Source organism: Armigeres subalbatus, chromosome 2 (assembly GCF_024139115.2).
Source record: "Armigeres subalbatus isolate Guangzhou_Male chromosome 2, GZ_Asu_2, whole genome shotgun sequence".
Classification (NCBI taxonomy): Eukaryota; Metazoa; Arthropoda; class Insecta; order Diptera; family Culicidae; genus Armigeres; species Armigeres subalbatus.
The window spans coordinates 251,586,552-251,658,640 of NC_085140.1; the positions used below are offsets into that span (position 1 = coordinate 251,586,552).

Below are 72,089 nucleotides of genomic sequence, written 5' to 3' on the forward strand. Positions count from 1 at the left end.
CCTAAACATTCTTTGCATATCAAAGAATATTGTGGCCAAATTTCATAAAACTCGGTCGACAAAATCCCCCCTGCCAATAATAGAACAAAACCTGCAAAAGCCGTTTGTTCCCCTACTTATTCAAAAGAACGTATGTGATTTTATAAACAAAGATTCGAACGTCGTTCTGTCCAATCTGATAGTACTCCCACGAAAACCATCGCCACAGACAGGTTTGGGAAGGCTTTGGCTATCTGTTGGTGCTATTGGTTTGCATGGGAGTGTCACCAATATGGACAAATCGACGTTTGAATCACATACGTCCTTATGAATAAGTACCCGAGAATGAAAGAATCGACTGTATAATTTTATTTCGATTTTAAAATGGGCTACGCGGTCTTGACACAGGAATGGTATCTGATGGAGATATCACTCATATGTCGAAATTTCGGATAAATATACCGTCATTTTGATTCATATATGTGAATCCTCAACCAAACACACCAAATTGGTACTACTCAAGGTCAAGTTGATGCAAACAAACATAAGCCCCCAATCCAGACTGATGAATTGTAAACGCCTCCAAAACGGCTCAGTGCACCCATTCAGCACCGAAGCTCAACTGGTCAGTCGCTCTGAAAGCAATTTTATTATGGTTATTAAACTTTAACACCGAAGCTAATTACGATACTCGAAGCAGTGAACGATAATGCGGTGCTCAGTGGTTCGCTCCGCTATTGATGCTACTTTCCGTTCGGGGTACCCCCAACCAGTGCCGGTGGCGAACGCACTCACCGTTTCGAGGATTTGGGTGGAGATCGATTTGGTTCGAGAGTGCGGATGGCAGCCGATAACATCAGATGGGGGGTTGGCTTAAGTAATTTGCAGATTGTAAGCACATTTTGGCCTATCATCCGTTCTATTATTATCCTAAAACCTACAAAAAAAGCAAATTTACTACAACGAAATCTTGATCAACAAAAGCAAGTTTAATACAGTGTGATTGTAACGTTGCTCACTTTCTTTCACGTAAGTATTGTGTGATCTTCAAGAATTTAGTTGTATTCAGTAGTCGTTTTTCATTGAATGGACATTTCTAAAGGTTCTAACTAAGATTTTGTTAACAATGGACTGACATTCGCCAATGGACTGTTGGTTACGACTCCATGTTTTTGTATTTTGAATTTCATACCACTGTATTGCTTGGAAGAATAAAAAATCTTTTTATAATAAATTAATTTATCTTCTTCCAGATTAACTAAATGGATGGGAATCACATACTGGTCACTAGAGTATGTATGCAAATTATACAAAACTAGTCGACCCAGCAGACGTTGTCCTGCATAGTAGGCAAAAATACCCATGCGAAATTTCCATACGATTCTGAATTTTAGTGTTTCACGATTTACTCAACTTTATTCGTGATTTTCGCATAAGGAAATACCATATAAACCCGTCGGAAATGATAATGAACGTATTTGCTGAAGGAATGAAGAAAATCCATCCAGCCGTTTTCGAGCTATGCGGATACGAACACAGACCATTTCATTTTTATTATATAGAAGAAGATAATAGTTTTTTGCCTTTCTCGTATACTAAGTATAGAAGGCTCGAAGTCCCATACTGTTATATACCAATCGACTCAGCTCGACGAATTAAGTTGATGTTTGTATATGGAAAATTGGCTCGAAAAAAAAACTACAAGGAAGTACAGTTCAATCTGATATACAGGGGATGGACAAAATAATTAGGATAGGCAAATTTTGGGTAAAATTAGATGTGTTGTAACTACCTTAGTTATCATCCGATTTTGACAATTCAGGCATGCCTGAACTAGAAAATAAATGCAGTTTGACGGTATGTCCATGGAACCGACTATGGCCACCGGATTCCGAAGATATTCCGGGTTTTCCGAAGGTAGATTCAAAACTGTAAATTTGAGGTGGATATTAGGAGAAGTTGTGGTTAAAAATTGAATAATATTAGTAACCGCAAATGAAGTTGGAACCATATATTGAGATTTGGAATCGGACCAGAATCAAGTGAGACATGGCCATTTCTTTAAAATCGGTTCCGATCGATTTTTATCAAAGGGGTCAGGCAACAACTTCATTTGAATCTCGCTTTTTGATAGATCGGCCACTATGATTTTATTCTAGGAGGGCTCTAATGTGTCCAGAATAAGAAACCAATTGAATAAACGGATCCTGGAGTCGCTGGGATGTCCCCGGGGAACCTGTGAATGGGGACATTTAAGTTTTAACACCAAAATCAGTCATTCGACGGCTCTTTTTTCATGGTTTTCGATCAGGAAGCGAAGTATGAATATAAAATGGTCCATTGTCAGCTCTGACCGCTTTCAGGATCTACGGATTGGCCCCGGGGAACCTGTGAAAGGGGACATTTTAGTTTTACCACCAAAACCGGTCGTTCGACGGCTCTTTTTTCATGGTTTTCGATCAGGAAGCGAAGTATGAATATAAAATGGTCCATTGACGGCTAAAACTGAGGGCAGCAGGGACTATGTCCAAGGGCTTGACGATCCCTCCCCAGGCCATCTGCGAGTTGTGGGGCTTGCCTAGGATGTGGTGGGGTTTGACAGTGGGCCCTGTTAAACCTCTATAAAAAGCTGCATGTATCCGCAAGTAGGCTCCACCAAAGCGACCGTGTGCCGCTCAAAGCGCACAAGCCCAAGTCCTGGTGTTAGGTGGGACGGCCCTCCGACGAGACAGGAGGTTTGCGCAGGCCCAATAAGCCGCCTAGAAAACCAATCATTACGAACAATATAAGAGATAATGCGACTCGATATAATCGGCAAAGACCTAGGCGACGAATACAGGATCACGATTGGAAGCTTGGAACATGGAATTGCAAGTCGCTAGGTTTCGCAGGTTGCGACAGGATGATCTACGATGAATTACATCCCCGCAACTTCGACGTCGTGGCGCTGCAGGAGATTTGCTGGACAGGACAGAAAGTGTGGAAAAGCGGGCATCGAGCGGCTACCTTCTACCAAAGCTGTGGCACCACCAACGAGCTGGGAACCGGCTTCATAGTGCTGGGTAAGATGCGCCAACGCGTGATTGGGTGGCAGCCAATCAACGCAAGGATGTGCAAGCTGAGGATTAAAGGCCGTTTCTTCAACTATAGCATCATCAACGTGCACTGCCCACACGAAGGGAGACCCGACGACGAGAAAGAAGCGTTCTACGCACAGCTGGAGCAGACATACGATGGATGCCCACTGCGGGACGTTAAAATCGTCATCGGTGACATGAACGCACAGGTAGGAAGGGAGGAAATGTATAAACCGGTCATCGGACCGGATAGTCTGCACCAGGCTTGTAAAATGTCATCTGCATGTCATTTGACTAATTTGTTCATAATTTTCTTCGGAAGCCAAATTTACTTCAAAATTTTAGATGCACGCATAACGCTTGAGTAGTGCTATATTTTTGTCCAAAGGTACATTACTCTAAATATAACATCTGAGGCTAGATAGTGAAATCTCTCCAAAATGTCACGTGTCATTTGACATAATGTCATTTAAATGACATTTTGCCTCCCACGCCCCAGATTACATATTTTCAGCAATGTCTTGTTAGACAAAGTTGTAGCCACATTTGAGCGCTATAAGTCTGCCATACTTGATAGTTGATAGCTTACTACTGAAAAAAGTTCTGGGAAAATTATGAAAAATAATGCAAATGACATTTTACAACACTGGTCTGCACACCGTATCGAATGACAACGGCCAACGATGCATAAACTTCGCAGCCTCCCGCGGAATGGTAGTCCGAAGCACCTTCTTTCCCCGCAAAAATATCCACAAGGCCACATGGAGATCACCTAACCAAGAAACGGAAAACCAAATCGACCACGTTCTAATCGACGGTAAATTCTTCTCCGACATCACGAACGTCCGCACTTACCGCAGTGCGAATATTGAATCCGACCACTACCTCGTTGCAGTATGCCTGCGCTCAAAACTCTCGACGGTGTACAACACGCGTCGAAGTCGGACGCCGCGGCTTAACATTGGGCGGCTACAAGACGGTAGACTAGCCCAAGAATACGCGCAGCAGCTGGAAGTGGCACTTCCAACGGAAGAGCAGCTAGGCGCAGCGTCTCTTGAAGATGGCTGGAGAGATATTCGATCCGCCATTGGTAGCACCGCAACCGCTGCACTTGGCACGGTGCCCCCGGATCAGAGAAACGACTGGTATGACGGCGAATGTGAGCAGTTAGTGGAAGAGAAGAATGCAGCATGGGCGAGATTGCTGCAACACCGCACGAGGGCGAACGAGGCACGATATAAACAGGCGCGGAACAGACAAAACTCGATTTTCCGGAGGAAAAATCGCCAGCAGGAAGATCGAGACCGTGAAGAAACGGAGCAACTGTACCGCGCTAATAACACACGAAAGTTCTATGAGAAGTTAAACCGTTCACGTAAGGGCCACAGCCCGATATGTGTAAGGACATAAACGGGAACCTTCTTACGAACGAGCGTGAGGTGATCCAAAGGTGGCGGCAGCACTACGAAGAACACCTGAATGGCGATGTGGCAGACGAAGATGGCGGTATGGTGATGGACCTAGGAGAACGCGCGCAGGACATAATTCTACCGGCTCCGGATCTCCAGGAAATCCAGGAGGAGATTGGCCGGCTCAAGAACAACAAAGCCCCTGGGGTTGACCAACTACCAGGAGAGCTATTTAAACACGGTGGTGAGGCACTGGCTAGAGCACTGCACTGGGTCATTACCAAGATTTGGGAGGAGGAAGTTTTGCCGCAGGAGTGGATGGAAGGTGTCGTGTGTCCCATCTACAAAAAGGGCGATAAGCTGGATTGTAGCAACTACCGCGCAATCACATTGCTGAACGCCGCCTACAAGGTACTATCCCAAATTCTATGCCGTCGACTAGCACCAACTGCAAGGGAGTTCGTGGGGCAGTACCAGGCGAGTTTTATGGGCGAACGCTCCACCACGGACCAGGTGTTTGCCATTCGCCAAGTACTGCAGAAATGCCGCGAATACAACGTGCCCACACATCATCTATTCATCGACTTCAAAGCCGCATATGATACAATCGATCGGGACCAGCTATGGCAGCTAATGCACGAACACGGTTTTCCGGATAAACTGACACGGTTGATCAAAGCGACGATGTATCGGGTGATGTGCGTAGTTCGACTTTCAGGGGCATTCTCGAGTCCCTTCGAAACCCGCAGAGGGTTACGGCAAGGTGATGGTCTTTCGTGTATGCTATTCAACATCGCTTTGGAAGGTGTAATACGAAGAGCAGGGATTAACACGAGTGGTACAATTTTCAATAAGTCCGTCCAGCTATTTGGTTTCGCCGACGACATAGATATTATGGCACGTAACTTTGAGAAGATGGAGGAAGCCTACATCAGACTGAAGAGGGAAGCTAAGCGGATCGGACTAGTCATCAACACGTCGAAGACGAAGTACATGATAGGAAGAGGTTCAAGAGAAGACAATGTGAGCCACCCACCGCGAGTTTGCATCGGTGGTGACGAAATCGAGGTGGTAGAAGAATTTGTGTACTTGGGCTCACTGGTGACTGCCGAAAATGACACCAGCAGAGAAATTCGGAGACGCATAGTGGCTGGAAATCGTACGTACTTTGGACTCCGCAAGACGCTCCGATCGAATAGAGTTCGCCGCCGTACCAAACTGACAATCTACAAAACGCTAATTAGACCGGTAGTTCTCTACGGACACGAGACCTGGACGATGCTCGTGGAGGACCAACGCGCACTTGGAGTTTTCGAAAGGAAAGTGCTGCGTACCATCTATGGTGGGGTGCAGATGGCGGACGGTACGTGGAGGAGGCGAATGAACCACGAATTGCATCAGCTGTTGGGAGAACCATCCATCGTTCACACCGCGAAAATCGGACGACTGCGATGGGCCGGGCACGTAGCCAGAATGTCGGACAGTAACTCGGTTGAAATGGTTCTTGACAACGATCCGACGGGCACAAAAAGGCGAGGTGCGCAGCGGGCAAGGTGAATCGATCAGGTGGAAGATGACTTGCGGACCCTCCGTAGACTGCGTGGTTGGCGACGTGTAGCCATGGACCGAGCTGAATGGAGAAGACTCTTATATACCGCACAGGCCACTTCGGCCTTAGTCTGAATAAATAAATAATAATATTTATTAAAATAATTTTATTAAAACTAAAATGTCCCCTTCCACAGGTTCCCTGGGGCCAATCCGTAGGTCTTGAAAGCGGTCAGGACCGTCAATGGACCATTTTATATTCATACTTTGCTTCCTGATCGAAAACCATGAAAAAAACCTTTGAATGACTGGTTTTGGTGCCAAAACTAAAATGTCCCCTTCCACAAGTTCCCCGGGGCCAATCCTGGAAGCGGTCAGAGCCATCAATGGACCATTTTATATTCATACTTCGCTTCCTGATCGAAAACCATGAAAAAAGAGCCGTCGAATGACTGGTTTTGGTGCTAAAACTAAAATGTCCCCTTCCACAGGTTCCCCGGGGCCAATCCGTAGGTCCTGGAAGCGGTCAGAACCGTAAATTGACCATTTTATATTCATACTTCGCTTCCTGATCGAAAACCATGAAAAAAGAGCCGTCGAATGACTGATTTTGGTGCTAAAACTTAAATGTCCCCATTCACAGGTTCCCCGGGGACATCCCAGCGACTCCAGGATTCGTTTATTCAATTGGTTTTTCATTCTGGACACATTAGAGGCCTTCTAGAATAAAATCATAGTGGACGATCTATCAAAAAGCGAGATTCAAATGAAGTTGTGACCTGACCCCTTTGATAAGTATCGATCGGAACCGATTTCAAAGAAATGGCCATATCTCACTTGATTCTGGTCCGATTCCAAATCTCAATATATGGTTCCAATCAGCAAGACCCCTACTTCATTTGTGGTTACTAATATTATTCAATTTTTAATTACAACTTCTCCTAATATCTACCTCAAATTTACGGTTTCGAACCTACCTCCGAAAAACCCGGAATATCTCCAGAATTCGGTGGCCATAGTCGGTTCCATGGACATACCGTCAAACTGCATCAATTTTCTAGTTCAGGCATGCCTAAATTGTCAAAATCGGATGATAACTAAGGTAGTTACAACACATCTAATTTTACCTAAAATTTGCCTATCCTAATTATTTTGTCCATCCCCTGTACGTTACATAAAGAGTTGACCTTAGTCTTTAAACCTAGGTTAATGAATTTTAGCATATGGTCCGTGGTCCGCCGTGTAGCGTAGTTTAATCTTGCAGGAGTCCTATTGATGAGTTGCTTCGTGTCTTTGGCGACGGCAGCAGGGACTATGTCCAAGGGCTTGACGATCCCTCCCCAGGCCATCTGCGAGTTGTGGGGCTTGCCTAGGATGTGGTGCAAGTAGGCATGTATCCGCAAGTAGGCCCCACCAAAGCGATCGTGTGCCGCTCAAAGCGCACAAGCCCAAGTCTTGGTGTTAGGTGGGACGCTAAACAGCCCTGACACGACAGCCCTCCGACGAGACAGGAGGTTTGCGTAGGCCCAATAAGCCGCCTGGAAAACCAATCATTACGAACAATATAAGAGATAATGCGACTCGATATAATCGGCAAAGACCTAGGCGACGAATACAGGATCACGATTGGAAGCTTGGAACATGGAATTGCAAGTCGCTAGGTTTCGCAGGTTGCGACAGGATGATCTACGATGAATTACATCCCCGCAACTTCGATGTCGTGGCGCTGCAGGAGATTTGCTGGACAGGACAGAAAGTGTGGAAAAGCGGGCATCGAGCGGCTACCTTCTACCACAGCTGTGGCACCACCAACTAGCTGGGAACCGGCTTCATAGTGCTGGGTAAGATGCGCCAACGCGTGATTGGGTGGCAGCCAAGTGGCAACCAAGTGGTGGCAACCAAGTGGAAAAGCGGGCATCGAGCGGCTACCTTCTACCACAGCTGTGGCACCACCAACTAGCTGGGAACCGGCTTCATAGTGCTGGGTAAGATGCGCCAACGCGTGATTGGGTGGCAGCCAATCAACGCAAGGATGTGCAAGCTGAGGATTAAAGGCCGTTTCTTCAACTGTAGCATCATCTAAGTGCACTGCCCACACGAAGGGAGACCCAACGACGAGAAAGAAGCGTTCCACGCACAGCTGGAGCAGACATACGATGTATGCCCACTGCGGGACGTTAAAATCGTCATCGGTGACATGAACGCACAGGTACGAAGGGAGGAAATGTATAGACCGGTCATCGGACCGGATAGTCTGCACACCGTATCGAATGATAACGGCCAACGATGCATAAACTTCGCAGCCTCCCGTGGAATGGTAGTCCGAAGCACCTTCTTTCCCCGCAAAAATATCCACAAGGCCACATGGAGATTACCTAACCAAGAAACGAAAAACCAAATCGACCACGTACTAATCGATGGTAAATTCTTCTCTGACATCACGAACGTCCGCACTTACCGCAGTGCGAATATTGAATCCGACCACTACCTCGTTGCAGTATGCCTGCGCTCAAAACTCTCGACGGTGTACAACACTCGTCAAAGTCGGACGCCGCTGCTTAATATTGGACGGCTACAATACGGTGGACTAGCCCAAGAATACGCGCAGCAGCTGGAAGTGGCACTTCCAACGAAAAAGCAGCTAGGCGCAGCGTCTCTTGAAGATGGGTGGAGATATTCGATCCGCTATTGGTAGCACCGCAACCGCTGCACTTGGCACGGTGTCCCCGGATCAGAGAAACGACTGGTATGACGGCGAATGTGAACAGTTAGTGAAAGAGAAGAATGCAGCATGGGCGAGATTGCTGCAACACCGCACGAGTGCGAACGAGGCACGATATAAACAGGCGTGGAACAGACTAAACTCGATTTTCCGGAGGAAAAAGCGCCAGCAGGAAGATCGAGACCGTGAAGAGACGGAGCAACTATACCGCGCTAATAACACACGGAAGTTCTATGAGAAGTTAAACCGTTCACGTAAGGGCCACGTGCCACAGCCTGATATGTAGAAGGACATAAACGGGAACCTTCTTACGAACAAGCGTGAGGTGATCCAAAGGTTTCGGCAGCACTACGAAGAACACCTGAATGGCGATGCGGCAGACGAAGATGGCGGTATGGTGATGGACCTGAGAGAACGCGCGCAGGACATAATTTTACCGACTCGGGATCTCCAGGAAATCCGGGATGAGATTGGCCGGCTGAAGAACAACAAAGCCCTTGGGGTTGATCAACTACCAGGAGAGCTATTTAAACACGGTGATGAGGCACTGGCTAGAGCGCTGCACTGGGTCATTACCAAGATTTGGGAGGAGGAAGTTTTGCCGCAGGAGTGGATGGAAGGTGTCGTGTACAAAAGAGCGATAAGCTGGATTGTAGCAACTACCGCGCAATCACATTGCTGAACGCCGCCTACAAGGTACTCTCCCAAATTTTATGCCGTCGACTAGCACCAACTGCAAGGGAGTTCGTGGGGCAGTACCAGGCGGGTTTTATGGGCGAACGCTCCACCACGAACCAGATGTTCGCCATTCGTCAAGTACTGCAGAAATGCCGCGAATACAACATCTATTCATCGACTTCAAAGCCGCATATGATACAATCGATCGGGACCAGCTATGGCAGCTAATGCACGAACACGGATTTCCGGATAAACTGACACGGTTGATCAAAGCGACGATGAATCGGATGATGTGCGTAGTTCGAGTTTCAGGGGCATTTTCGAGTCCTTTCGAAACCCGCAGAGGGGTACGGCAAGGTGATGGTCTTTCGTGTCTGCTATTCAACATCGCTTTGGAAAGGGTAATACGAAGAGCAGGGATTAACACGAGCACTGGCGGAGACAGAGGTGGGGCACAACTCGATGCAATCACACCATTGTTCTCGAAGGCTATTGTTCTTGCGCTTAGTTTTGCCCCATCAAAAAACAATAGCTGGCTCCGCCAGGGAACACGAATGGTACAATTTTCAATAAGTCCGTCCAGCTATTTGGCTTCGCCGACGACATAGATATTATGGCACGTTACTTTGAGAAGATGGATGAAGCCTACATCAGACTGAAGATGGAAGCTAAGCGGATCGGACTAGTCATCAACACGTCGAAGACGAAGTACATGATAGGAAGAGGTTCAAGAGAAGACAATGTGAGCCACTCACCGCGAGTTTGCATCGGTGGTGACGAAATCGAGGTGGTAGAAGAATTTGTGTACTTGAGCTCACTGGTGACTGCCGAAAATGATACCAGCAGAGAAATTTGGAGACGCATAGTGGCTGGAAATCGTACGTACTTTGGACTCCGCAAGACGCTCCGATGGAATAGAGTTCGCCGCCGTACCAAACTGACAATCTACAAAACGCTCATTAGACCGGTAGTCCTCTACGGACACGAGACCTGGACGATGCTCGTGGAGGACCAACGCGCACTTGGAGTTTTCGAAAGGAAAGTGCTGCGTACCATCTATGGTGGGGTGCAGATGGCGGACGGTACGTGGAGGAGGCGAATGAACCACGAGTTGCATGAGCTGCTGGGAGAACCATCCATCGTTCACACTGCAAAAATTGGACGACTGCGGTGGGCCGGGCACATAGCCAGAATGTCGGACAGTAACCCGGTGAAATTGGTTCTCGACAACGATCCGACGGGCACAAGAAGGCGAGGTGCGCAGCGGGCAAGGTGAATCGATCAGGTGGAAGATGACTTGCGGACCCTCCGTAGACTGCGTGGTTGGCGACGTGTAGCCATGGACCGAGCCGAATGGAGAAGACTCTTATATGTATACCGTACAGGCCACTTCGGCCTTAGTCTGAATAAATAATAAATAATAATAATTCTTTAAATTCTCGCCGAATCCAGCTTAGGATTCTAACCGAATCTGCCCATGGATTCTTACCGGATTCTTGCCGAACCCTGTTTAGGATACTCGCTGAATCTTGCTTAGGATACAAGTCGATGCTTGAGATTTTTGACGAGCATTCTCTCAGTATTCCTGCTCAAAATTATCGCCGAATCACATTCAGGATTTGCGCCCAATCCTCCTTATTGCTGCCCAGAATTCTCGCCACATACTGCTGAACATGCATGCCTGATCCAGCTTAAGATTTAGCCTGAATCCTGCCCAAGACTCTCGCTGGATCTAACTCAGGATTCTAAATGAAAATTCTCGCCTGATCTTGCTTAACATTCTCGCCTAACCCTGCTTATGAGTCCAGCCTACCTAATTAACATTTTTGCCAAATTCAACTTGGGATTCGTGCCGAACTGTGCTAAAAAATATGACCAAATCACACTCAGAATTCACTCCAAGTCCCGCTGAAGATTTTCGCCAAATATTATTCAGAATTCTTAGCGTAGCCTCTCTGAATCCTGCTCAAGATTTTTTTCGAATCCTGTCTAGGACTCTCGTCAAATCGGACTTAGAACTCTTGCCGTATCCTGCTTCTACTCAGGATGCTGGATCCTACTCAGGAATCACTCCGAATATTTCCCATGATTCTGGTCGAATCCTGGTCTTCATCATTCGCACCTGATTTAACTCCAGACTCAGACTCCTACTCATGACCCTTACCGCATTCTGCTCAGGATTCTCACATTATTCTGATCCTGTTTAAGATTCCGCTAATAATTGTCAATTCCTGCTAAGAATTCTCGTCGAATCCTGCTCTGGATTTTCATTGCATTGTGCTCAAGATTTTTGCCGAAGCTTATCCAGTATTCTCACTGAATCCTGCACATAATTCTCAAAGAGACCTGTTTAGAATTTTCACAGAATCTTGCTCAGGTTTCTCGCAGAATTGTACTCAGTGTTCTCGTTGGCTTCTGCCCAGAGTGTAAAATAATAAAAAAAAATGGTGAAGTCCACCTTTCTTCACTTGTCAGCTCACTTCCGAACACATTCATAGTCGGCTCTGGACTGTAAATATTCGCTTGAATATTGGTGATTGAATATTTATGCACATTTTATAAAATTAATAAATTATCTGAAATCTGAACACATTTTAAATGAGTAACGTAAATTATCACAAAGAACTGAATCCGATTTTCATCCTTGAGGCACTTTCGGTAAACATCAATATAAACAGTGCTAATTATGTTTGTTCTGCACATAGTAAGCACACTCAGTGACAGTCGAATGAATAAGTTGGTGGAGTAGTCGTCTGACTATGTCATTCTATGTTTTGAATAAGCATGCGTTGTTTGTCAAACTTCGGACCGAAGTTGCTTCATGAAGATGAATATTTTAAGCTTTGCTCCTGTCAAAGATTCTTGAAGAATTCTACCCAGGTTTTAAGCAAAAACATGCTCAGGTAGTAAAATTGACAGAGATTTCAATCTGTTCAAATGTTTGAAACTCACAACAATTGGCGCTACTTACAAGATAATATTTATCCCAAGCCATTACTATCTCTATCTGCCTGGACCACTAAGAGAAGATCCATTAATTACGTTACACAAAAACTAGCTATTTTCAACATGGATTTCGCCTCACTCAGATGTCTGTTTGCAAATATTCAAAACAATCCAAAAAGATGAACCAAACCATATTCAGTAGTAAACTGTTCATCGAGCTCTTCCTTGTTTTGTGTGTTATATGAAATAAAAATATTGTTCAACTTGCCGAGAATCAGCAAAACTGATTGATAGATTTTATTGCCAGCTGTGTTAAGGAAATATAGTTTGTACCCAAGCAGCACAACCGAAGCGAATTTGGTTGTTGCGACTGGATTGTGACTGAATCTGGTAACATATAAGTTGCAGCAATATATTTAGAACATGTGTGTTACTCAAGTATTTGAACTTGAACCACATACAGTTGAATCTCCTGTTGAATATAATTCGTATCAATTTGAATATCTCTTGAATATAATTATTGTGGAGCATACCTCAACAGCTGTTAAGCTCAAGCTTTCTCCAAAGGTCAAGCTTGAAATTCATCTGTGCACGTCATCGTTAATTCACTTGTCTTCATTGCCTAAAGTCAGTAAAACATAATTACATATTGCTTCTAAGGTATCAATTACACAATAATTACCAACCCCGTTCAAGAGTATTGTGTTGCATATTTGAAAAGCTGCAGCGAAGCTCTGAAGGTGAGGCAAATCGATGGACGTGCACTCTACAAGCTAGATTAGAATCTGCAGTTGCAGGTGCTTTGCGAACGGAGCAACATTGGGCCGGAACGGCAGCGCAGTGATTTACCCGACTTGACTAGGCCATAACATAACGGAAGTGCATGTTATTCGAACCCGACGGCGACGGACGCAATTGCTTATGGATCGTGTGGAAAGCTCTCCCCGGTTCAATGGGCAAGAATTAATAATAGTCATTTGCACTTCATGAGACCCATTTTCCTGTCGGCTGATCGATACGTCGGTAGTTTAGAAGCCTCTTCATTGTTTAATTAATTTATAAAATCAAGGATCTGGGAAGATGTAATCAAATCTTTCCCAAGAACAGCTGATTGCTATAATTAATGAAGCGTTTGCGCATGAAATGACCCTTCTAGAATATTGTAATGTTCTTCTCGATAATCTAAAATATTTGTTTCCTTCACAATTACCGAACTTTGACTTTGTTTCTAACCTCCAAAACTCAGTTTAAGTCATAGTAACATTATAGTGCTGAAAATAAAACTACTGGACTTAGCTTCAGCTCTACTGTTAAGGTCAAAATATGTATTTGCAAAATTACAAGCAAACAATAATGTAAGTATTTCTTCGACAGCCGAATCCATTGTTGTGGTACTTCGCCTTCTTTATGCATCGTTGATTTGCCTTTTAATTTATCTTTCCGTTTATTCAAAATTATGAAATTGAAATATTACCAGAGTACTTTGAACTTCTACTTTCTTAATCTGCTACTCCCCTAGACCAAAATAGAATTGGTTCCGGAGATGAAACCCGCAGAAAAAATATGTTCACTCGGCTTAGAAGCCAAACATGAACCCTTCGCTATCGCATTTGTTTATCCCTCTGTTCTGCACAACACTGTCGCTCCAATTCCCGAGATCATCCTGCTGAGCAAATAAAATAAATTAAAAAGAAAAATTGCAATTAAATCAAACGAGCGCGCGGGGTGAAAACGACGCCACCGATTTGAACGCACGCTCGGGGTTAGGAAAAAGCAAATAAATATCCAAACGAGACAAGTGAGGTTTCGGATATGGGAAACGAAAGCCAGAACCCCGTAAATGACAATGGGCAGCAAAAGTGAAATTGATCAACCCCTATTTAATCATAAATCCCATGAAAGGAGAATAGAAAAAAGTGGTGAAGTGAGCAGATCCGGCGCGAAAGTGCACCCCTTCTTTAGCGCATGGTGCACTGTCTGCTCTTCGCATTCTGTCAAGCGGAATGGTATTTCATTATGACATCATCATCGGCGGATCAACTGTTTGGATAGAGCACACTCTTCACTCCCCCAGGAAAAGAATCCAACTGTTTCGGTACGGTAGGAACTCTGCTGGAGGTGGTCTTACCGCTGCCAGCAATGGATTACTTCGGTCTACGAAGCGTAACGCAAGTGAGTAGTGTATCAAAATAGAAAAACGGGCGTAATTATTTTAACGACATTTGGCTGGACCATAATTTTGTTTTATTTTAGAATATGCACACATGAGATTGAACAAAACAAGTACAGAAATATTTCAACGGAATAATTGTTAAATTTGAATGTTTATTTCGAGAATATTTAAACCTTTTTTCGTCGCTCGTATGGAAGTAGTGAAAAGACAAGCTCGGTGGTATTCACTAGTTCCATTTCTGTTCCATTTAGGTCGTGGGTTCAATCTCAGGCTCATCCTTACTAAAAACGAGCAATGGGTAATGTTTTAAACATAACCGTGAGTATACGTAGGACTTATATAAATGTAACGTATTTATATTCAACTTTTGAATTTATTCAAAATTTTATCAATCGCAACGCAACCAACACCACTGCATCCGACCATCATCAAGCATAGAATGAAAATGCGTTCTCTTCTTTCATGAATATTATCCTGCTGGTGACTGCATGCTGTGTTCGTAAACATAGCAAACGAACGAGAAAAAAAAACTGCGCGACGTCAGTACGCGCTGCTATCACAAACTGGAACGACTCACACACAGCAGGAAGAGCTTCTTTTATACACACAGAAGATGCGGTGGACCCGAAGGCCCGTGGCATACTGCATTCTGATGTCCGTGTTAGAAATGCACGGGATTGGTTATATATGAAATTTTTATTGGCTTTGACAATAATTGAAAATTTTAATAGCTTATCGTTAATAATCTTAAGTTTCAATGAAATTGACAAATTGCTGGAGAGTGTCTGAGTCGATTGATATATAAATCTTCAAAATCTATCGGAAGATAAAGGCGCTAGTAAAGTTCGAAATCTTCCCTTTCAACGCAACGCTCTCGATTCCCAAAAATCTAAATGACACCCAGTAAAGTAAAGAAAGACGTAAGTCCTACGTCAAAATGGCACCCTCTAGTAGCAACAATTACTACATACTAATATTATCTTGCTCTTCCAACTGATTGTAAGGACTTTACCGGCGCCGTTGTTGCTCTACATTTGAGTGCTTCTGAAACGTGTACTCCAGAAATAGGAGGTAAATCGCAACCTCGAACTCACTTGGATCGTAGTGCAATTTACAAAGTAGCAACCATTGACGTAGTTCAGCGGTTCTCAACCTGGGGTACATGTACCCCTGGGGGTACCTTCGCTGGCCCTAGGGGGTACCTCGGACAAAAATGCGTAATGGCGGACATATTAAAATTTCAATCAAAATTCATTGATAAAGTTTTGATAATTGTGTATTTTCTATTTCAAAAATTTATTTTGTACATAATATGTAATGCGATCAATAAATCCCAATTGACACAACCAGCACAATGTATGAAGGGCTGCGGAACAAAACATCAAACGAACAAAACGTCGAATAAAAAAAAAAAGATTTTTTTTTCACTAAAATTTGGTTACTTCGTTGCAAGAGGATTAGAAGCATCCTTTTACGCCTCTCGGAAGCTTTTTTCCAAGCAGCTCGAAGGCTTCCTTTCAAGAAGCTCGGATGCCTCCTTCCAAGTGGTTAGGCTACCTTTTTTCAAGAGGCTCGGAAGCCTCCTTCCAAGAGGTTCGGAAGCCTCCTCTCAAGAGGCTCGGAAGCCTCCTCTCAAGAGGCTCGGAAGCCTCCTCTCAAGAGGCTCGGAAGCCTCCTCTCAAGAGGCTCAAGCCTCCTCTCCAAGAGGCTCGAAGCCTCCTCTCAAGAGACTCGGAAGCCTCCTCTCAAGAGGCCTGGAAACCTCCTCTCAAGAGGCTCAGAAACCTCCTCTCAAGAGGCCTGGAAGCCTCCTCTCAAGAGGCTCGAAGCCTCCTCTCAAGAGGCCTGGAAGCCTCCTCTCAAGAGGCCTGGAAGCCTCCTCTCAAGAGGCTCGAGCCTCCTCTCAAGAGGCCTGGAAGCCTCCTCTCAAGAGGCTCGAAGCCTCCTCTCAAGAGGCTCGGAAGCCTCCTCTCAAGAGGCTTGGAAGCCTCCTCTCAAGAGGCTCGGAAGCCTCCTCTCAAGAGGCTCGGAAGCCTCCTCTCAAGAGGCTCGGAAGCCTCCTATCAAGAGGCTCGGAAGCCTCCTCTCAAGAGGCTCGGAAGCATCCTCCCAAGGGGCTCGGAAGCCTCCTTTCAAGGGCCTTTCTAGAGACTCGAAAGCAGAATTCTTCTTTCAATAGGTTTAGAAGCATACTATCAAGTGGCTTAAAAGCGTTCTTTCAAGATGCAAAGGAAGCTTCCTTTTAAGTGGCTCGAAAACCGCCTTCAAGAGGCTCGGAAGCCTCTAATAAAGAGGCGAGGAAGCCTACTCTATAGGGACTCAAAAGCTCAAAGGAGCTTCCCTTCAAAAGGGCTCGGAATTATGTTTTCAAGAGGATTGGAAGCCTACTTTCGAGAGGGGGTACCTCAAATCATGCAAAAGTTCGAAGGGGTACCTCTTAAGAAAAAGGTTGAGAACCGCTGACGTAGTTGGTCTAAGCAAAACTTCTACGTAAGTCGTAGAAAGAATATGACGTAAAATAATACTTTGCTCAAATATCGGCGCATTCCGCGTTAAATCGTATTCGGAGCTGGCAGTATCTTTTCGAGTTTCAATCAAACTTTCTGGACATGTAGAATTCGTCACAAAAAGACAAAATTTATTTACAAAGAGGAAAAGTAGATGACTTTATATTTCTTTTTCTATTTGGAGTATGTGTTTACCCGAGATTTCTTATTCATGTGATTAAATCAACAGGCTAATTTATCTCCAAGGATTTACAAAATATTTTTAAACATGTATTCTCAGTATACATTCAAACCATTGAAACAATCTAAGCAAATGCTAAACAACTAAACAACGAAAAACAGCCAAAGCGTTCTTTTACATGGCTCCCAGTCACACTAGTCCACAGTGTTAGGGGCCGTTCAAAAATTACGTCCAAGGTTTGAGGGGGGAGGGGGTCCGAGTATTGTGACAGTTTGTTACAGGGGGAGAGAGAGGGTTCGTCGTATGTGTCCATTCACAAGAAAAAATCCTGAAAGCATTTTAAGAACAATTTGCATTTTAAAAACATATTCAAACTGTTAGTAAGGGACATAACTTACTATGTTATTGTAAAAATAGTGTACGAAAAAGAAAAACCAAAATAATCGCTCAAATAAAAATTACACATGAACGTACAGGGGGGGGGGTCGATGATTTGTGACAGTTTGTGACATGAGGGGGGGAGGGGGTTGAAATTGCTAAAAAACGATGGACGTAATTTTTGAACGATCCCTTACACTCCCTTCAACCATTTTCAGCGTAAGATTCATCTTTGCTGAATTCAGTAATGTTGTTAGGTTTTGAAATAGTCATCAATTGAATTCAATTATCTGATCCTAAGCCAACCACTTCCAAATGACACGAACCCCAAGCGTTTCAGCAATAGAGAGTAAGAGAGTACCTATCTCGCATACACGATAGCCGATGGTCAACCATCAGCTGGCTGAGAAGAAGGAACAGCAAATCTGTAAATATTGTACATAAACCAGTAGCAAATAATACGTTGAAGAACAAACAACTACGGTCGGTCGTTTCTTTGGTCCCTAGATGACACAAAATTATTCGAAGTGTTGAGCAAAGCTGCCAACTTTATTTTTGCGTGCTCGAGTGATACGGTGCAGTGGTAAAAAACGTCAAAGTCCCTGACGAGACTTAGTGCATTTGGTGGAGTGCTTTGATTCGCGGTTCACTTTTCGGGTGATCATTTGGTCCTTTGAGCCGGATCGAAGGCATTTCATACCGGAAAGTAATTCCCGCGGCCAAAAATTCCCGTCTGCCAAAAATCGACCTACCGAAGTTCAATGGGGACTTTTCACGTTGGATTTCATTCCGGGACACGTTTACTTCGATGATCCACGTAAACGGCGATATTCCCACAGTCGCCAAGCTCCAATACCTTCTCCAATGTCTCGAGGGTAGCGCCAAGAAACCCTTCGAATCGGTCGATATCGCCGCCGATAGCTACGCTACAACTTGGGACGCTCTTCTGAAGAGGTACGACAACCGGAAATACCTCAAGAAGCAACTCTTCAAGGCGCTGTACGAGTTGCCCGCAGTGAAGCAGGAGTGTGCAACACGCATCCACGGTTTGGTCGACGATTATCAACGTCATGTTCGCGCCCTAGCCAAACTGGGCGAACCGGTGGAATATTGGGACTTGCCACTCATCTACCTGCTCTCGTACAAGCTGGATCACGCCACACTACGCGCCTGGGAGGAGAAGACTAGCCACAAGGACGATGTGAAGTATGATGAACTGGTCGATTTTCTCTACCAGCGAGTGCGGATACTCAATTCCGTCGGGCCAGACAGTTATCAATCAGCCTCGTCGAAGGTGGCCGGGTTCCAGCAGAAAAGCTTCAAGCAGAAAGTGTCGGTCAATGCATCAGCCTCATCCACTCCCAGCTACTCCTGTCCGCTTTCCTGTTCGGACAGCCATTCCATCCGAATATGTCCGGTGTTTCTCGGAAAGAACGTCAGTCAACGCTGAGAGTTGGCTTCCCAAAAGCGCCTGTGTTGGAACTGCCTCAGCGTTGGTCATCAATCCAAGAAATGTAATTCCAAATACAACTGCCGTACATGTCATGAGAAGCACCATTCGCTTCTGCATGATTTCACTCCAGCGAAGGTATCAGCTACGCCAGCAATGCAAGTAAGTACAACAGCACCAGCCGTGTCGTCGAAGCCCGCTGTTTCTACAGCTTCCTCCGTTCAGCAACCGCTTCCATCCACGACCCGCCAAGTTAGCATGGCAGTCCAAAGTGCATGCACCATGACGCTGCTTGAAACGGTTGTCCTCAATATCGTTGACGACCACGGCATCTCGCACAAGGCTCGTGCTCTCCTCGATTCGGCTTCGATGTCGAATTTCATTTCGAAACCGTTGGCGAAGATCCTCTTCAGCCGCCGGTCTACAGTGGACGTATCCGTCGCAGGCATCGGATCCTCCACACAGAAGATTGGTAGTGCCATTACTTATTTATTTATTTATTTCGTCAAGCATTGTAGACTACAAACACATTGTTTCACTTAAACACTATCTGTTTTAATCACTAGACAACTATTATGCTATACTATTCATTGATATATCGATGACCTCACAATATTTATTATATATGTTCATCATAGAGTTGAGCGGTCCATTTTTAGCATAGGATGTGCGTTGCAGATTTAGTTGAAATAAGTCACGATTTCTCAAGGTACGCGTAGGTGCATAAAAGTTCAAGCCTGACAGAAGGCTTTCTGCTTTTATCTGATGTGAGATTAAACCATTAACGAATGTTACACAACCAACTTCTCTTCTTTTCTTAAGTGTTTCGATATTAATTAGTAGGCACCGAGATTCATATGACGGAAGCGGTAGGGTTGACCAACCTAACTTTCTAAGAGCAAAAAGCAAAAACTGTTTTTGTACTGATTCGATTCGATTTGAGTGGACTTCTTGATAGGGTGACCAGACAATGCTACAGTATTCTAATATTGATCTGACGTAGGACACATAGAGTGTTTTTGCCTTTCTCGTATACTAAGTATTATCGTGTAAGGGTCATTGAAATGATAACTGAAACGTTTAATGAATCCAAGCATGTTATGTGCTTTATGAATAATGACGTTATAATGTTCTACAAAGGTCAACTTGGAGTCTAATAATAACCCTAAGTCTCTCACTTTTGTGCATCGTATAATTCGTTCCTGGCCTAGCTTACAGGTAATGTTTTGTAATATCTGCTTTCTAGTAAATGAAATTATGCTACATTTTTTCACGTTTATATCGAGAAGGTTTTTTGAGCACCAGTTATAAAAATCGTCAATTTCTTGTTGAAATACGGCTAAGTCAGCATCATCACAAATTTCCATGTACAATTTCATGTCATCGGCATAAATAAGGAACTTAAGGCGTTTTAATATGAGTGTTATATCATTAACAAAAAGAATGAACAATAATGGACCTAAGTGTGATCCTTGTGGTACACCAGAAGTAACTTTAATTGGCGAAGACAATTTATTATGGAAGCGCACTAACTGTGTTCTATCTCTAAGATATGATTCAATCCATCTAACCAAATATTCCGAAAACCTAATCGCTGAAGCTTAAAGAGTAATAAAGAGATGTCAACTCTATCGAAAGCCTTACTGAAATCCGTGTACAAAGTTTCAACAGAGTTACCTCTATCCATTGCAGCAAGTGAAAATGTCACGAAGTCTAAGAGATTAGTGGCAGTGGATCTGCCTTTAAAGAAACCATGTTGGCGATTTGTGATCAAGTGCTTAACCTGTTCAAAGAGTTTCATGTTCACAATAGATTCACACAATTTCGGTATACATGATATAATTGCAATGCCCCGATAATTTTGTACGTCTGAGCGTTTGCCTGATTTGAAAATTGGAAGAAGATTAGATTTTTTCCATAAATGTGGGAATACTCCATGAGCTAATGATTTATTAAAAAGCCAAAATAATGGTTTTACAAATGAAGTAGCTAATTGTTTTAGTAATAAAGGGGGAATTCCATCGGGTCCAGGACCCTTGGACGCATCTAATGCTTCTAATGCTGTGACAATTTCATGTACAGTAATACCGGATATTGAAATATCATTTGTTTGATCAGGTAAATAATGAAAATAATCACGATCATAAACAGCACCAAGAGGTTTGTAAGTGCTTTGGAAAAAAATCGCGAAATAATTGCAAATTTCCTGGCCTTCATGACTAACCAATTCTTTAAATTTCATGCATGATGGAAAAGTATCCGATTTCTTTTTCTCTTTGACAAAGTTAAAGAAGGTTTTAGGATCCTTTTTTATATTATTTTCTAAAATCCTATTATAATTTTCGTATGCTTCTGATATTTGATCGTCAAGCTCCCTGCATATTTCAATATATTGTTTCAGATTATCAGAAGTTCGATTTTTCCTATATGTTTTATGCATTTTTTGTTTACGATTTCCTAGATTTCTTATCTCACGAGTGAACCAGACCGGATTCTTAGAATTGTTGAAAACTTTTTTGCGTTTCTTAGGTACTAGCTCATCTACTAACGCAAACAGTGTTTGATTAAAAAAATGTAGACTGCTGTTTATATCTAAGTTACTATTGAGTATTGTTTGCCACTCAACTGCGTCAAGTTCATTTCTCATTTTATCAAAGTCACAATTGTTGAAGTCATTCACCATTTCAAATGCACATTTATTCGGGCGAGTGCTGGCAGAATTTATTATCAATGAGTATTCAATTGCTGTGTGGTATTGTTCGTTTTTCCACAAAAGATGCTGGGCCTTATCATCATTGAAATCTTCCGTACAGTTAGTGAAGAGAAGATCTAAATGGACATTACGGTCGTTACTGACATGATTCACTTGATTTGATCCCAACTGACTAGATTTATCAAAAAGTGACTGTAAAGTTTCATTTTCACCAATGATAGGAAGTAGCAAAGACATATTATCTTCATCTGCAATAAATTCAATTGAGTTTTGATTAAAGTCACCGTATATGTGAATTCTATTTTCTGAATCCATGTCACTCATAACTCATAACATAACTCATAACTCATTACAGCAACCATTTAGTCGGGAGATCGAACGATCTCGATGAAATTGCAGTTTTTGGTACTGAAGCAGCCATCGTCGGAGCTATCAACTACGCCGATCGATATTTCAGCGTGGAAAATTCCAAGCGTCGAGCTAGCAGATCCACATTTCAATGTTCCCAGAAACGTAGGCCTCGTCATCGGTAGCGACACGTACTGGGAACTCCACACGGGACGGAAAATTTATCTGGGTGAAGGTATTCCGTGGGTATTCGAAACTCTCTTTGGTTGGGCGGTCACTGGTTCCGCATCGCGCTCGGCTACCTGCATTCCACGGTTCTGCTACCTCTCCACTGCTGACGATCGACTGGAAGCCGCTCTACGCAAGTTCTGGGACATGGAAACAATTCCATCGACTCCAGTTCGATCTACCGAAGAAAGCATATGCGAAGAACACTATGCTGCTACTACGATGCGCAATTCCGCAGGGCGGTACATTGTACGTCTTCCGAGAACTGAAGATTCCGAAAAGGTTCTCGGAGAATCAAGGTCGATTGCCGATCGTCGCTTCTTGGGCTTGGAACGGCGATTAGATAGAAATCCTGCTACCAAGGAATCATACCATCGATTCATGGAGGAGTATCTACAGCTTGGTCACATGCAGGAAGTACCAGAGTCTGTAGATGATCGAATTGAACACTCCTACATCCCCCACCACGTCGTCTTCAATGAATCCAGCACTACCACGAAGGTCAGGGTAGTTTTCGACGCGTCATGCAAGACCTCGTCCGGTTATTCTTTGAACGACACGCTCCTTGTTGGACCAGTCGTCCAGCAAGACCTCTACTCCATCTATACGAGATTCCGGACAAAACGCATTGCCATAGTAGCAGACGTCGAGAAGATGTACAGGCAGGTATTGCATCATCCCGACGATCGCCGTCTCCTTCGTATCCGCTATCGCAGATGTCCATCCGATCCGATCGTTACGTTCGAACTACAGACCGTGACATACGGTACGGCTAGCGCACCGTACCTTGCAACGAAGACACTCCAGCAGATTGCCATCAACCAGGCGGAGTTCTATCCTGCTGCTGTCGACCCAGTGCACAATGGTCCCAGAGTCGAATCTAGCAAGACAAAAATGTTTGCGCCAAAACTATTTGTTTTAGATATATAGTGTCTTTGGGGAAAAAATTTCATTTTTTTTTTCCATGTAGTGAAATTAGGGTGGTACCTATATTTCAGAAGTTCATGATATCAACTTTTTAATTTTTCGATAAAGACTTGTGCAATGTTCCACAAAGTTGTAGAGCAATTAATTTTGAGCAACTTTGCCGAAGAAACCATTTTTCTATCACTTATGGTTCACAAGTTATGAGCTTTTTAATAAATGCGTTAGGGCGGTCCCTTAAAATCGGTATTTTTCACATAACTTTTTATACATTCATTTCTCGCATTAACTTTGTTCCGAGCACTTTTAGGACTTTTGAAGACGCACATTTTTGTTAAAAAACCATGGATCTATCTCTTATAGCAAAAAAGTTAGTCAAGTTTTTGTATGAAAAACATGTTTTTTTCATATGCGTATATTTCAGAATGGAGCAAACCGATTTTCAATCTATTGGTTCTATTCGAAAGCTCGCATTTTTCTGTGTTTATGGTGGAAAAACTGAGAGAGCGTTTTCTGTTTAAAGCGTTTTATTCCATTTTGAAAAAAAAAATATTTTTATACGAAAAACGGCTCTAACTTGATAAATAAACGAGATAGGTCCATGGGTCTTCAACAAAAAGATGTGCCTTTAGAAGTTCTAAATGTGGTCCATACAAAGTACCCATCAAAAATCAATACATAAAAATATATTTAAAAAACGGTTTTCGCAATGAAATGAACGTTAATTAGATCAATGTAGGCTGGTCGACAGAACGTATGATTTTGTTTTTACGTTATTGTGCCTTGCAACAAAAATTACAACTTTCGTGATAATTTTCCAATGCTCTCATAGATGTGAAAAATTTCTCCGCAGTACAAATAGTACATGCTATCCAAGCATTCACCGCTAGGATGCACCACGTGGCGGCCAACTGTGAAGATTTTATTTTAACGTAATAGTAATAAAAACATTTCAGTAGCTAACCACTGGTCATCTTCGCTTTCTCCCACTGGCGATACCGAAAAAAAATCTAATCAAAACAAGATAGGCTTGTAAAAAAGGCTATACTTCAAAACTGACGTACTTTTAACGCTACATATCCAACAGAAAACCAAGCTACTACCATTAATATGCAAAGTAGCCTGATTTTCTGTTTGATCTTTAGCACGGCACACAAAAGACATGGCAGTCTCAACGCGTATGTAAACATTCAGTATGAATGAACCGGTGAACCGAGAAAATGCGCTCTCTAGTTTAGCCTACTATGATCGATCTAACGTTTATTTACTTACGAAAACCGTTTTTTTAAATATATTTTTATGTATTGATTTTTGAGGGATACTTTGTATGGACCATATTTAGAACTTCTAAAGACACATCTTTTTGTTGAAGACACATGGACCTACCTCGTTTATTTATCAAGTTATAGTCGTTTTTCGATTAAAAACATATCTTTTTCAAAATGGAATAAAACGCTTTAAACAAAAAACGCTCTCTCAGTTTTTCCACCATAAACGCAGAAAAATGCGAGCTTTCGAATAGAACCAATAGATTGAAAATCGGTTTGCTCCATTTTGCAATATACGCATATGAAAAAAACATGTTTTTCATACAAAACTCGAATAACTTTTTGTTATAAGAGATGGATCCATAGATCTTTAACAAAAATGTGCGTCTTCAAAAGTCCTAAAAGTGCTCGGAACAAAGTTTATGCGAGAAATGAATGTATAAAAAGTTATGTGATAAATACCGATTTTTAGGGACCGCCCTAACGTATTTATTAAAAAGCTCATAACTTGTGAACCATAAGTGATAGAAAAATGGTTTCTTCGGCAAAGTTGCTCAAAATTAATTAATCTACAACTTTGTGGGACATTACACAAGTCTTTATCGAAAAATTAAAAAGTTTATATTATGAACTTTTGAAATATAGGTACCACCCTAATTTCACTACATGGAAAAAAATCGTCAAAAAATATGAAATTTTTTTCCCAAAGACACTATATATCTAAAACTAATAGTTTTGGCGCAAACATTTTTGTCTTGCTAGATTCGGCTCTGGGACCATTGTGCAGTGGTGGAAGATTTCTACGTCGATGATCTGTTGTCCGGCGCATCAGACGTGGAATCCGCCAAAGCCTCCTAGACCGGACCGGGAATCGAACTTAGCCACCTTCAGCATGGTCTTGCTTTGTAGCCGTGCATCTTCCCGCATGACTAAGGAAGGCCCCGTGGTCTATCGTCTTGTAGCCGCCCAATGTTTAGCTGCGGCGAACGACTTCGATGCGTGTTTTACACTGTCGAGAGTTTTGAGCGCAGGCATACTGCAACGAGGTAGTGGTCGGATTCAAAATTCGCACTGCGGTACGTGTGGACTGGACGTTCGTGATGCAGGAGAAAAATTAACCGTCGATTTGACTTACTTACCTACTTACTCCGATGACCGGTCTATACATTTCCTCCCTTCGTACCTGAGCGTTCATGTCGCCGATGACGATTTTGACGTCCCGCACAGGTCATCCATCGTACGTACGCTTCCGCTGTGTATAAAACGCTTCTTTCTCGTCGTGTGGGCAGTGCACGTTGATGATGCCATAGTTGAAGAAGCGGCCTTTTATCCTCAGTTTGCACATCCTTGCACTAATTGACTGCCACCTAATCACGCGTTGGCGCATCTTGTCCTACACTATGAAGCCAATTCCCAGCTCGTTGGTGGTGCCACAGCTTTGGTACAAGGTGACCGCTTTTCCACACTTTATGTCCTATTTATCTAGAAAATTTCCTGCAGCGCCACGACGTCGAAGTTGCGGGGATGTAATTCAGAGTAGATCATTTATGTACACAATTATACTTGCCTTATTCTGTTTGAAACTACATAATCCGCGAAGCCAATTATTCCAAAGCCTCGAGCAACCAAAATACCATTAACGATTAGGAGATACAAAAGAAGTAATTGCGTCCCACTTTTGATTGCCCTTACACTAATTGATGAACTTCCAAGAATTGTTGATGTTTCTCTGTTCGATTACCTTTCGCAACGAAGGCCGGTGCATGCGTCGAATCATCTTTTCACCGTGGCATGTAATTTTTTTGTATCGAATTGTGAGATGTGTTATCGAATGTTGCTTAGCGAGCAACGCTGCACGAGATTTTGTTTTTGCTTTGCAGAATTTTTTTTCCCATACATTATTTACGTAAAGAGCGTGACTTCCAAGCAAAACTATGCTGGAGCTGCCTGGACTCGATTCCCGGAATTCGGTCTAAGAAATTTTTGGTTGGCGTTTTAGCCTCATGTGGTGTAAGAACGCAAAAATGGTAACTTTTGGCTAAGACACTTCATTGCTGGAGTGCGACAGTGTACCAGTTCGGGATATAGCATTACCAAACAGATAAGAGTAATAGGAACAACTTATTTTCGATTAACCCTTATAAGGTATACGTCTAACGGTAGGGGTGAAAATTAACTGAAAAATTGAATATCTCTGGCGTTTCTGAGCCGATTTGTATAATTTTTCTCAGAAGAACCGGATAGGTTTCTAGATTATGACAAGTGACTTAAAATTAGCATTGGCCACTTGGTCCCGGAGTTATTCCGGATTGTAGTGGGGTATTTTTTTTCTGGTGGGTATTGCCGTCTTTAGTCTATGCTGTTAAAATGACCTATAATACTATGATTGATTAACTCGGGAATGTATATCGGACATGTTCTGCCCGTGATGGAACTTTTTCTAACCATTCTAGGGATTATTCGCCCTTCCGGAACCGGCTATAAGGGATCTATATCCCGTGATGGCCAATTTGGAAAGGAAATTCCAAATATGACTTGCGACACATCATATGTCATAATTTTGCGATCAGGAGCTCGAAAGTGACCTCCAGGAATTGATATGGCAAAACCTGGCCACATTGGCATGGTCCTAGGGCACCCGGAATCCGGTCCCGGTGGACCACTTTTACGAAAATTCCAAATATGGCTTGTGATACATCATATGTCATAATTTTGCGATCAGGAGCTCGAGAGTGACCTCCTGTGATTGATATGGTATAACCCGGCCACATTGTCATGGTCCTAGGGCATCCGGAATCCGGTCCCGGTGGACCAATTTTGCGAAAATTCCAAATATGGCTTGCGACACATCATATGAAATAATTTTGCGATCAGGAGCTCAAGAGTGACCTCCGGGAATTGATATGGTCTTTTCCTTTTTTTTTTTTTTTTTTCTTGCTAAACAATGGAGGGGGAATCTGCTCAACAGACATCCTGGGTTGACCAGGAAGTGCGGGGTTAGGGGCCACCTCCAATGAGGGAGGCAGGGCTGCATCCCCGACCCGCTAAACCGTTTCCATTGCCGCCAAGCCCATCGTCCCTTCGGTACAACCAGAAAGTAATGCTTCAAAGGGGGGCCAGTGCATGACGCACCCTCGAGGTTAGCTGCGTGTCCTTGCAGCATCGAACATCGTGACTCGCTTTTTTAGAAGAACACCATGGTATCGTGCCAGCGCATTGCCGGCTTTCCAGGTGGCCTTACCACGCCCTATGTCCTCGGAAGGTGGGCAGGGTCGACTTCGCGCCTGCTTCCCTCTGCACGACTGGTATCAAGAATGATGATGCCGCGTGCACCCCAAATTGACCTTTCTGCGATAGGGCCTATTCGCCAGCACACAGAGGGACTTGCCGACGCGAGGCCTACGCCTGCCCCAGCCTTGACGAGGACCCCTTTCCGTCCTCGGGCTCGGAACCCGCCCGGTTGACCGACGCCGCGAAAGCGACGATACCATGTTGTTCTTCGCGCGGCCACTTGTTCGATAAAAGGATCGAGTTCGACCACAGAGCATGACCACCGGTATGACCCATGAAGCCGACTCCGATCCCTTGGACCACCTCTTATTTGCGCCTGAACTAGCCATCCTTGAGTCCACGCGCCACCTTCTGTGTAGCTCCGAGACGATTTGGGCGATAGCCGATAAAACGGCGTTCCAGCCAACTTCGTCTTTACACATCCTCCGAACTAGGTTGTCCGGGGTAGTGTCCAGACCACATGTGGCAAGCATGTGGTCACGCATTGCGCGAAAACGTGAGCACACGAACAACACGTGTTCCGCCGTTTCCTCTAAACCTGCGCACACCAAACACTCGGGCGAGGCCGAGCAAGCCAGCTGATTTACCTGCACTTTGATTTTGCAGCACGCTTAAACGCCGGGCACATCGAACTCCCCATGGGGTGCTTGCTGTTCACAGATTTGCTGGAACAAATCAAACAATTGGGAGGGTTCGTGCAGCATTGTGCCTTATGTCCCTCCAATCCGCAGCGTCGGCAGAGATTGCTTCTGTCAGGGCCTTTGCAGTCCCATTGCTTGTGCCCCGGTTCCAGGCACTTGAAGCAAACTTCGGGTTGCTCGTATATGCCCACAGGGCATACAGACCATCCCACCTTGACGCTCCCTAACTTGACTACCTTGGAGGCGTCCGCTGCAGATAGCCGAACCAATGCTACCTGCGTCCCTGCCGGACCTTTCCGTAGCCGAACGGCTGCGGTGGGCGTCTCCACTTCACACTGTCGCCGCAGTGCCGTGACGAGCTCTTCGACTTCAGTGATCTCGTCCAGGTCTTTAACCCTTAGATTCACCTCCGTCGTGAGTGCCCTCACCTTGACCGTCTCGCCTAGAACTTCCTCCGCCAACTTCTTGTAGGCGGCGCCCTTTTGCGAGACGCCCCGCTTCAGCTCGAGGATCATCTCGCCCATCCGGGTACGTCTTATTCGACGTACGTCGGCGCCGAGTTCACCGAGCTTGACGTCACTCCTCATCGCCTTCAAAACATCCGAGTACTTAGCCTCGTCCGCCGTGATGACTAGGGCATCGCCCCTGGAGCGATTGGCGCCTACCCTAGACTTCTTGCTACCCTCATTCGCCTGGGCCTTCTTTTCGGCCCTTGACGTCTTCGGTTTCCTCTTGTTCTTGACCAGGGTCCAGGAGGCGTCATTCCCTCTATTTCCCTGGTCTGGTGCGGCTGAGAACTTTCAGCCTGCCGTAACCCCTTACCACCGTCTTGCCTGAGTGGACGGACCTTTCCAGGTCCTTCCTCCCCGGTTTTGGAGGTACCTGACCGGGGTTCAGCTTCCCAGCCCCACTACCCTTGTTCGGGGTAGTAACCCTCCGCGTTTTGGAGCGGCCCCAGGAGCTCATCCCCTGGAGACTGTCTCCCCGTTTTGTGTCTGCTCCGTTGGAGTAGTTGCCCTCGTCGTACCCGCAAATACTTGAGCCTCAGTCTGGGTAGACTTTGGCACCACCGTCTTAGCTGGCACGCCTTTGGTCGACTCGACCTTGCCCGAGTCCGCGAATCCTTGGGCCTCAGTCTGGGTAGACCTCGACTCCACCGATTTCACGGGTTTACACTTGGCCGTCCCGACCGCCCTCTCCAGCTTGGCGTCCAGCATCGACTTTCGAAGTTTCTGCAAGCTCCTCTTGAGGTCCTTGCTGATATTATGCTTCAATGACACAAAGTCGATGATGGCGTCCAGCTGTTCCGTCGCCACCTCGAAGGCCGAAAGCCCATCGCGTTTGCGGTTCATCGCCTTCACAAGCCATGGGCCGTCAATAACCCCTTCCGGCGTTTTTATAGCCGAGAGGAAGGTTGAGTGACCCACGCTGGCGCTGCGCACTGAGCTGCCGACTATTGCCTCTGGCCTCCTAGGCGGAGACCTGAACAACCCACCTCTTGCGAAGGGATTGTCGCCTACACTACTACCACTAATTGAAGAATTGACTTGGTTTTCCATTTTGGTGCCACGAGTTGCTCGGGAAAAGAGGTCCACCACGCCAGAGCCCAGCATAACGCGGTAAGGGACAATTACTGTGGAGAGTGCCCAGGTACCCCACAGGCTCCGTTAAAGGCCTAGCTTATTATTTCACCCCCCTGGCCATGCATCCCCTCGGCACGGGTCGCTTGACGCCTTGGGATTAGGGGTTAGGGACGATGGTCCCGGTCTAACTCGCAGTGGCCATGGGGAGGGGTCGTCAAGCCCTTGGACAAAGTCCCTGCTGCCCCCTGGAATTGATATGGTCTAACCTGGCCACATTGTCATGGTCCTAGGGCATCCGGAATCTGGGCCCGGTGGACCACTTTTGCGAAAATTCCAAATATGGCTTGCGACACATCATATGAAATAATTTTGCGATCAAGAGCTCGATAGTGACCTCCAGGAATTGATATGGTCTTTTTTTTCATCCTAAGCAATGGAGGGGGAATCTGCTCAACAGACATCCTGGGTTGACCAGGAAGTGCGGGGTTAGGGATCACCGAGGGAGGCAGGACTACATCCCCAACCCGCTAAACCGTTTCCATTGCCGCCAAGCCCATCGTCCCTTCGGTACAACCAGAAGGTAATGCTTCACAGGGGGGCCAGTGCGCAACGCACCCTCGCGGTTAGCTGCGTGTCCTTGCAGTACCGAACATCGTAACTCGCTTTTTAGAAGAACACTATGGTATCGTGCCAGCGCGTTGCCGGCTTTCCAGGTGGCCTTACCACGCCCTATGTCCTCGGAAGGTGGGAAGGGTCCACTTCGCGCCTGCTTACCTCTGCACGACTGGTATCAAGAATGATGATGCCGCGTGCACCCCAAATTGACCTTTCTGCGATAGGGCCTATTCGCCAGCACACAGAGGGACTTGCCGACGCGGTGCCTACGCCTGCCCCAGCCTTGACGAGGACCCCTTTCCGTCCTCGGGCTTGGAACCCGCCCGGTTGACCAACGCCGCGAAAGCGACTATACCATGTTGTTCTTCGCGCGGCCACTTGTTCGATAAAAGGATCGAGTTCGACCACAGAGCATGACCATCGGTATGACCCATGAAGCCGACTCCGATCCCTTGGACCACCTCTTATTTGCTCCTGAACTAGCCATCCTTGAGTCCACGCGCCACCTTCTGTGTAGCTTCGAGACGATTTGGGCGATAGCCGATAAAACGGCGTTCCAGTCAACTTCATCTTTACACATCCTCCGAACTAGGTTGTCCGGGGTAGTGCCCAGACCACATGTGGCAAGCATGTGGTCACGCATTGCGCGAAAACGTGAGCACACTAACAACACGTGTTCCGCCGTTTCCTCTAAACCTGCGCACACCAAACACTCGGGCGAGGCCGAGCAAGCCAGCTGCGTTACCTGCACTGCGATTTTGCAGCACGCTTAAACGCCTGGCACATCGAACCCCCCTGGGGTGCTTGCTGTTCCCAGCTTTGCTGGAACAAATCAAACAATTGGGAGGGTCCGTGCAGCATTGTGCCTTATGTCCCTCCAATCCGCAGCGTCGGCAGAGATTGCTTCTGTCAGGGCCTTTGCAGTCCCATTGCTTGTGCCCCGGTTGCAGGCACTTGAAGCAAACTTCGGGTTGCTCGTATATGCCCACAGGGCATACCGACCATCCCACCTTGACGCTCCCTAACTTGACTACCTTGGAGGCGTCCGCTGCAGATGGCCGGACCAATGCTACCTGCGTCCCTGCCGGACCTTTCCGTAGCCGAACGGCTGCGGTGGGCGTCTCCACTTCACACTGTCGCCGCAGTGCCGTGACGAGCTCTTCGACTTCGGTGATCTCGTCCAGGTCTTTAACCCTTAGATTCACCTTCGTAGTGAGTGCCCTCACCTCGACCGTCTCGCCTAGAACTTGCTCCGCCAACTTCTTGTAGGCGGCGCCCTTTTGCGAGACGCCCCGCTTCAGCTCGAGGATCATCTCGCCCATCCGGGTACGTCTTATTCGACGTACGTCGGCGCCGAGTTCACCGAGCTTGACGTCACTCCTCATCGCCTTTCCCTGGTCTGGTGCGGCTGAGAACTTTCAGCCTGCCGTAACCCCTTACCACCGTCTTTCCTGAATGGACGGACTTTTCCAGGTCATTCCTTCCCGGTTTTGAAGGTACCTGGCCGGGGTTCAGCTTCCCAGCCCCACTACCCTTGTTCGGGATAGTAACCCTCCGCGTTTTGGAGCGGCCCCCAGGGAGCTCATCCCCTGGAGACTGTCTCCCCCGTTTTTGTGTCTGCTCTGTTGGAGCAGTCACCCCCGACGTACCCGCAAATACTTGAGCCTCAGTCTCAGATTCGACCTTGCCCGAGTCCGCGAATCCTTGGGCCTCAGTCTGGGTAGACCTCGACTCCACCGATTTCACGGATTTACACTTGGCCGTCCCGACCGCCCTCTCCAACTTGGCGTCCAGCATCGACTTCGAAGTTTCTGCAAGCTCCTCTTGAGGTCCTTGCTGATATTATGCTTCGATGACGCAAAGTCGATGATGGCGTCCAGCTGTTCCGTCGCCACCTCGAAGGCCGAAAGCCCATCGCGTTTGCGGTTCATCGCCTCCACAAGTCATGGGCCGTCAATAACCCCTACCGGCGTTTTTTTAGCCGAGAGGAAGGTTGAGTGACCCACGCTGGCGCTGCGCATTGAGCTGCCGACTATTGCCTCTGGCCTCCTAGGCGGAGACCTGAACAACCCACCTCTTGCGAAGGGGTTGTCGCCTACACTACTGACTTGGTTTTCCATTTTGGTCCCACGAGTTGCTCGGGAAAAGAGGTCCACCACGCCAGAGCCCAGCATGCGGCGGTAAGGGACAATTACTGTGGAGGGTGCCCAGGTACCCCACATGCTCCGTAAAAGGCCTAGCTTATTATTTCACCTCCCTGGCCATGCATCCCTCGGCACGGGTCGCTTGACGCCTTGGGATTAGGGGTTAGGGACGATATTTCCGGTCTAACTCGCAGTGGCCATGGGGAGGGGTCGTCAAGCCCTTGGACAAAGTCCCTGCTGCCCCCAGAATTGATATGATCTAACCCAGCCACATTGTCATGGTCCTAGGGCACCCGGAATCCGGTCCCGGTGGACCAGTTTTGCGAAAGTTCCAAATATAGCTTGCGACACATCATATGTCACAATTTTGCGATCAGGAGCTCGAGAGTGACATCCAAGAATTGATATGGCCTAACCTGGCCACATTGACATGGTCCCAAGGCATCCGGAATCCGGTCCCGGTGGACCAATTTTGCGAAAGTTCCAAATATGACTTACGACACATCCTATATCATAATTTTGCGATCAGGAGCTTGAAAGGGATTTCCAGAAAGTGATATGGTCTAACCTGGCCACATTGCCATGGTCCTAGGGCATTCAGACTCCGGTCCCTGATTACCGCTTTTGCGAAAATTCCAAATATGACTTGCGAATTATAAAAGAACATCTTGGAATTTGAATGACATTTGCAAAAAATACAAATATGACTTCCGATAATTGATATGACTCTCCAAACCACATTGCAATGGGTTTCAACCCAAAATTTTCCTAGACCGGACCGAGAATGATGAATTGGTTTTCCTCTTAGACCATATCAATTCCTGGAGGTCACTTTCGAGCTCCTGATCGCAAAATTTTGATATATGATGTGTCGCAAGCCATATTTGGAATATTCGCAAAATTGGCCCACCGGGACTGGATTTCGGATGCCCTAGGACCATGACAATGTGGCCAGGTTTGGCCATATCAATTCCTGGATGTCACTCTCCTGATCGCAATATTATGACATATGATGTGTCGCAAGCCTTATTTGGAAATTTCGCAAAAGTGGTCCACCGGGACCGGCTTCCGGGTGCCCTAGGACCATGTCAATGTGGCCAGGTTTGGCCATATCAATTACAGGAGGTCACTCTCGAGCTCCTGATCGCAAAATTATGACATATGATGTGTCGCAAGCCATATTTGGAATTTTCGCAAAAGTGGTCCACCGGGACCGGATTCCAGGTGCCCTATGACCATGTCAATGTGGCCAGGTTTGGCCATATCAATTCCTGGAGGTCATTTTCAAGCTCCTGGTCACAAAATTATTTCATATGATGTGTCGCATGCCATATTTGGAATTTTCGCAAAAGTGGTCCACCGGGACCGGATTCCGGATGCCCTAGGACCATGTCAATGTGGCCAGGTTTGGCCATATCAATTCCTGGAGGTCATTTTTGAGCTCCTGATCGCAAAATTGTGACATATGATGTGTCGCAAGCCATATTTGGAATTTTCGCAAAAGTGGTCCACCGGGACCGGATTCCGGGTGCCCTAGGACCATGTCAATGTGGCCAGGTTTGGCCATATCAATTCCTGGAGGTCATTTCCAAGCTCCTGGTCGCAAAATTATTTCATATGATGTGTCGCAAGCCATATTTGGAATTTTCGTAAAAGTGGTCCACCGGGACCGGATTCCGGGTGCCCTAGGACCATGTCAATGTGGCCAGGTTTGGCCATATCAATTCCTGGAGGTCATTTTCGAGCTCCTGATTGCAAAATTATGACATATGATGTGTCGCAAGCCATATTTGGAATTTTTGCAAAAGTGGTCCACCGGGACCGGATTCCGGGTGCCCTAGGACCATGTCAATGTGGCCAGGTTTGGCCATATCAATTCCTGGAGGTCACTTTCGAGCTCCTGATCGCAAAATTATGACATATGATGTGTCGCAAGTCATATTTGGAATTTCCTTTCCAAATTGGCCATCACGGGATATAGATCCCTTATAGCCGGTTCCGGAAGGGCGAATAATCCCTAGACTGGTTAGAAAAAGTTCCATTACGGGCAGAATATGTCCGGTATACATTCCCGAGTTAACCAATCACAGTATTAGGTCATTTTAACAGCATAGACTAAAGTTTCAGTCGGCAATACCCATCAGGAAAAAAACTACCCCAGTACAATCCGGAATAACTCCGGGACCAAATGGCCAATCCTAATTTTAAGTCACTAGTCATAATCTAGAAGCCTATCCGGTTCTTCTGGGAAAAAAATATACAAATCGGTTCAGAAACGCCAGAGATATTCAATTTTTAAGGTAATTTTTACGCCAACCATCAGACGTATACCTTATAATCCCAAGTAACATTTTGAATTCTATTTGGATTTATACAAGTTTTATCGCAGTTTTATCAAGGATTCGCATAAACTGTAGAGTTTTATCATAGTTTTCATCTAGTCCAAGTTACCTCAAAGCTAAATTATCTTATAATAGTTTTATGATATGCTCCAGGTCCATCTTAAGCTGTTTATTTTGATAAATTATGCAGCAAGAGTACTCTATCCCAATTGAAACCAAATAGTTTTGAGAAAGTTTTATGGTACTCTTCATTAAGAAAGAACGATCTTGAAAATGCCCTTATAAAACTTCCTTAAAACTGTGTGGTTTTAATTGGGAGAAAGTGCTCTTGTTGAAGAATACATCAAAACAAACAAAACATAATGTCAAATTGGACGCAAATAAGTGTATAAATTAAAAACAAGTGAATCAAAGGCAAAAATAATGTAAATTTATTCCATATATGGAAACTCCATTTGCGCAAGCATCTGTTTTTTTCTATCGGAGTTTTCTTTCTATCGGATCATCAGCGGCAGTTTTCTTTCTATGGGATCAAGTTTACCACCAGCTGTCTTGATCTTCCAATACCAGGCAGATTTCATATCCTCCCATTTATCATATGATCGATCAATTTTCCTCAAAATACATTTTCTCGATTTTTTGGGCATTCGTAATCATAACAAACTGGAGGCGAATTTCTCCAGTTTTCAAAGGATGGTTGAGCTACGCAACAAATACTGGCAAGTTAAGTATTTATAAGATAGATTTTTGAAATCTTTAACATATTGTTGCAAAATCGCGACCAAAAATCATTATCGAACTATCAACTCTACTCGTATTTCGAAGCTGGTTAATTTTTAATAAAGAAGTATTAACTATTTACTTTTTGATTAAAAATAACCCTATAGATGTTTAACTAACAGGTTAACAAATAAGTTATATGCATTTCTTTTTCAGGTGAACTGCATGTTATTATATGACAATATTCGCAAAATGGATGATTTCTGCTCAATCTGTGTCGTTTTTTTATTGCAAACATGGAAATCGAAACATTTTGCGCTCCAATTCTTTGTTCTCGATTGTTATTGATATAGATAGATATTATGAACCCGAAGAGCAGTAACCCTATTGAGTTTTAATTTAATTCAGCATTTTGTGCAGATATTCAGTTTAGTAAATATTTAACGGCGAACTCTTTCCAAATGAACGACTTGTTTTCAATGGATATGTAAACAACATGTTATAATGAAAGCACCAAACTTATAACGCTCTTCAATAAAACTTCTTAGTTTTGACCAGTACTAGTTAGATTTATTCAAGACAAACTAAGCTTTGTCAAGATTGCGATAAATCTAGTTCAATTTATCATGCTCCTGCATAAAGCTAACAGATTTTGTATGAGATAAAGTGGTTTTAATCCAATATTATGATGGGTTTCGATAAAACTATTGAAATCATTGCGGAATATTCTCGTCTGCGTCAAATTTCTTGATGGAAGCCATTTCTATATGAACGCTGAAAACCTTGCTGAAAACTATTTGTTTTCATTATACATGCATATGTCATTTCATAGATTGGGGCATAAAACAAATATTGTTACATCTGCGGAATAAAAAGTAGAGCAAAATTTATTTTTTTGGGTATGTAAATTTTTTTAAATGAAAATATTTTTTCAAAATAATACTATATCTTGCAATATAAATAAGGCGCATTCCATATTTGTTACATTTATTCGGAAAAGCATCGACAAAGTGGTTGTGGCATGTGGAATTACACGATCACAATGCAATTAAGTTTAATTTTTTCAACGTATCCATAACAATTTTCATCATTATGAGATACTGTTCGATTTGGTTCAGACAAAATTCAATATAAACAAGTATAAACATCAGCGGATCTAGATAACGAAAACACATGCTGTCAAATTCCTTAGTAATCCTAACAAGGTTTTATGCTGATCCTTCATGCCATCATAAGCTCACTTTGATAAAACTAACAAGTTTTAAGCGAACCTTGGAAAATGGTCTTGAAAACCTTCTCAAGAGTGGGCCTCTTTCGTCTTATAGTGGTTTTATGGCTGTCTAGGAGCAAGCTTGTAGGACAATTGGCTTTAAATGTGGTTTTAAGGCACAAGTCTAGAAGTGTGCTTCAAGTGCATCATAAAATTAATTTTGCTACTTGGGAAGGGTTTGTCGTCTTAGTTACAGATAAATTGTGTTTTGCACAGGGATGCAAATTTATTTTCTGCTATTCTTGGATTATAAACTTGTTTTTAATTGGTCGGAAAGATCTGTGATTAATTATTTTTTGAGCGTCTTAGAGGAAATTTACTTTCAACATTTGATTTTTTTTTTGTATCAAGAGATGCGTATTCTGTTTTCTACTTGAAAGTCGATTACAAAACATCAATACTTTTAAAAATTATTAAAATTTTATTAATTTAATAAGTTAAAGTAACATTAAAACGACAAAACTGTTTCTGGACTAATATTCCTCTTACGATGTATTTAACAATATAGATTTTCATATTTATTTTGATTAAAAAAAAAATCTACAAATTCCCATTCTATTTCGCATTGGATACTCCTTTAGTCAGAGTTTATTCTGCAATACCTGTCCAAACCAATATATTTCCGCCATTCCATTTCCGGGCAGCAAAACTCCAGGAAACCAACTGACACGCAAATAAAGTGGCCTAATATGGAATTTCCTGACACGCTTCGGCAATAAAATGCCACGTCTACGAAACTTGTCAATCGGTTTCAATAAAAGTTACATATCGCACCACGTCAATCGATTCATTACGATTGCTCGATAGCAGGTACTCGATATATAATTTACTCGTCTGTCAACGCAGCTCGCGTACGTCCATTGATCCGACAGCCCGGCTCCGAGGGCGTCACGCTGACACTCTGCATTCGATCGGAAAAGTTCTCACCACGCCGCATCAAGCTGGACATTTCGGAATGAATATTTGATCGACTGTCAGCCGACTAAACAATGTCGGGCGAGCGTTTGTTGTTGCACGGATATCTCGTTCGAAGCACAGGACACCTGACTGGACGAAACTCATCGAAATTATCCGAAAAGTTTATTTCAAATGAAATTACCTCTTTTATGCGAAGGGAAATGGATGTGCTCTCGTTTTTCGATAAATCCTCGAAACGGGAGATAATGGATGGCACAATAATTATTTGATGCTTTGGTCAAACGATTTCAGCAGCGAATGCGAAAAAAAACTCAATTTTAAACGCCACGCAGATAACTTTTTGATGGCTTAACTTTGACCCATTAAGGTTTCGAATAATGAACTGTAATTAAGGGTGTCCTTTATATAGAGCGCACGTTTTAATACTCTGTTGAAAAGGAAAACTTAATGTTCAACTGGATTGTTATTTGTCTGATCAAGTTTTAGACTTCTGACTGTTTGAGTGTCTCTGAGTATTGAGTCGAAATCCGAATAATGCTTTCTTTCTCCAATTTCCAGTCATCAACATGCGCATCAGAACGGTCAAAACACTGCTCTGTCACAGACAAACGTACAAATTTAAAAAAACTCAAAGGTGCAGCCCAATCGGGTTGTACGCAAAGGTGACGTTGAACTACGTAGCTGTATGTAATGTATAGGTTTTCGACTATTCTGTTTTGGATTGGACTAAAGCAAGCGTTTATCTTATGCTCCTGAGATTGATTTGAAAAAGAAGATAAAAATAAAATTTTCAAATAATCGAGGATGAACAACACTCTCAAGCGTTCACATATCCAAATTATCAATTGATAAAAACTCGCTAGAGAGTAAGAATTGTTCGATAATTGTATCTCGATTCGAAGTATTGGTAAATGCTACTTTTGAGCTTACCACCAAAACACAATGCCAAACATCCGATTGAACTTCATTATTGACATTAAATTGGTATTAGCTAGGTTTACATTTAAATGATAATCGATTTCAAAATTTTAAAAGCACAACCCTGGCTGATAGTGTAAGACGCAAACTGGAACAGAGACTAAGCGACCGTCACTAAGTTAGTCTAAACCCCTGGTGGCTCATTACAGAAAAACCCATTGCGAAAGCTGGGCTGTCAACGGCGTTTGGTGGTCATCATATGGAGGAAGTCAGAGTAGGCGCGACAAAGAAGTTTGGCAGTTTATTGATAATAATTATTATTCCTTCACGTGAGTAGCGTCGGACCTAGCGTTTTCTCTGGCAGACACCTACGAATCAGCAAAAACGAGCCGAAGAAAGTTTACCAGAACGCAATCATTGCAGCAGCGAAGAAGATTTTGAGCAACTCTACTGGCATCAATAGACGTAAGCAAGAAGCTGCCTTCAAACGCCCCCAAGCTTTCGAGAGAAAACGCACGTTTAAGTTAGTAGAAATCAACTGCACCAGCTAAAAGCCCTGCAATGATGGACATAAAAAGATTTTAATTAATAACTAAAGAAATGCTAATAAATTACTAAGTTGAAAAGCAGGCAAAGTTCCAGTTGGAAAGTAGTGCTATGGAAGAAGAAGCTTGCGATGCACTTACGAGATTGACTGAATCACCGAAACCGAGTGCTAATCTGTTAGCAACTTTTAATTGAAAATATTATCATACATTGATATTGTAACACACTAAAGTTGGTTTTTATGCAGGGGATATGGGCCACGTAGATGAAAACAACGTAAAAAGCCGCGTAAATTCTAAAATATGTCTGGATGAACCGCGGAAGTCCAAAAATTCGAGTGAAAAAAATCGCATAAAAAACAATTCCTGTAAAAATAACCGCGTAAAAAACGACTTCAGTGTACATTGGGTATGAAGCGTTGACTCTTCCTTGATCGAATGGTCCAAGAAAATTGAAAATCTATCGAGAAACGGCTAAGCTATTGACACAATCCACGCACTTCTACACCAAGGGACCAAAATTTCAAACTAAAAATTAGGATCCAATATCTGTAGGACAGGAAAACATACATTTTGAATTACAAGAAAAACATTTCTTCCACTGAAAAATGTTTTCGGAACATTGTTTAATAGCCAATCAAAGTAGCAGACTTTTAGTTTTAAAAAAAATTCCCTTATCATTTTTTTTACAAATTTGCTCTATCGCACCTTTTTGGGTGAAAACGTATTGATGAATACGTAATTAAATACAGTTTTTAATGATCTTTTTGTGTGCACATTGTATTGCTTCGAAAATTTTAGTTTACATGAAATATTTGTACTTTAAAAACAGTGACATTGAAATGGTGTCGCGTTACGAAAATAGTCGTATAATTGATACTAGACAAAAGGTACAAACATTGGAAAAGTAATATTTTGGATTCTCTTAGTACTCGTCAAGAGCTTTCTTTTCGTGTATTAAGATCCAAAATCGGACCATTTTCCATGAAGTTACACTAGGTACAAAAATATGGTGTCGCGTTACGCGAATTGAATGTGCTTCTGTAATAAGGGTTAAAATGCTTTCGGTCTATTTATACAGTATCACAATGGTTTCTTTCAAGTAATTTAGGGCTTGTACATGAATAGCGTAACAAAATTGGGGGTGTAACGGGGTATGTCATTTGGTAACTCTCCATACTACAAAAAATAGGTTACCATACAAAAATGTTACGGAGTGGTGGGAAATTACAAATGTTTGGTGTTTGGTGACCCCTTTGGTCGTCCGTTAATAAGTCACGTGAAACTGAGTTTTTTTTTTCGAATAAATTGTAAGGCTTTTTTAATCCTCTCTCTTTTCCACGCAATATCACCATGCCACTCATATGAATAAACGTAACTAACAGTTTGCTGACGAACACGGTTTTCTTTTACCATGTCACGGACCGTCAAACTTGTTTGCGGATGCCAAGTATGATTATATTTTTTCAATCGTTCGTTTATTTGAAAGGCTCATTTGACATGAAGCGTTACGAAGCAGCAGTTATGTTTTTTAATACAAGTTTTATCTTGATTTTTAAATATATTTTTAGCTTTGAGGAACCGAAAGACTCGTGTTTTCTTTTCTCCATTTAATTGATGATTTTTAATATTTTAGTTAATTTTCCTTTCGTTCGCTCTCACTAGTTCGGCATTTTTTATTCTTTGACCAAGATCGTCACAGCCGAGTACGTCACCACTCAAAGAAGATGCCGTGAACATACGTCAATTTAGTCGATATTTCATCTTATGAACTTTAACAGAGATTTTCACAGTCAATATCGGTGAAATAATTTAAGAGTGTTGGTCACCGGTAGTCGAAAATATAATGAATTGCGTCAGGCAAAAAACTTCACCAAACCAATGCAAGAATAAGGGCCTATCAAAAAAGGTTAACAGAGAGTTGCTGAGTGATAAATTGAAAAAAAAAATCCATTTTATGTTAATCGAAATGAACCAGCATTGGGCTGGTTCGTTAATAAAGACATATTATATGACATACATATTGACCTGAATGAATAAACAATAATAAGACAATTATTTTACACCAGGATATAAACACTATTTTCAAAATTGAGTATTTATTTTCTGAGTAGTGTTGATCATAGCGTAAAGATTGAAAATGTAAATATCTTGGCTGTGCATATGCACAGCATATGTTTCGAAATGGACAAATTGACACGGTTATCTCGCCTATCTAGAGAGTATGAGGTTGAGGGTTTGAGTCCCTCCAAGACACGTGGATTCATTTTCGCAAATTTCACATCATTTGTCCATTTCGAAACATGTGCTGTGCATATGCACAGCCAAGATATTAAACAAAAAAAATGTTGATAAGAAAATTATTTTGAGCTTTTTAGTGGAATGTCTTCACTTGTCATAAGACGAGTTAGTACAATCCCATTGAATTCCACCATAATTGTATCTTGACAGATACGTATTTCGACCTCAAATGTAAGGCCGTCTTCAGTGTCTCGTACTCGTCGAGTCAAGTACGAGACACTGAAGACGGCCTTACATTTGAGGTCGAAATACGTATCTGTCAAGATACAATGGTGGAATTCAATGGATTGTACTAACTCGTCTTATGACAAGTGAAAAATGTTTTCGTACGGCCGAGTTGCCGAATAATATGCAATTAATTGAAAATGTAGTTAAAAGTAGTGCACTCAGTGCACGACGCATGAGCTCTTGCGATAAACATTGGTTGAGACATGAGACGTATTCCAATCTTTTCGGAAATAAATAAAATGTTGAAAACAGACAACGTTCCAGTAGAAATGTAGAATAAAAAACGACAGAAATATTCCTCTTCAACATTGCTGAGCTTCTTGGGCCATCATCACCTTTCAAAATGGTTAACGTAGAAAAAAGGCAATATAGAACTTTTCAGTGTAAAAAAACTCACTTCTAGGGGGATCCATCTCCTGACCACGTACTTAAAAACCGATCCGGGTCATACTTGGGTGTAACTAATATAAAAATAGGAAAACCCATTACCATTTAATTTGTTTCTAAAACTGAATATGTGATACGAATGGAATTGGTTCAGTTCTATATTTGTGCCCATTAGTCCCTCAAACTTTAATAACTGAAACTCCAGATCGTAACCACCAACTCGAACTAGGTACATTCAACGATAGATAATGTGATAATATTCTGTGTCAAATATAACATGTCGCATCGTAATCGGCTGAAATTACGTATTATATCAACGATAAACACGTTTGCGTAACGCGACACCATTTGCAGGAGACTGTTTGTCGATCAGCGGCGGCGGTGTTCATATCAATTCACTTATTTTCATTATAATTTCCGTTTTTCCTGCGATTTTAATTCACAGCCTCATTTCTGGTGATATATACGAGAAATTCTTAGAATAAATCGAGACTCCAAACCGTATACCAGAGCTGAAAAACGCAATTGCATTTCAGAATGCGAAAAAGTGCAATTCAGCGATGGTGTCGCGTTACGAAATGCAGCGCGCTAAATGAATATTCTATCAGAAAGGAAATTTAGTGAGGATAATTTTACACCTGTTTAATCATATGTCCCCGAGGCTAATTTTCGAAAGCAGACCTAATTTCTCGCTGAAAGTCGGCTCCTCATGGTGTCGCGTTACGCTGGATTGTGTCTATCATATTTTCGTGACGTTTTTCAGTTTTTTGCAATCGTAAAGTGTACCCCAATATGGAAAAGACAGACGTAGTTCTACGTCAAAAAAATCGTGCTTCAGATGGTCACATGTAGGAATGGTTTAAATATATTCACTTTACTTGTCAAACGAGTTAGCACTTGATATTCTATTGAATTGAACAATTTAATTGTAACTATGCCGATACACAGATGATTTTCGGATTCGCAGTCTCTATGTGATTGAATAATTACATATTATCCATTTTCCAACGTTTTGGGACTTGGAAATTTTAATTCTATATTCATAAAGAAGGAAATATCAAACACCGAAGCATCGGATAAAAAGATAATATGTAAGTGATTGTTTACAGCTACTCCATGATTTACAGAAACGTATTTCAACCTCAATAGTAAAACCATTTTGACTTGATTCGACTAGAGCTCAAAGTGAATATCGCACCCGCAACAAAATAGCCCCAGTTTGTTGCAAAAATCCAACCGTTAATCTAAAAAGGGTCCAATAATTTACTGTCACATTTTCACCTCAGGAGCTTGAACTTCACTACTCACTAGACGTATATCCTGAACAATTTGTGGCTCCAGAGCAGTGAAAAGAAACAGATTACAGCTCAGAGCCCGAGGCAGGGGGTGAAGAAAATTCCACAGACCATTTATTTTTTTACAATCGCAATCAGACCAACTTCCTGATGTAATAAAAATCTCAAAGATCACCGCACGCAATCGGAAACGCTGGCCTTCTGGCGAAGTTTTGTACGAGTTTGTCGTTAGCGTCTACCCTTCAGCCCTCACCGACATACCCTCCATTATTATTAGAATCGTTTACATTCCAACCGTTTATCTGCTGCTGGCTTGACTGACTGCGCTCGCTTCGCTGTGCCTCATTACGATTAGGGGAAAAATCACGAGCGCAGGTTAGAGGAAGAAACGAACAAAAAAACAGAAACTTTCGAAGGGAGAGGAAAAACTTCTTCCCTGCTGTTCGCGTGCCCATCAATTATTTTACAACGACAATAAAAGAAGAGTCCTTCGGCTAGGTGGATTGAAATTGATCACCCCAACTTGCAGTTGCCTTGTTGACAGCGGGGAAGCAAGTTGATAGCAGGTCCGATAGATGAACACATCGTAATCGGGAGATTTAATACGGCGACCACATGGGCCACTTGTGGGATCATGCTGTTTTTGTTGCGGACAACGGAGAATAAATGCAGAAAATAAAAAGATAGAAATTAAGTTTTTACTAATAATTCTAACTAATGTAGGTTTGTAATACTGAAAGCATCAAGAAATCGTACTCTGTTCCATTGCATTTGGGTTAGAATAATGAAATTTAAAGTGCACTGGAGTCGCTTTTAACGTGTTTTTTTCTTGGGCTAGGTCGTTTTGTCGTTTTTCTGGGACGCGACTATTTATACGCAGATTTTGGAATTCACGCGGAACGTATCCCCCGCGCAAAAACGACGTAAGTGCGTAGGTAAATATATGCAAAATCGTATATGTGTCTTCAAGCGAATTATCTTAAATATGTATGAGAACAATGTCTGTGCTGCAGGGTGAAGTGGTATGACCATTCTGCAAGCTTATTCTGGTCCCAAAAGGTACCGGTTCTATTAAATTATTTTTTTGAATCTGTCCAGAATCCAAATAAATTATTCATTGTGTTTTCAAAGGCATATATTTTAACCATTGAAACGATCAAAAGGATATCAACCTAAGTAATCAAAATCAGCGATTCCACAGCATCAAAACAAGTTATTGATTTGATCTCAAGCTGTGCTTATTAATATGAAATGTATGTTAAAAGTTGGGGTCTAATGTGTTAAAATCAAAGTGTGTAAAATCGAGCGTATTTCAAATAAGTTTTATTGTACCTCTATACTCTTATTTGTTCCTAACTACCTGACCAGCACTTGTGGGTGTTATGCCGCGAACGACTAAGGTGGGCCGCTCACTTTGTAAGAATGGCGATCAATAGCTTGATTTTCCCTCCTTAGCCTGGCGGTAAGATACGCGGCTATAAAGCAAGACCATGCTGGGGGTGGCTTGGTTAGATTCCCGGATGTCGGTCTGGGCAATTTTCGGTTTCGAAATTGTTTCGACTTCCCTGGGCATAAAAGTATCGTCGTGTTCAGCCTCATGTTATACGAATGCAAAAATGGTAACTTGGCTTAGAAACCTCGTGATTAATAACTGTTGAAGTGCTAATTGAACACTTAGCAGCGAGGCGGCAATGTCACAGTGGGGGATGTAATGCCAATAATAATCATAATAATAATAAGAAGAAGAGCTTGGTTGCAACGGTTCTTGACAGTGTTTCGACCAAGGGGACCCCTCCTTTGGTGATAGGGACATGGATCGAGCTGAATGGAGAGATCTTTTACGTGATGATCTCGTTCCTAATCTGACGATAAATTTAAAAATCCAATTTAAATCAACCTTTCCACGCCACCGCATCCAATTTAAAGCACCTGTCATGTTAATCTTGACACAAATGCATCGATGACGAAAGGCAAACCACTCATTTTGGTGAGACCAATTAGTTTCGTGTCTCCTTCCCTCCATCTCATTGCATAATTCATACAAGCTCATAATAATTAGCAAATCTAGAGCTAACTAATGAATGAACTCAAAATTCTCCATCAATCATAATTAACTTCTCTAATTTGTGTTTATGTTGTGAACAGCCAAGCGCAAGCAGTGGGCAGGTACGTGTTGAACGACTTCTCTGCACCAACGGCATTTTCCGGTGCTAACAACGGCTGGTTCCAAGTTTTTTTATTTACTGAAATGCGAGATTCTCCTTTTGATCCAAGGTTAATTGTATTTTAAGAACAGTCTTCCAATTCCACCAAAGAATGCAGAAAGCAATGCACGGTGGATTCATTCATTAAACAAACAGGGCTCTTGAGTTTAAAATTCAATTCTATGGCAGCCCTTTCGGGGCACTTCGTAACATAGTTGCAGCTTGGAAACCCGTCGCTGTGGTAATAACTATTATTCACTGTTGCGGTTCTATGGCGTAGGTAAAGGGTACAAACGACCAACTATTCCACCGCCATCAAGGCTATCATCAAAACGGATTCCGTTAAACAGCGAGCTAAATAATGCGCCTGAGAAGTACGGCATATGTCATGTCGGAGTCGCCGGGAGCTTCAGCAATAAAAAAAAACTGGGAGAATTTCAAGAATACCTACATATTTTGTTGATAATTTTATGGAATAAGAAATTCAGTTTGGGAAAGCATTTCAAGCCATAACTTATGCACTATAGTCTTCAAAATTAAGTCCGAACTAGAGACCTGAATAAGAGAAACGCGGATTGAAACAAATAAACTGGCAATGGTTGATTATTTTTACAGTCAATCTGGCAGCCCTTGTAGTTGTTGATATTTTACATGACTCTTGGTTTCAGTCATCAACATTATGTATTTTTCGTTGTTTCAATGTATTTTTTTTAAAGAATATTCAAAATGTACTGCGTTCATTCACTTTGCAAAAACAACAGCAGGATGGGCATGCAAAACATTGGTTTTTTCCGGTTTCCAAAGGACCAAATCCTCGCAAACAAGTGGAAAGATTTTAGCAATCTTCCGGAGAAATTTCGTTTGTCGGAAAACTCTCGTTTATGTAGTGTAAGTAAAACATATTTTATGATTCTGTATTATTTCTATTTATTGTTTTCCTTACAGTTACACTTTCATCCTTCCGATATATATCGATCGTTGAAAGGGAAGATTTTGAGAACAAACTCGGCAATGCCAACCATTATCGATGTTCCTCAATTTTCAAAACAGCGAAACAAAAACAATCTAGCGGAAGCGGGAGCGCCGGTATGTAAAAATGCAAATATACTGGACGCAAAATTTTGTCCGCTATCGCCGGCGGCCGGATCAACTAGCAATACTATTGCCAGTGAATTGAAAGAAACCTCAAATCAACATTGCTACATGGATGTCGAGTTCGTCGAAGATGAGATTGCGGATTCAGACACATTGCGTATTCTTAAAGAAATGGAGTCGTATGGAATCACTCATAACCGATGTGTTCCGAATGCAGATTCGAGTTATCCCTGGTAATATAAGATCCTATAAACACCAATCTTGACTTCAAACACGATTTGCTTGTGGCTCAGCTGGGTATGAATTTATTAGGAAAAAAATATAGCTTACCGAGCACACGGACACTTCAGGAGCATCTCACCAGAATCAAATTCGATACGGGAACTCATATACTATTTTTTGCGGATTCAAATGCAGCATATTAGGGATGAGGACAAAGACTGCTTGATCGTTCTGGATGAGATGGCCATTGAACCAGGTCGACAATGGTGTCAAGTGAATGCAAAATTCTACGGTGACGTTTCTCTCCCAAACCACAGTGGCAAGGCAACGCACTTGTTAGTTTTCATGATGGTCGGCATACGAAGTCGCTGGAAACAGGTGGTCGGTTTTCATTTCACAGGTGATACAATTAACAACGGCTGCTTGAAAAATATACTGCTAGATATTATTGAGCGATCGGAGGCTATTGGTTTACATGTGCATGCTGTCGTGACAGATTGCGGAGCTAATAATAAAAAGCTGTGGAATGATCTTGGGATTTCCCATGCACAAGGGACGGTGCCAACCAGCGCTCCAATGTCGCATCCAGTGGATCCCGACAGAACCATAGAAATTATGCCCGATAGCGTACATGTTTTTAAAAGCAAAGTACACGGTTGGATCAGTAACCTCACCATAAAAATTCCTGACAAAATCGTTGCTGAGAACGGCCTAAGCAGTAATATAGCGGACATTCGTCATCTTGCAGATTTGGTAGAGTATGAACACGGCCAAAATTTGAAGATGGCCAGTGGCTTACGACATGAAGATGTTGACTTCGTAAAGAAAATGAGCAATTTTGACAAAATGAAAGTGATCAACTCTACCAAGTTTGTCAACACTACAGTTGTAGCAGCGCTTCGATTCTATGCCGAAAAGGAAGAACGGAAGGAAGTATTGACAACGGCTTTTGTGATGGAAAAAATCGTCAGCTGGTTTACAACAATGAAGTCTCGATCTACTCGTACAGCGCTGAACAGAAAAAATCTTGAGTCATACAACATAGCAATCGATCGGTTGAAAAATTTTCGAAACATGGTTTATGATTGGAAAGTTGGTGTTAAAGGATATTGGAAGCCATGGCAATCGTCGGCCATTCTAGCGACTGATGCTTTTTTGAGACTGCAACATTATCTGTTTGAGGCGAGAGGTTATGATTTTGTCCTAGGAAGCCGGTTCACTCAAGATTGCATTGGAAACATTTTTGGGCAGTTGAGGCAAAAGCATAAACGACCGACAGCATTGCATGCTAAAAATGTTTTGAAGCTACTAACAATATCACAATACATTATTATTTATTTATTTATTCAGACTAAGGCCGAAGTGGCCTGTGCGGTATATAAGAGTCTTCTCCATTCGGCTCGGTCCATGGCTACACGTCGCCAACCACGCAGTCTACGGAGGGTCCGCAAGTCATCTTCCACCTGATCGATCCACCTTGCCCGCTGCGCACCTCGCCTTCTTGTGCCCGTCGGATCGTTGTCGAGAACCAATATCACAATACATGTATGACATCAAAAACCAATCGTATGACTGGGATAATCCTCCATGGCTCTTGGATTTTGAAAATGATACTAAACTTTTGGCAAGATCGAGAAACGAATACAGACCGAGAGAAAGTTTTGAAACGCACTGTTCTAGTTATCGTGACACTTTGAAAGAAGATAGTATTGGACTATCTCCCATGGAACGGAAGGCGTACGCATCAGATCATTAAATATTTATTTAGTATTTTTTAAATAATTTAGTATAAATCCCATTCTAGGTTCAATGTAACGGACGATGAATGTGATCAGTCAGATGAGAACGTAATTTTCTACATTGCCGGAGTAATAATAAAATCTGTCTTTACAAACTGCACGGTGTGTCATGCAGTACAATAGCTGCGTTTTGGAACAGCCCGAAAAACATGCATTTAGCAGATACTGTGAACTTAAGGACTCAACAGGGAACTCCTTGATGTATGTGAATGTGGAAACATACAATTTCTTTGAAGCGATGGAAGCTATATTTAAACACAATTTCTATAAACTGCTGAATCAAAACGATAAGATTAATGAGAACTTGCAAATGCAGATGCCACTGATTGATGTACCGCCCGCCGTGGTGCTCAGCATTTTGTGCGTTTTTTGCCTTAATTTGCTTGTCACATAATAATAATGAGCTTTCACCTTACAAGTTAGTACTTGGACGAAAGCTTTCAAATATGTCTATTAGTTGAGGATATTAAAACGAATATTGGTGGTAAAATCACTCCGTACGACTTGATCAAAGTAAAATTACCCTGTGGCATGCGGGCCGTACTTTTGTTTTGCTTTAATCGTTTCGTACGGAGTGAATTTAAGACCAATATCCGTTCTATTACCCTCAGCAGATAGATATATTTGAAAGCTTTCGACCAAGTGCTAATTTGTATGGTTAAAACACATTTTCATTGTCTGAGAAGTAAATTAAGGAAAAAACGTCCAAAGTGCTGAGCACCTCTGATGTACCGCATATCCCAAGTTGCCACAACTTAAAAACCAAAATAATCAAACGATTCATTATTTTTCGCTTGCGTTCTGCTCAAGTAAAAAACGTGAGACAGAAAAGATTCGATAGCAGATCGATGTATGTTTGAGGCCTAGTATATGTGCGTGTAAATTGTATTAGATATGTATGCAGGTCGTATGTATGTTTGCAATGCATGTACTGAAAAGTACTACAATCAGTTAAGCATTAATTCTACTGTACTTTTTAACTTTTTTTAACTATCTACTGTACTTTTTAACTTTTGTACGCGACAATCTTTACTGTCACTGTTGTATTCTTTACTGTTTATTACACCCTTTGATGGGTTTTTGGTTGTTGTAAACTACGTAAAGTAGTAATTTTAATGCAATAAAGAAAATGGTTCAACATATATAACAATTCTTTTTTCGTCAAATAAATATTAACATAACAACACTACTGGGAGAGGGATACGTTTTGTTAAGTATGCATGACCTTCTTCACGAAACATCTATCCGTGTTTTGTAAAATGTACAGCTACCATTTTTATTCGGTAACGTGATATAAATCCCCCCACTCTGATTCATTTTTTTTATCTGAAAGTCAATTCTACTCGATAGTTCAGTGTTATTGCGCTCATAATACGCAACATCTGATAAAATCACAAAGAACCTGTTTGAAAACCGCATGAGAGAACTTTGTTAATACTTTTATCTTTGATCGAAAATCTTCAGATTATTATGAATAGTTTATGAAAAATTAAAAACCTCTCTGATTTCAATAATAACAATCCTTCCCACGCATAAACATAATTGAAAGCTGATTGACAGGTCATCTGCTCGATTGGCTGCAGTTTTTTGACAGTTCGATTGGCGGCACATACGTATCCGCGTTTCTCTTATCAAGGCCTCTAGTCCGAACTATCGGTTTTCCAATACGATGGATACACTGGAGGAGCTGGGGCACGATGGGGCACGTGACCCACCAAATCAAATACTTTCTTTAAAATTTAATTATATAGGGCAGCGGTTCTCAACCTTTTTCTTGAGAGGTACCCCTTCGTGTTTTTGTATTAATTGTGGTACCCCCTATTTAATGAGCGTTAGATAAGATTATCTTGAAAGAGTGCTTTCGAACCTATTGAAAAGAAACTTTTAAGCATCTTGAAATGACGTTTTGAACCTTTTGCGAGTAGGCTTCCAAGCTTCATGAAAGAAGAATTCCGAGCCACTCGAAAGGAAGTTTCCAAGCCTCTTGAAACTGGACTTCCGACCCTTTAGAAAAGAGGCTTCCGAGTCACTCGTGGCGGTTGGCTAAAATAGTTCTGAGCTCCTCGAATTGAGGTTTCTGAGCCTCTTAAAAGGGGGCTTCCGAGACTCTTAAAATGAGGCTTTGGGCATCTTGAAATGACGTTTCTGAGCCTTTTGAAAGTAGGCTTCTAAGCTTCTCGAAGGAAGAATTCCGAGCCCCTCCAAAGGAAGTTTCCGAGCCTCTTGAAAGGGGGCTGGCTGAAAAAAGAATTCCAAGCCCCTCGAAAGGAGGTTTCCGAGCCTAATGAAAAGGGCCTTCCAAGCCTCTTAAAATGAGGCTTTGACTATCTTAAAATGACGTTGCTGAGCCTTTTGAAAGTAGGCTTTAAGGCTTCTTGAAAGAAGAATTCACTCGATAAGGTTTCCGGGCCATTGAAAGTGAGCTTGAAAGAGGGTTCCAGGGTCTTTTGAAAGAGGGCTTCCAACCCTCTTGAAAAGGGGGCTTGTGGCCCTCTTAAAAAGGGGGCATCTGAGCCTCTTGAATGAGAGCTTCCTATCTTTTTGAAAGGGGGCTTCCAAATCTTTTGGAAAAGGGCTTCTAACCCTCTTGAAAAGGGTGTTTCCGGCTTTTTTGAAAAGAGACTTCCGAACCACTTCAAAGGGGGCTGGCTGAAAGAAGAATTCTGAGCTCCTCGAAAAGAAGTTTCTGAACCTCTTAAAAGGGTGCTTCCTAGCAGCATGAAAGAGGTATTTCGAGCCTCTCGAAGGGAGGCATTGATCATCTAGAAATGACGTTGCTGAGTCGTTTTAAAGTAGGGTTTCAAGCTTCATGACAGAATTCCGAACCACTCGATAGAAAGATTGCTAGCCATTTGAAATGAGCTTCCGAGTCTTTTGAAAGATGGCTTCCAACTCTCTCGAAAAGGAAGCTTCCAAGCCTCCTGAAACTGGGCTTCTGACCCTTTCGAGAATAGGCTTCCGAGCCACTTGTGGGGGTTGGCTTTGGAAAAAAGTTTTTATGTTCAGAAGCACCTTCAAAATAAATATTTTAGTTAAAAAATATATTCTTAACATATTTCATATTTTGTTTCGATCAAGTAGATTGCATTTGAATATTTATTTGATCTTTTGTCCCAAAGCCTTCCATACCTGTGTAGGCTTTAGTGGACATGATTCTCTATGTTTTGATTTACTGATTGGTATGCATATTATGTCTTGCAATATAAATTTATAAATTATTAAGATTTTTTATTTAATTTTTTATTGTAATTGTAATAGGTCATTACGCCATTACGCATTTTCGTCCTAAGTAACCCCTGGAGTCAGCGGAGGTACCCCCGTGTGGCGTGGCCGTCGATTGAAAGATGAATTTTGGATCTGTCGATGGAGCTGAAGCTCCGCTTTATTTATATATGTGTAGATCTGTACCTTTCTCTATTATCAAACGTGTTTTTCCATACGCAGATGGATAATCATAAAACGAGTGGGTGCCCTTCGGGCAAATGAACTTGAAGCTCCTCTTCAGCGCATGCATATTTAATGTGATTTTTATCTTGGTGTCATGATTTCAAGGTCATTACATCTCGATGCGCATTATGTTGAAGTACATCTTTTGCCTTTCTGTATGATATCCGATACTGCGCCTGGCTTAAATTTATGTCGATGGCCCTTTATGATTATACGCACCTTATGTTAATTGACATATTTGTTTATTGAATATGTTGACATACATGTTTTGTGTTTCCATATGAGTTTATCATTAGCATGAACTTATGCTAATGCATACGTAATATCGTTGGCCACACCCGGGGGTACATGTACCCCAGGTTGAGAACCGCTGATATAGGGAAAAGGGTCGGCACTTCATCTCATAGCTTCTATTTCCATCCCATCAAAAACAAAGCAATGAAAAATAATTTGATTTGTTTCTCATTTTTGTGATTTTTTTTCACCAGTAAGCACGCGTGTTAGCAAAAAGAAGCGTCGAGATTGGTGCTGTATTTCTTTGTTTTGCGATGAGATAAATATATGTTCAGTGAGATGGAGAACGGAACAGTTCCCCTACGTCAAAATTTGTTCTAAGAAACTATTTTTTTCTATTTATTAGTTATTTTCGATTTTTTTTGGAGATCTATTAATTTCCATGGAAATTCTAATACAGGGTGCGGCAGAAAATAATGCGAAAATATTTAAACTTGCATATTGAATTAATTCGAGTAGCTAGTGACTAATTTCTGTTGAAAGTATATTTGTTTATGTTTACTTTCAAATGCCGAACCGAAAGGTTGTAATTTTTGTATTGCAAATTTGTAAAAATGTACGCAAAAGAAGTGGTTACTGGTTTGTTGCTGTTGTTGTTACTGTTGTCGCCAAATGAGATTGTCTTTTGGCCACAGTTTATCGCCTTAAAATGTATCTGCATGATGGATCTAAGCAGCGGAAGCCGGAATGTCGAACGTGTGGACGTCCGTGCTATGCACGTATGCCAAACGTGATTAAATCGACTCCTGAAAAGATTAGTCGCAACCTGGTGCGTTCCATCAGAAAACTTGCCAATGAAGTCAAAATGTCCAAGAAATCCATGCGAAAATTATCAAAGGTACTTGCATGTACCTTCCAAAGCTTGAGTTAAAGGCCACTTGATTACAGACCGGGTATATGAACTACGAGTGACATGAAGCTCTCCAGCATCATTGTCCTACAGCATGATGAAGAACAACATGAAATTTTGGTCGAAAGATTTCTGGCCTCCTAGCAGTCTGGATCTTAATCCATTGGGTCATACGATTGTGGCGTATGTTGAGGCACGAGCCAGAAAACCATCACACCCTTGTGTGAAGACCCTAACGTCAGCCATAACATGCAAATGCGTGTCTTGGTGCGCTCGGTGGTCTCGAAAACCGAGACACTATAATCGACGTGCAGGCTCTGGTTTGATTACAGCTTCAGTAAGGGCAAATTAGTTCATTATCTCACATCTTAGGGTGGTGCTGGTCAGCCGAATAGAGTACTGTGTCTGGGTGCGTTCGGTGGTTTCAAAAACCTAAACACTTTAATCGACGCGCATGATTCTGGTTCGGCAAAGGCTTTAGTGAAAGTGGACTAAGAAGGCAGTTCGATAAGATTTATTTTGGGAAAATACTGATATCGTTCATACACTGCCTCACGTGTTGCTATTTATTCTTTACAAAACCGCAATAAACGATTTCTGTAGAAGGAAATCCACATTTTAGTAGGTCCTGCGCTGTGTTGGATTCAATTTTGAATCATGGATGCATGTAAGGCTTGTGCTAGGAACTTTGGAAGATCTGATAGAAGTGTCCTGTGCAGTGGGTCGTGCGGAAGAGTTTTCCATCCCGGTTGCGTGGGTTTGAACGTAACAAACTTCAAAGCGTGGGCAGCCAATGTTGGTTTGCTCTGGTTTTGCGAGAACTGCAAGGTCAACTTCAACCCAAGTATCATGGACAGAGAAGCAATCATCATCAAAACTATGCGTGATCTACTGTTACGTGTCGATTCAATGGATCTAAGGATTGGCCAATTCGGAGAAAATTTGAAGACGCTGAACAACTTACTATCCATCTCCTCTTCTATTCGACGCGACTCCAGTTTTTCATCGAGGCTGCAACAATTTGCTGCTACCGGTACATCAAATCACGACCCAACAGAATTCTACAATAGTATTGATAGATTCAATCTGGACATTTCACTTCGTTCGAATGCTGCTAACAATACTATGGCTGAAGTTGAAACGGAACTTGATGCTACCTTGAATAGTGGTGACCTTAACATTGATCGTGAAGTAAACTCTGCTCAACGCCGTGTTCGATGTCCCACATCTACCTCTGCTATAAACGAATCGTGCCCAAGTAACATCGTCCCAAGGGCCCACTCTTCAGTCGAAATTGCCTCCATCACCGCTACTCCCATCATCGCCACCGCCGTTAATTCCGTCATCGCCACCACCGCCATTACTACTGCCGCCTCCGTCACTCCCGCCTCCACGGTTTTCACCCATGCTGCTTCCATCTCGGACACCGCCACCACTTCAAATGTCTCTACTGCATCCAACTCCTACGCCGCTGTTGCTTCCGGAACTAAGAATCCAACTAGTTCTGCCACAATCAATGGTCCTATGAGCAACTCTATTGACACAATGCAAGGGACGTCTTCAGACAAAAATTGTGCCCCAAGTAACTACATGAGTATGCCTTCAACGTCAACAGCTTGTCCTTCATCCAACAACGTCCACCAGGAAAATTGTCGATTGAAAGTGGTAAGCAGAAGCCGCCCTCGCACACGGGAAACCATGAATCTTGAAACTATGAAATCTTTTACATCACTCCGTTTCACGTTGAACAATCAGAGGAGGACATTGTCGATTACCTACGTGATACAATTAATATTGATAACTCCTCAGTCAAATGTGTTAAGTTAGTTCCGCGATTTAGGAATTTGAATGAACTTTCTTTTATTTCGTTCAAACTGTCAGTTTCTGAAGAATTAGTACCTGTAGTAAGTGACCCCTTTTACTGGCCTGAAGGCGTTGAAATTCGTGAATTTCAAGCAAAAAACGAGAATTCCTCCAACCATGTAGTTATGATATGATGATCCCTACTAATGTCAATACCATTGTACCAACCAATCCAAATTCTTTGCCAAAATCAGTTTGCACATCTGTTCTACAATTCCAGGAATCCATCTATGATTCAAATATCAAACTTCATTACTTTGAATATGATAGACTTAAATCCTTCCTACAAAAACACTCCAGGAATTTTATCAAAATTGGGCTGCATAATGCCCGTAGTCTAATTGGAAACATCGAAAACTATCGGTCATTGTTAACCATGTCTACATTAGATGTTTTTGCAATTGCTGAAACGTGGCTCAAATCTTCCAACACCAATAAGTTTGTTGAGATTGCGGGATACACTATAGTTAGATCTGATCGACGTAATAAGAAAAAGAGGTGGTGGTGTGGCCTTCTATTTAAAGAAAAATTTGAAGTATTCGGTCATCTTCAAATCTGAAAATGAAAGTGAGATTGACTATCTTTTCGTTAAATTGAAACACATGAACCTGGTGTGTGGTGTCATATACAAGCCCCCTGATATAAATGTATCAAGTTTAAATCGTATTTTCGCTATTATTTCAGAACTATCATCTACTGAGCCCAATATTCTACTAATGGGTGATTTCAACATTAACTTGATAGCCCAGAATTCGAATAAATGCACGAAATTCATTGAAAACCTGAATTCACTGTCTTTCAAGTTAATTGGTACTTCCCCCACATGCCACAGGTCTGGGTCATCTTCTGTCATCGATTTGTTTACTGGAAATTGCACGAAAAGCATTAATAATGTTTATCAATCTTCTCTTGGTGGGATAAGTGATCACGATTTTCTTTGTGTCGATTATAAGTATAAACATTCGAAGGCACTCCCAGAAGTTTACTGGGCTCGTGATTACCATAAAATTGATAAAAACTCATTTATATCTGAGCTGCGTAATGGTGCTTTTGATCGTATTTTTTGCTGTGCAAATGTAAACGACAAGCTTCGCTGTTTTAACGAACTTTTCTTCGAAACTCTCAATCGTCATGCCTCAATCGTCATGGGTGGTATGGACTTCTAAAGTACTGTGCAAATAGATAGGACAAGTAGCGGTCAAGGAATGATTCTGCTGCTGACATTCCTTGAGTAGTACGGAGTTCGCAAGGAAAAGGAATAATTAGGCAATAGCAGGCGTATTGCAGTGAAGAAAACACAAACTGACGTCTTCACTTGCGGAATAATGTACTCTAGACCAACATTTGAAAAGGGCGTAACAGCCAAAATTTATTCCTTCTGATTCTTCGTCTACATATATAGCTATATATGTAGACGAAGAATCAGAAGGAATAAATTTTGGCTGTTACGCCCTTTTCAAATGTTGGTCTAGTACTGATGTATTATTCCGCAAGTAAAGTGACTTTTCGTCAAGTTTTCTTCAAACAGCTTTTGTTTTTTTTCGATTCATTACAGGTCTTCTATTTTCTGGTGTGGTGAACTTCAAGTGTAGCGAAACGGAAAGCCATGGAAGCAGGTGCTGCAAATGGCCATGTTCGTGGAAGCGGCGAAACTAATAATTGATTCGTCAATCGAAGGGCACCCTTTTTTCAATACTGAACTTTTCATCTTGGGCAACCTGAGCGTTTGGATATTCTATGAAGATTTTATTGACGTATTTTGAGCAGCCGCCGTGTATAATGCTGTGTTTGAGCTGCGTATAGAATGCGAAATAAACATCAGTGAATCCTAGCTCTGAATATCGTCCATCACAAATGAAAGCTGTTCCCAGCTCATGTGTATTGTATCAACTCTGGTAAATGGAATAATTACCTCAAAACGTTTGCACTATTGATTCCTTCCAACACACTTCCAGTACTATGATTTCGAATCAGCTGCCTTTCAACACATCGGCAATTATACGTGTGCTTTCAATGAAGTTGAGGGATTTTAAGTTGAACGTACCGAGCTTCCAATGACTAGTTCCTTATCGTCGCTGTTGTCTTCTGCGATGTTCAGCCGCCGCTTAGAAGGGGAACAGTCGCCTGCCAGTAAATGGCCAAAGCTACCATCAGAGTTGGTTATCCGATTGACCAGTACCACGGGACATGTAGCGATAAATGTTGCTTGGCAGGAAGCATGACCTCTCAAAGAAATCAATGCGTTTTCCTGGGATTAAGATTAATCGACAACGGGGTGTACGGTAGCTTTTTAAGTTATTTATTGCATTGAATTACTACACATTTTTATGATTTTCAACATAGTTTTGATATCTTCAATATGAGTATTTTATTATACATATATGAAATAATAACAAAATGGAAAGATGCTCATCGCAAAATTCAAAGCATAACTAGCTTGAATGTCATACTAATTATATTCTACTACTTCTTTCAAATTGAATGAAACCTGCTCATTGTTTATAATTTGCGTAACCTATAGAACAATGAATCTGCATATTAACACGTACGTCCCCAACCCCCATTTTACGACAAAACTCAAAATTCAAATCCACGCAGCTCAGCCAATTTCTAACGGATTTTCAAGCAATCTTCTGGAATCGATCACAAAATTCCTATAGTTTTAGGAACCGAGGTCAATTTTTGTGCAATGGCCATGGTTCCGGATATATTCCGGGGAGTACTGGGGTTACCTCCCTCCCGGAAAAAATGGTCACTGGCAGATCGGCTTCGAAATCCATCGTGTGACATGTCAAACTTCATGATTTTACAAAACAAGTACACTGGAGTAAATTTCGGGGATTTTAGATCGAATTGACCACTTTCCGGGTACTTCCAGGGCCTGGTTTCCTTGGGAAAGTGGCCAATTTTCGTTCAATCTTAGAACCCATCTTGCGACATGTTAAACTTCATGATTTTGCAAAACAGTACAATGGAGTACATTTCGGCGACTTTCTATCGAATTGGCCACGCTCCGGGTACTTCCAGGGCCTGGGTCCCTTGGGAAGTGGTCAATTTTCGTTCAATCTTGGAACCCATCTTGCGACATGTCAAACTTCATGATTTTGCAAAACAATTACACTGGAGTACATTTCGGCGACTTTCGATCGATTTGTTCACGCTCCGGGTACTTCCAGGGCCTGGTTCCCTTGGGGAAGTGGCCAATTTTCGTTCAATCTTCTAACCCATCTTGCGACATGTCAAACTTCATGATTTTGCAAAACAAGTACACTGGAGTATATTTCGGCGACTTTCGATCGAATTGGCCACCGGGTAATTGGCCGGGTACTTCCAGGTAGACCTATGCGCTGATTGTTCCTCTAGGAATTCCTCCGGAAGATCCTCCAGCAATTCCTCCGGAAGTTCCTCCAGCAATCCCTCCGGAAGTTCCTCCAGCAATTCCTTCGGAAATTCCTCCAGGAATTCCTCCGGAAGTTCCTCCAGGAATTCCTCCGGAAGTTCCTCCAGCAATCCCTCCGGAAGTTCCTCCGGAAGTTCCTCCAGGAATTCCTCCGGAAGTTCCTCCAGGAATTCCTCCGGAAGTTCCTCCAGCAATTCCTCCGGAAGTTCCTCCAGGAATTCCTCCGGAAGTTCCTCCAGGAATTCCTCCGGAAGTTCCTCCAGGAAATCCTCCGGAAGTTCCTCCAGGAATTCCTCCGGGAGTTCCTCCAGGAATTCCTCCGGAAGTTCCTCCAGGAATTCCTTCGGAAGTTCCTCCAGGAATTCCTCCGGATGTTCCTCCAGGAATTCCTCCGGATGTTCCTCCAGGAATTCCTCCGGAAGTTCCTCCAGGAATTCCTCCGGAAGTTCCTCCAGGAATTCCTCCGGAAGTTCCTCCAGGAATTCCTCCGGAAGTTCCTCCAGGAATTCCTCCGGAAGTTCCTCCAGGAATTCCTCCGGAAGTTCCTCCTGGAATTCCTCCGGAAGTTCCTCCAGGAATTCCTCCGGAAGTTCCTGCAGTTATTCCTCCGGAAGTTGAACCAGTAATTCCTCCAGTACTTCCTCCGGAAGTTTTTCTAGTAATTCCTCTGGAAGTTCCTCCAGTAATTCCTCCGGAAGTTCCACCAATAGTTCCTCCGGAAGTTCCTCCGGAAATTCCTACCAGAATTTTTCTGGAAGTCCCTCCAGGAATTCCTCCGGAAGTTCCTCCGGAAGTTCCTCCAGGAATTCCTCCGGAAGCTCTTCCAGCAATTCCTCCGGAAGTTCCTTCAGGAGTTCCTCCGGAAGTTCCTTCAGGAGTTCCTCCTCCAGGAATTCCTCCGGAAGCTCCCCCATGAATTCTTCCGGGAGCTCCTCCAATAATTCCTCCGGAAGCTCCTCCAGAAATTCCTCCAGAAGTTCCTCAAGGAATTCCTCCAGAAGTTCATCCAGGAGTTCCTCCGGAGGTTCCTCTAGGAAGTTCCTCCAGTAATTCCTCCAGAGGTTTCTCCAATAATTTATCCGGTAATTCCTGCAGTATTTCCTCCGCAAGTTCCTCCAGTAATTTTTCCGGAAGTTCCTCCAGTATTTCCTCCGGAAGTTCCTCCGGAAGTTCCTGAAGTTCCTCCGGAAGTTCCTCCGGAAGTTCCTCGGAAGTTCCTACGGAAGTTCCTCAAGAAGTTCCTACGGAAGTTCCTACAGAAGTTCCTCCGGAAGTTCCTCCGGAAGTTCCTACGGAAGTTCCTCCCGAAGTTCCTCCGGAAGTTCCTACGGAAGTTCCTCCGGAAGTTCCTACGGAAGTTCCTCAAGAAGTTCCTACGGAAGTTCCTCCGGAAGTTCTACGGAAGTTCCTCCGGAAGTTCCTACGGAGTTCCTCCGGAAGTTCCTACGGAAGTTCCTCCGGAAGTTCCTACGGAAGTTCCTCCGGAAGTTCCTACGGAAGTTCCTCCGGAAGTTCCTACGGAAGTTCCTCCGGAAGTTTCTACGGAAGTTCCTCCGGAAGTTCCTACGGAAGTTCCTCCGGAAGTTCCTACGGAAGTTCCTCCGGAAGTTCCTGGAAGTTCCTCCGGAAGTTCCTACGGAAGTTCCTCCGGAAGTTCCTACGGAAGTTCCTCCGAAGTTCCTACGGAAGTTCCTCCGGAAGTTCTACGGAAGTTCCTCCGGAAGTTCCTACGGAAGTTCCTCCGGAAGTTCCTACGGAAGTTCCTCCGGAAGTTCCTACGGAAGTTCCTCCGGAAGTTCTACGGAAGTTCCTCCGGAAGTTCCTACGGAGTTCCTCCGGAAGTTCCTACAGGAGTTCCTCCGGAAGTTCTACGGAAGTTCCTCCGGAAGTTCTACGGGGAAGTTCCTCCGGAAGTTCCTACGGAAGTTCCTCCGGAAGTTCCTACGGAAGTTCCTCCGGAAGTTCCTACGGAAGTTCCTCCGGAAGTTCCTACGGAAGTTCCTCCGGAAGTTCCTACGGAAGTTCCTCCGGAAGTTCCTGGAAGTTCCTCCGAAGTTCCTACGGAAGTTCCTCCGGAAGTTCCTACGGAAGTTCCTCCGGAAGTTCCTCGGAAGTTCCTCCGAAGTTCCTCCGGAAGTTCCTCCGGAAGTTCCTCGGAAGTTCCTCCGAAGTTCCTACGGAAGTTCCTCCGGAAGTTCCTGGAAGTTCCTCCGGAAGTTCCTACGGAAGTTCCTCCGGAAGTTCCTACGGAAGTTCTTCCGGAAGTTCCTTCGAAAATTTCTCCGGAAGTTTCTCCAAGAATTTCTCCCGCCTGCACGAATTCCTCCGGTAGTTTCTCTAGGAATTCTCTCGCAGGGATTTTTGGAGGAATTTCCGTAACGATTTGCGGAGTAATTCCTGGAGGAACTTCCGGAGAACTTCCTGGAGGATTTTCTGGAAGAACTTCCGAGAGAAATTCTCGGGGGAACTTTCGAAGGAATTCTCGAAGGTTTCGAAGGAGTTCAAGAAGGAACTTTCAAAGACATTCCCAGAGGAACTTCGGAAGGAATTCCTGAAAAACTTCCGAAGTAATTCCTGTACATTCGACTTCTTTCGGAGGTTCCTCCGGAAAATTTCTTCGAAAGTTTCTTTAGTTATTCCTTCAGAAGTTCCTCCAGGAATTCCTTCGGCAGTTCCTCTATCAGCTCCTTCAAAAGTTCCTTTAGGAATTACTCCGAAAGTTCCTCCAGGAAATCCTCCTTAAGATCTTACAAGAATTCTTCCGTAAGTTAATCCAGTAATAAATGGTGAAACTTCAAGAGGGATTCCCGGAAGAACTTCCAGAGAAATTCCCAAAAAAAGAAAATTCGAAGGTATACCGTTATTCCCAGAGGAACTTTCTGAGCAATTCCCGGATGATGTTTCGAAAGAATTCTCAAAGTACCATATGGTTGACTTTCCGCAGGAATTCCCGGAGGATCTTCTGAAGGCATTCTCGCAGGATCTTTCGGAAGAATTCCTGGAGGAACTACCGAAAGAATTACTGACGGTATTTGCGAAGGAACTTTCGTAGAAACTTCCGGAGGAATCCTCTTTGGAACTTCCGGGAGAAATCACGTAGGAACTTACTGAGAAAGTCATGGAGTAAATTCCTGAATGATCTCCCAGATGAATTCCCACAGAAACTAGCAATTGCAACTAGCAATTCCTGAAGGAACTTACTGAGCAGCTTCCGGAGGAATCTCCATAAGAACTTTCGGAGAAATTCTCGGAGCAACTTCTGGAGGAGTTCCTGGAGGATCTTCTGGAAGAATACCATGATGAACTTCCGGAAGCATTCCTGGCAGATTTTCCGGAGGATTTCCTGGAGGAACTTCCGAGGGAATTCCTGGCGGGACTTGAGGAAGAATTTCTAGAATTCGGAAAATCCTCCAGGAACTCCTTCAAAAGTTCATCCTCAAAAGTTCCTCCGGATTTTTCTCCAGCAAACCATCCCAAAATTTCTCAAGGTATTCCTTCGGGAGAACTTCTGCAGGTATTCTAGGAGAAATTTTCTGGAGGAATACCCGGTGAAACTTTCGGAAGAACTTTTGGAGGAACTTTCGGAGGAAGTTCCTGGGGAATTCAAAAAAGAATTTCCGAATGAATTCCAGGAGGATTTTCCAGAGGAATTCACAGAGGAACTTACCAAGGAATTGCTGAAGAAACTTCCGAGGCAATTCCCGGAGTATCATTCGGAAAAAATCCCGGAGGAACTTCCGCAGGAATTTTCGTAAGAACTTTCGGAGGAATTTCTGGAGGAGCTTTTGGTTGAACTTCCGGAGGAACTCCTGGAAGATCTTCCGAATGAATTCCTTCGATAGGAATCATCATAAAATTATTCTGGATCCGAAGTTGGATTCTGAAGTTCCTCTGAAAGTTCCTCCAGGAATTGCTCCGGAAGTTCATCCAGAAATTCTTCCTGAAATGAATCATTCCTCCAGGTATTTATCCCAAAATTTATCCAAAAATTCACACTAAAGTTCCTTAGAAGTTCTTTCAGGAGGTCCCCTGGAAATTCTGGAATTTTGGTTAACCCTCCAGAAATTCCTTCTGAACATTTCTCCAAAAATTTCTTCGGAAATTGATCCAATAATCCGCATGGAAATTTTTGTGGATATTATTAAAGAAATTCTTTCGCCAATGCTTACGGAAACTCCAGAAATACTACAAAAGATAGCAGCCGAAAACCTCTCTAAGACCCTTGCAGCTACTCCCCCAAAATTTCTCCAAGAATTTATCCATTTTTAGTTTCAGGATTTTCTGCAGATTTTATTCAACAATTCCCTAGAATCGCCCAAAATCCTGTGGAAACTACTCAGAATTTTCAGTGGTTATTTTGTTTGGGAATTTTCTAAGGAATTCTTTTAAAGTTTCCCATGGGAATTCTTTATGGGAATTCCTGAGAATTTCCTAAAGAATTCATTATAAAACCATTTACATGAATTTTGTAAATTTATTATCTTTCTAGGCGTTTCTATGTAAATATTTAGCATTTTCTCCCTAGGTCCCGAATACTTTTCCGTATTAAATGCTTGAAAAATCCTATTTGAGATTTGCCGGAATTCGCTAATCCAATCAATCCAATATAAAATAAAGAACAACGAATACTGAAATTTTTCGAATCTTATCATCACATCTAATTTTAAGTAGGGTAAAATATAGCTTTTTATCTTATTTCCCGTCCGTAAATAAATATTTTTTTTCTTTTTCCATACAAGATTTTGAAAAAGTAAAAATAATTCACTTTGATAAGAAAATTATTTTGAGCTTTTTAGTGGAATGTTTTCACCTGTCATAAGACGAGTTTAAACAATCCCATTGAATTCCACCACTTAATTGTATCCTGACAGATACGTATTTCGACCTCAACAGTAAGGCCGTCTTCAGTGTCTTGTATTTGACTCGACTTGAAGAAAATGATCGCAGCTTACACTATTTATACTATGCGTAGGTATAATAATTTATCTAGGTACTTATCTTACTACGGTGCTTATTTCTACTCGCTTGATGCGCTTAATGCTTAGGTATAAACTTGAAGAGCCAGGAGCTACCATTTCCTTGATCTTTATTCAACAACCGCGTTTGTACCTGTCGGTAGATTTCAAGCTCTCAGCAACATCAAGTTTCCACGGAGAAGAGACATTTCTTAAAATTTTAATGTTTGATGTCGTAATTGAATGATTTTCCTGATATACATGTTCAGCTACCTTAGACCTAAACTCATAATTTAATCCCTTATCAGTTTCCCTCTTAGCCTTACTTACTTCTGCAATATGTTCTTTGAACCTTACATCTAACGATCTTTTTGTTTGACCTACATATACTTTATCACACTGTGAACAATTAATTTGATAAACCCCTGCCTTATTTGATATTTCTACTGTATCCTTTGTGGAGCCCAACAGTGTCTTCAGTTGATTGCTTCTGCTGGAGAATACTAAATCGATGCCGAATTTCCTCAGTCGATGGCGTAGCTGTTGGGTGATGTGTTGATCATAGAGGACCGATACACTCTTCAGCGGTTCATCGATCGGTGTCAGTGTTGTCAGTTCATTTTTCCGTAGGTTCCTCTGCTTCTTGTTGATGATTGCTTGTATTGTTCTTTCCTTGTATCCATTGATCCTCGCTGTTTCCAAGATGTGTTGTAGCTCCTTCGTTTTTCCTTTTCGCTCAGGGGAATCGTCTGCATCCTGTGGATCATGTGATGAAAAGCTGCCATTTGTGCTGATACGAATGATTTGATGTGTATGGGATGACTCTCATGGTGTTGGTGGGCTTCCTGTAGATTTCGAAGTCTAATGTTGCATTTGTTCCTTGATAACCAGTAGATCCAAGAAAGGTAATTTACCTTCCTTTTCTTCCTCGTGGGTGAATTTGATGTCCTTATGCACGTTGTTTATCGCTTCCAAAATCCTAGGTAGGTCTATCCGGTTAATTATGCTGAAAATGTCGTCCACGTATCTCCACCACTTCTCAGGTAGTACTCCTTGTTCCTCTAGGTTGTCCTCCAAATTCGCCATGAATAATTCGCACAAAACGGTGATAGCGGATTCCCATAGGTGCACCCTTCGTTTGTTTGTAGAAGCTTCCACGGAATGTAAAGTAGTTCTCATTCATGCATAATCTTGCAAGCTTGAGATACATCTTTACCTTTCCTCGCCATGTTGTATCCGTCCGTTGTCCTAGTAGCCAATCCTCCAAAAGGTTCAGAGCATCCTTCACTGGAACGCTTGGGAACAATGCCGCTACGTCGAATGATACCATGATGTCCTCTTCTCCGATGTTTCCTGATTCCAATATCCTCTTGGTGAACTCCTGGGTGTTTACAACTGATCTGCTGGGGAACGGCTTTGGCATACTCTGGAACTCCTTGACTAACCACTTGGCCAAGTTTTGTGTAGGGGATCCCACTGATGAAACTATTTCTCGCATCTCTGTACCTGGCTTATGTATCTTTGGTAGTCCTTTGATCCTTGGTAACACAGGGTTCGTCATTTTAACGCGGGCTTCTCCGATGATCGTCTTGCATTCCTTTATCGTTTTATCCGTAAGTCTGGGGTTAGGGGGGGTTAGGGTATGCGACAACCCAGAAAGCGGATCTAGAGCAGATAATCGTGGATACTGAGACAGCGATTTCACGAAATGTTGATCAACGGGACCAGAATAGTGTGAGAAACATCGTAGCAGACGCAATCAAAGCAGGACATCATGGGACATCGAACAAAGACGAGAGGAGGATTTTAAAGGAGTTGAAGGAGAAACCAGTTTACTACATGAAGGCGGACAAAGGGAACGCAGTGGTGATAATGGACAAAGAGGACTACGATGAACAGATGACGACAAAAATCAACGGAGGACCATACAGGCATTTGAGAGTGGACCCACTACCCGGACTAATCCGACTTACGGATAAAACGATAAAGGAATGCAAGACGATCATCGGAGAAGCCCGGGTTGTTACCAACGAACCCTGTGTTACCAAGGATCAAAGGACTACCAAAGATACATAAGCCAGGTACAGAGATGCGAGAAATAGTTTCATCAGTGGGATCCCCTACACAAAACTTGGCCAAGTGGTTAGTCAAGGAGTTCCAGAGTATGCCAAAGCCGTTCCCCAGCAGATCAGTTGTAAACACCCAGGAGTTCACCAAGAGGATATTGGAATCAGGAAACATCGGAGAAGAGGACATCATGGTATCATTCGACGTAGCGGCATTGTTCCCAAGCGTTCCAGTGAAGGATGCTCTGAACCTTTTGGAGGATTGGCTACTAGGACAACGGACGGATACAACATGGCGAGGAAAGGTAAAGATGTATCTCAAGCTTGCAAGATTATGCATGAATGAGAACTACTTTACATTCCGTGGAAGCTTCTACAAACAAACGAAGGGTGCACCTATGGGAAATCCGCTATCACCGTTTTTGTGCGAATTATTCATGGCGAATTTGGAGGACAACCTAGAGGAACAAGGAGTACTACCCGAGAAGTGGTGGAGATACGTGGACGACATTTTCAGCATCATCAACCGGAAAGATCTACCTAGGATTTTGGAAGCGATAAACAACGTGCATAAAGACATCAAATTCACCCACGAGGAGGAAAAGGAAGGTAAATTACCTTTCTTGGATCTACTGGTTATCAAGGGAACAAATGCAACATTAGACTTCGAAATCTACAGGAAGACCACCAACACCATAAGAGTCATCCCATACACATCAAATCATTCGTATCAGCATAAAAAGGCAGCTTTTCATCACATGATCCACATGATGCAGACGATTCCCCTGAGCGAAAAATGAAAAACGAAGGAGCTACAACACATCTTGGAAACAGCGAGGATCAATGGATACAAGGAAAGAACAATACAAGCAATCATCAACAAGAAGCAGAGGAACCTACGGAAAACAGAACTGACAACACTAACACCGATCGATGAACCGCTGAAGAGGGTATCGGTCCCCTATGATCGACACATCACCCACCAGCTACGCCATCGACTGAGGAAATTCGGCATCGATTTAGTATTCTCCAGCAGAAGCAATCAACTGAAGACACTGTTGGGCTCCACAAAGGATAGAGTAGAAATATTAAATAAGGCCGGGGTTTATCAAATTAATTGTTCACAGTGTGATAAAGTATATGTAGGTCAAACAAAAAGATCGTTAGATGTAAGGTTCAAAGAACATATTGCAGAAGTAAGTAAGGCTAAGAGGGAAACTGATAAGGGATTAAATTATGAGTTTAGGTCTAAGGTAGCTGAACATGTATATCAGGAAAATCATTCAATTACGACATCAAACATTAAAATTTTAAGAAATGTCTCTTCTCCGTGGAAACTTGATGTTGCTGAGAGCTTGGAAATCTACCGACAGGTACAAACGCGGTTGTTGAATAAAGATCAAGGAAATGGTAGCTCCTGGCTCTTCAAGTTTATACCTAAGCATTAAGCGCATCAAGCGAGTAGAAATAAGCACCGTAGTAAGATAAGTACCTAGATAAATTATTATACCTACGCATAGTATAAATAGTGTAAGCTGCGATCATTTTCTTCAAGTCGAGTCAAGTACAAGACACTGAAGACGGCCTTACTGTTGAGGTCGAAATACGTATCTGTCAGGATACAATTAAGTGGTGGAATTCAATGGGATTGTTTAAACTCGTCTTATGACAGGTGAATAATTCACCCCAGGGGGGTCGTGGGTTGTTCAGTGGTGGGTCGCGAAAGACAAATCTTAATTCATAATTTTGTTACTATCTTGTCCCACAAATCTAATCCATATTTTAAATTAGGATCTAAGGTATGATTGGATGATTAAAGAACAACAAACCTGACGAGGTCAACGGCCTTTTTTTGTTATACGATATTCGGGCAAGTAGAAAGAAGTCCTATACAATCCAAATCTAAGCCCCTAACTCAATCCAAAACCAATCCTAATCCAATTCGAACCCAATCTAAATCAAATCCAGATCAATTTAAAAGCCAATCCAAATCTAATTAAAATCCAATCCAAATCTAATTCAAATCAAATCCTAATCAAATCGAAATTCAATTCAAATCCAATATGAATAAATTTCAAATCCAAATCCAACCCAAATTAAATTCAAATCCAATCCACATCCAATTAAAAAAAAAATGACGAAATTCGGACAAATACAATGATGGGTAAAAAGCAATTTATTATGATTTGTCCAATCTAACGCGAACTCCATTTTATCTAATTTCACAAAATCAATACATTTGGTACCTGGTGGGTCGCAAGCAAAATGTGATTCTGCTAGGTGGGTCGCATATCCAAAAGTTTGGGAACCTCTGGTTTAGATTATGAACGAATGGTGAACTGCGGCATTTCGAGTAAGAGTAAATGACGGTATAGACGTTTTCTTACCTGAACTATCTGGAAGCAATGCAGGTAGTGTGGCTGCGTAGGGGTTCAACAGCGTGAACTCGGGCCAACTCGAAAGTCACGATTAGGACCGACAGTCAAGACAGACTTGTGGACACATTGTCCATATAAAAGGACGACTGTTACATGTTCTAGGGTAGCTATTTAATGACAATGCGACTGTTACTATGTGGTTACAAAAATACGTTAAACTTACAATAATAATTCGCGGGCGATAATGATCTATACATATTTGAAAAAACTAAAATGCCTCATGTAAACGAGCGAGAATGCAAAAAATAAATTACTATGGACATACTAAGTAACCAATCGGAAATTGACGCGTCGCGAGATATTGTATGATATGCGGATCAATAGATAAACATCCATCTTATAATGTTGAAATTCGATAGTCCAGTTAAGCCAGTGCTAAAGAGAAGAGGGATAAACTTTGAAACACAATGAAAGCTTAAAAATAAAGATTGTTAAAGGATTTAGAAGCTAATTATTGTAAATGGCTGGTGAATTATAAATGGCGGTGTTTAATTAACTTGAGTACTTTTAAAATCTAACATTATATAAAATAAAATAATAAATTAATAAAACAGTTATTGGAGATTTTAACGCTATGAAGGTATTTGGATAGTTCAAACGCTATTCCCGATCCGAATAACGACCTGTTCATTGCGTGAACGGTATAATCTCTAGCTATTGGACTGTAAAGTTGACTACTCGATTCCGATCGGTCTGACTTTTCTCATTACTCAGTTATCGTCAGACGGGTTGTAGATTTTGGACTTGATTCTCGACGGAAACGTCGCGGTGAAAATCATAAATGTACATTCCTGTGAAGGCGAGTTTTTCCAGTGATTAATATTGTACAAAATCGTACCGTTCCGAATCAATAGGTTTTTAAATTTGAATTATTTCTTCATTTTCATTTGATTTGATTGACCGTTGTGAATTAGAAATGAACCACCTTTGAGTCTCATCGGGCATTTAAAGTACGGCTTCGTGACAGCCTCGTTGTATAGCATTGTTTCTTTTGTAAACTTCCGCACACATTTCGAAACGTGTATAGTACCTGGAAAGACGAAGAGGCAGAATGTACTAAGTCCCATGAAACCGCCCAAGAACGAAATTTTGTTCATCACGATGCTGCTCAAGGGGTCAGATCTGCTTAGGGCTTCGCATATATTTTTCCCGGTGTTTTATAAAAGGCTTATCGCTGTCTCTGTCCGGATATATATTTGATGAACTTGACCAAATTTTGAGCGACGTACTCGTCGTGTTCAGTACGCTATACTGCGGTTCCTGAAAAATTTAAACCCAGAGGAACATTCTTTGTAGTTACTTAAATTTATTTCTTTCGATTGCCTACCTGTTTGATGACATTTCGCCACATAGAAATACTGATGTCAATAAATACAAAAAATGTTTTTTTCCGCCTACTTTTTCAATTATGTTCATCAATTGTTAAATTTACTTTGGTAATTTGATCAAATTTTCCTTGACCTTTTTCCTTGAGAACTGCGTACTAGGCTTTAAAGAAGAAAACGGTGAGAGATGCTAATAATCCATGGATTACTACTCATATTGAACGTATTTTCAAAAACCGATGTGATGCGTATGAATGTTGGAAAAGAGATAGAAATGATTGTAGGAAATGGAACAATTTTACTAAACTCCGTAATCTAGCTAACCGTGAAGTGAAACGAACGAAAAGGGAATATTTTTCTTCACAACTTAACATCGATTTTTCGGCTAAACAATTATGGAAGAATATAAAGCGACTTGGTATTAAACAAACTAGCAGCAATATGGGCGGCGGTGATGTAACCGCCGAAACGTTGAATAATTATTTTGGGTCACATTGTACTCCTTCTACTTTTCATGAAAACGAAAATGCCGTTGGAGCATCATCAAATTTTTCTTTTGAATGTTTGACTAATAACGATGTTTTTGCGGAATTCGTTTCTGCAGATTGCGAAGCAGTCGGCAATGACTCAATTCCACTACACATTTTGAAGTTATCTTTAAGTGTAACTCTACCGTACATAACCGATATTTTTAACTGTTGTATTACTACTTCTGTGTTCCCGTAGATTGGAAAATAGCAAGGATTATACCAATAGGTAAAATTGAAAATCCTGCTACCGATAATGACTATCGTCCGATAAGCATACTATGCGCTCTCTCGAAAGTGTTTGAATCCATTATCTCAAAACAGTTAAATCTTTATCTTACCCGTAATAACTTATTGTGCCCTCTGCAATCAGGCTACCGTAAAACATGTAGTACTATCACTGCATTAACGAAAATTGAAAATGATATTAGAGAAGCTCTAGACAGTAAAATGATTACGGTCATGGTTCTTTTGGATTTCAGTAAAGCTTTCGACTCAATTAATCACCGTCTACTATGCAAAAATTACAAGAAAATTTCAAGTTAGATTCATTCTCCGTGAACCTGATAAGGTCTTACCTATCAAATCGATACCAATATGTTGATTTTAATAACACTCAATCCGACAGAATTCCCGTATCAAGTGGTGTGCCTCAAGGGTCTATTCTCGGCCCACTACTTTTCTCTATGTACATTAATGACCTTCCACTTGCAATATCATTCTGTCAATTTCATTTGTATGCTGATGATTACCAGTTATACATATCTGGCTCGCCAGAACGTATCACTGAGCTTGTAAATCTGATTAACATTGACATCCGTAGCATACTTGAATGGTGTGGTTCTAACGGTTTGGTTTTAAATTCAAAGAAAACCCAATGTATTATTTTCCGTACAAAAAAAGCGCACCTATCTACCTGAGACTCCTTTAGTAACAGTTGGAAATAATTCCATTGATTACGCTAATGTTGTAAAAAATTTGGGACTTCTGATGGATTATAATTTGAATTGGAATCGTCAAGTCAATTCTATATGTAGCAAAGTTTATGGAACTCTACATTCACTTGTTATGTTAAGACACTGTACTCCACAACATATTCGTGCAAAATTGGCCAAATCTCTCTTAATACCATTGTTAGACTATGGTGATGTTCTTTTTGGTCTAGTTTCTAGAGGAAATGAAAAAAAGCTCAATCTAGTATTCAACGCAGTTACCAGGTATGTGTACAACTTAAGGAAATTTGACCATTTATCGATTTATAGAAATGCCCTATTGGGATGTAGTTATTCTGATCGTCTAATTTCAAGAATTTGCATTCAAACACATAATATACTGAACCGACCGCCAGCTTACCTTAAAATTTTTTCAATTTTACTCGATCATCACGAACCAATTTGCTAATTGTACCAAGATATCGCTCAAATTATTTGAAGGAATCATTTCGTTTCCGTGCAATCAAATATTGGAATTGTTTACCGGCAAATTGTAGGAGTGAAAGGAATTCAAACACTTTTAAGGACAGAATCAAGATTCATTTTAATCGGAGCTGAAGGGTACAATGGTATTGATCAAACGACTATTAAGCGTAGCATAGTTAGTCATAATAACATATGCATTGAAAATCATTAGGTGATTATATATGTAGTTATGAATCATTGTAAAATAAATAAATAAATAAATAAATAAATGGCAGTCGATGTCGGAGGACTAGGTTCGAAAGGCGAACTCTAGCTCCGGCGTCGTCTGAGGATAACTATATACATAGATATTAATTTCTGTTTGTCTGACCCTTATCGATTCGGAAACTACTGAACCGATCGGCTTGAAAATTTGTACGCGTGGTCGGGAAAGGTTCTTAACATGGTTAGAGACCCCTC

The 72,089-nt window shown here is 42.3% G+C and overlaps 1 protein-coding gene across 1 annotated transcript; it reads left to right on the forward strand.

Moving 5' to 3' along the window:
- The first annotated feature begins 19,330 nt into the window (after positions 1-19,330).
- LOC134209688 (uncharacterized) lies at positions 19,331-47,263 on the forward strand. Its single transcript, XM_062685695.1, has 4 exons — positions 19,331-19,480; positions 22,161-22,993; positions 23,054-23,192; positions 46,982-47,263. The coding sequence occupies exons 1-4, from the start codon at positions 19,331-19,333 to the stop codon at positions 47,261-47,263; spliced, it is 1,404 nt and encodes a 467-aa protein (XP_062541679.1).
- The last annotated feature ends 24,826 nt before the right edge of the window (positions 47,264-72,089 follow it).

What these genes read in the sequence shown, in the direction of transcription:
- LOC134209688 (XM_062685695.1), top strand. Translation starts at nt 19,331, where the DNA reads ATGACGCTGCTTGAAACGGTTGTCCTCAATATCGTTGACGACCACGGC. An exon ending in GCCGCCGGTCTACAGTGGAC is followed by an intron (nt 19,481 to 22,160) that starts GTATCCGTCGCA and finishes ATGAAATTGCAG; the next exon opens with TTTTTGGTACTGAAGCAGCC. An exon ending in GTAGCAGACGTCGAGAAGAT is followed by an intron (nt 22,994 to 23,053) that starts GTACAGGCAGGT and finishes CCGCTATCGCAG; the next exon opens with ATGTCCATCCGATCCGATCG.